The sequence below is a fragment of the Cryptomeria japonica genome, chromosome 2 (assembly GCF_030272615.1).
Source record: "Cryptomeria japonica chromosome 2, Sugi_1.0, whole genome shotgun sequence".
NCBI lineage: Eukaryota > Viridiplantae > Streptophyta > Pinopsida > Cupressales > Cupressaceae > Cryptomeria > Cryptomeria japonica.
The window spans coordinates 191612561-191684649 of record NC_081406.1 but is presented as its reverse complement, the minus strand read 5'-3'; the positions used below and the strand labels follow the sequence as shown (position 1 = coordinate 191684649).

General features: G+C 36.1%; 1 protein-coding gene across 1 annotated transcript; it reads left to right on the top strand.

Moving 5' to 3' along the window:
• Positions 1 to 28541: 28541 nt before the first annotated feature.
• Positions 28542 to 36607, top strand: LOC131049157 (obtusifoliol 14-alpha demethylase). The gene is made up of 3 exons (XM_057983193.2): positions 28542 to 29327; positions 35142 to 35584; positions 35831 to 36607. The coding sequence occupies exons 1-3, from the start codon at positions 28836 to 28838 to the stop codon at positions 36384 to 36386; spliced, it is 1491 nt and encodes a 496-aa protein (XP_057839176.2). The 5' UTR covers positions 28542 to 28835; the 3' UTR covers positions 36387 to 36607.
• Positions 36608 to 72089: the final 35482 nt, after the last annotated feature.

Genomic DNA, 72089 nt, shown 5'->3' with positions numbered 1-72089 from the left:
CATATCATCTCAGATTTGGGGATATCATAAGTAGGAATCCAAAGCTATTCTACTAGGAACTCGTAGCGTGTTGAATTATGTGGAAGATCTAAGAGAGATGCAATTGTAGCCATGGTGTCAACAACTCTATTATGATCTCTGGGTATCTGCTCAAAGGTGATAGTTGTAAATGATGTTTTTAAACTATCCACCATTTGTTTGTATGGCATGAGCTTATCATCCTTGGTATGATATTTGTCTATGAATTGTCGGATAACTAGTTGGGAGTCCCCATATACCTGTAGCTCTTTCAATTTCCATTGTATGGTTAGTCTGAGTCCTGTGATCAAGGCCTCATATTCTGCTATGTTGTTTGTACATGGAAAAGTTAGCATGTAATACTAGGGGATGTTGTCACCTTGAGGTGTGATAAACAAAATGCCTGCCCCTGAGCCATGCCTAGTATATGAACCATCAAAGTAGAGCTTCCATGGTTGTGTTGTTGTGATCATGAAGATCTCTTCATCTAGAAAATTTGAAACAAGAGGATGATCACCTATGAGGGGTGCATTGGCCAACTGATTTGCAATAACTTGGCCCTTGATAGCCTTGCAGTCCACATACTCAATGTCAAATTCACTCAAAATCATCACCCATTTGGCCAAGCAGTCTGTCAATGTTGCTTTGCTGAGTAAGTACTTTAGTGGATCAATCTTTGCAATGAGTTGTACTCTATGCATCAACATGTAGTGCCTCAGTTTAGTGGCTGCCAAGATTACTGCTAAGCAAGCTCACTCAATAGGTGTGTAATTGAGTTCATAGCCTACTAGTGTGTGAGAGATGTAGTAAAATACACACTCTTTCCCTTCTGCATTGTGTTGTGCCAACAATACTCCTAATGGCGTATTGGTAGCTGAAATATAGAGCAATAGAGGTCTACTAGGATGTGGTGGGATTAGCAACGGTGTATTCATGAGATAGTCCTTGAGCATTTGGAATGCTTGTTGGCATCTAACATCCCATTGAAAGTGGATGTTTTTGTGTAAAAAAAGTGTAAAGGGATGACACTTATCTGCCAGTTGTGCAATGAATCTTCAGATGGATTGTAGCCGCCCTTGTAATGTCCTTAACTGACTGATGTTCCTTGGAGGTGGCATGTCCATGATTGCTTTGACTTTTGTTGGATCTACTTCAATCCCTTTACTTGAGACAATGTATCCTAGAAGCTTCCCTGAGGTTACTCCAAAGACACATTTCTTTGGATTGAGTCGAACATGATTGTAGCGTCGTAAATTGTACGCACTTGCTAGGGTGGTACAATTTCACACCTAGTTTAGCACCCGCCTTGGCGCATTTTGCATTTTGCATTGCATTTCCCCTTTAGCACTTAATTAATTAAATTAATTAGGTCTAAGGTCCTATTTTATCATCTCCCATATCATAAAGTTGGGCCCTTTCATTAAAGTGTGCCCCTTTCATTTTATTCTTCCAATACATCATTTAATCAAAAACCCTAATTAGGTCCTATTTTGAACTTGGGGGCTTGATTTCGGGGGTCAAAACATCTCGAAATCACCTGTAACTTCGGGATTCTCTCTAAAATCATCATATCTGACGGCCCTGAAAATTTGGTGAAAAGTTGTCGGGACCATGGCGCCCGTGCAACATGGTCCCGGACATTTTTCCCGAAATTTTGGGAGCACGATCCAATCATAAAATAAAGCTTAACCCCAAGAAATTGGCGGGACATTCAATCTCTAGGTCGGCCAAAATACGAATTTACAACCTAGGGTTTCATACATAAGAGCTCTCTTTCCTCATTGGAAAGGATGGGATTTTTGGCTTTCAAGGACCTTCTATGCAGCGAAAGAGCAGATCTTTGAAGACTTCAACAAAATTCAACATTCCTCTATCAAGCACTTATCAAATTCATTCATCCACTTTGGGCTTGGAAGACATTGAAGAACAATAGGAAATTACCGACTGAAGATTGGCTTGTACTCCTCCCTTGAGGGTTGGGTATGATTTCATGTTGTTTTCATGTCTTTGCATAAGCTTCAATATATCCTTTATTCATGCTTTAGATCACTTTGTATCTTGATTTAGAGCATTTACATTATCATTTACAAGCAATTAGGGTTTACTTTCTAGGTTGCTCTAGTTTGCTTTCTTGCATTTTGGACCTTGCACACACACTAGGTCTGCACACACAATACATTTTACAATACAACTTGGCTATTTGTGGAGGTGGAAATCACTGAAGCGGGGGTTTGACTAAGGCAAAACCCTATATAGCCGCCCAAACACCTTTTCAGATATAAGTGCAGGTTTCGGGACTCGGACGACGCCGCAGGTTGCAGATCCGGGAGAAGCAGACTGAGACCGACCTTCCCACCAAATTTCAGAGAAAAAGACCAGGACAGGGGCGTGGGGCGCCCTGGTCCTGCCAGGACAGGGGCGCTGGGCGCCCTGGTCCTGCCAGGACAGGGGCGCTGGGCGCCCTGGTCCCTTCTGGGCGCCCTGATCCCTACTGGGCGCCCTGGTCCCTGGGACAGGGGCGCTGGGCGCCCTGGTCCGACAACATTTTCAGCATTTTTGACAACTTTTTCCAAAGTGCAAAAACAGCAGTTTCTGGAGCAGTTTCAAGGGCAGAATAGGGACAGTGGCGCTCGCGCCCCCATCCCGAACATTTTCAGTCAGATTTTAACTCCGGGTACGCATTTTCATTCTTGTCTTATCCTTGTGTTTACAGCTTTCCATCATTTAAGTTCAATTCTGCAATCTTGTCATTAGTTCCTACTTGCATTTTGAGGTTAGGGATTGAACTTGCATCATTTGATCTTCCAATTTCAACAAAGGAATAGAAATCCTAATAGATATCCTGTGGCTCTCTCTTTCACAAAAAGAAGTAGCCAATTGTGCGATATCTCTAGGCTCTTTCATATTCCGTAATGTGTGTCAAAAGGTAGGATTAGGGCATGTTAACCTAGTCTCGCTTTTTCCCCTACACATTTTGGTGAACCCGACGTGAATCTATCATTGCTTCCTCTTGCATTGCATTTGTTAGATCTAGATCTAGATTTAGTGTGTTTTCATTTCATTTTCATTAAAAAAAAAAAAAAAAAAAGTGTGTTTCTTTGCATTGTGTGTTTAAATTTTATGCAATTTCAAAATGTTAGATTTTTATTTGCAAGATGATCATATTTGTGATGATTATGAGTTAGATGAAGCTTTAGATGAATTTTTGAAACCTAAATATACCAAACCTTCATTTTACCAAAAACTCATAAACCTTGTTACTATGCCATTTAGATGTGATGAGAAAGATAAGTCAAATGGTTCCTCTCAAGGGTACATTCCTATCAACTCTTCCACTGAATCTAGTAACATGGTTGTGTTCAATAATCCCCTCTATGAGGAAATATCTCCTTTTGAATCAAAATATAAACCTTTTAATAGATATGATCATGCTTTGTGGGATGATGCCCTTGATGCCTTTGTGTCTCCTAAAAAATGCTCCCTTCATGAGGATCCTTGTGTGCAAGAAGATGACATTATCCCTACATTTCCTAGTGATGGCCTTTCCTTTTCCAACAAAATTCCCACTAGAGATGATGAATTAATGATAAATGCTTACCCTTCTCCTAAAGTTTGTCTTACCCATAAGCATCCCTTAGAGAAAGAAGATGAAATAATAAGCAATTTCCTTAATTCTCTCTCCCCTAAAGATCATATTGAACATATTTTGAGGAAAGAGGATGAGTTTAACACATTTATTGATGCTTTCCCTCCTAAGGATGAAGAATTAATAAACAATGTTATCTCCTCTCCCGAAATTGACAATACTTTAAACATTCCTTTCAACAACCTCACTATTTGGGATGAACCATTAGAAGAAGGTATAGATTATTCTCTACCCCTAGCCAAAGGGGATGAAATCAAGATTGGTAACTCCCTTGATAGTTTCTCCCCTTCCTTGAATCTCAATTATTCTCCCTCTAAAAATAAAGCATCTCCCTCTCCTCAACTTGGTTCTACTCATAAGGAAACCCTAGTTCAAAGCAAGATGGTTAACATTTCTTTCAAAGATCTCCCTCTCAAAAGTGAGACTTTAGAGAGTAGTGTTGATCCTTCTCCTAGAGAGTTTATTCCCCATGTAGATCCTTTGATGATAGAGGATGATATGACCTTTCCTCTTCCTACTAGAACATCAATGCTTACCCCTTGTCTCTCTCCTAAAATTGATTTAATCCGTGATAAGATTTTAGTGCAAGAGAAGACTATCAATAATTCTTCCAACACTTTTGTTCATTCCTCTAAACCATCCTCAATCAATTTGATACATGTGAATGAGACACCTAACAAACCTCTCTTCACTGTCCAAGGTGCTTGTCCTTCTCAAAATTCTCAACCTTTAAATAAGCCTATCTTAGTGGTTCAAGGTGGTTATGCTAATGATTCTTTTTGCACTCCTAAGAAACCCATTATTACTGTGCAAGGAGGTTATTCTTCTAAGAGCCCTTATGAGTATGCTAAGCAACTAACTAGAGAGAGTTATCATGCGGTTGCTCATACCTATAACACAAGAAACAATAGGCAACCTAGTCCTCCTCCAGTTATCCCCACTTCACTTCCTCCTTCCCAACCTATTCTTCCTCAAGCGCCTCGTATTTCACAAATGCTTAGTAAGGACTATGATCTCATAGAACAACTTAAAACTACTCCGGCAAAGATATCTCTTTGGGATTTGATACAAACTTCTTCTGCTCATCATGGAATGTTACAAGATGCCTTGAAAGATTTGAATGTTCCTCCACCTAATACATCTAGTAATATAGTGTCTTTGGTTAACTCTGTGATGAATCCTAAAGCTCAAATTGTGTTTACCCAAGATGAGTTGCCTACTAGTGAAATTCAACAACAATATGATCCCTTGATGATTGTGGTTATCATAAATGACACTGCTATAAGACGAACACTGGTAGATAATGGCTCTGGCCTTAATGTGTGTAGCATTAATCTATTACATAAGATGAATGTGGATACATCCCTTATTGAGCCTGACTCTCATCCCATTCGAGGCTTTGATAATGTGGCTAAGTCTTCATTAGGTATTATCACCTTACCCGTCACAGTGGGACCTGTTACTTTGCCTACTCCTATCCATGTTATGTCGGGAAATTTAACATACAACTTGTTATTAGGGAGACCTTGGATTCACAGTATGCAAGTTGTCCCCTCTACATTGCATAGACAAGTTAAATTCATTTATAACAATAAGACATATACCTTGATAGGCGATACTAATCTTCAGGCTTGTTTGCAAACATCTACTTCCAAAGGGAGTTCTTCTAAGCCTTCCTCTTCTAGTAATGACTCTTTGAACAAGATACCTATGGATAAATCATCACCCTCTAATAATCAAAATTCTTTGGATGAGCCTAAAGCTCCTGAAGAAGATCCTTCTGGACTTGAGTCTACACATGAAAAGGCTTTTGATCCTGAGAAGGTTCTCGCGGAAGACGATTGGGGATCTCTTGATTTTAATTCCACCTTTGTAGGTGAATATAGGGTTCCTCCTAGAGATCTTAAAGGTAAAAAGAAGGAAGAAACTAGAGATCAATCAGTCTTACCTGAATCTATGAGCAATAATTTTGTGGCCGCTTCTCAAACTTCTTCTCCTCACACCTCTAATTATGAAGAGTTTGATTCTTTGTCTTATGAAAAACCGCCTTCTCTTCCTGAAATGGCTGATCGTTATGGTCGTGGTTTTCGCATTTTTGCTAAGCATGGGTATCATGGAAATGGTTGTGGCGCTCATGAACAAGGGATAAAAGTTCCTCTAGAGACTAATTTTCACAATTATGCCTTTGGACTTGGCTATAATCCCTGCAAACGCACTAAAGCATCTAAAAGACCATCTCTCAATGTGAATGCTATATTTAGTAGTGATGATGATCTCACTTCAACTAAATCATCTTCTACTTCTATCAACTCTCATTCCCCTCATAAGGAAATCTTGGCGATGAACAAATCTCTTTATGACTCCCTTCAAATTTCTAAATCCACTTATGAATCTTTATCTCCTATTCATCATAAAGTCCTTTCCTCTAGGGGTAAGGCTCTAATAAATTACACTTATCCCTCTTCTAAGAGTTCTTGTGACTTTTCTTCTTCAATTTTATACATGTTTTTTATCTCACTTATAGTTGAGCATTTAGCATGTCATATTCAAATACCTCATTCAATCTATCATGTCTTTAAATAACATTAATGGCTATTATGTTGCTCATCATTATGTGACATTGGTAGCTCATTTACTGGGGGCTCATTGTCATTCATGATGGTACAATGTCAAGTGCAATCATTTTTTTTTTTTGAAGCAACATAATAGCCTAATTTTCTTGTTCCTATGGGGACAAGAGTGATTTCATATATCTCTTCTTTTGCTTATGTCCAAATCTCTCCCTAGAAGATTGTGTAAGTCCTTCTCATTGAGGCAATGATCTTTCCTTATTTTTATCTAAGGATCCACTTTTTTTCCTATTTCGTGGATGGTGTGAACTTTATTACTTGATGTTATTCCTTGTAGGCATTTGTTGTTTGTTCAAGGATTCTCTCTTACAAGAGGTGTAAGTCCTTGACTACAACCTCTTTTGCACTTGGTAAAATACATCTATAATGAATTCACTCTCCTGATTGCGTTAAAAGGAGCGTCATCCTTCATTAAGAATCACTTTCACCTCGCAAAAGAAGGAAGTATTGCATTCTTATTCTCTTCTTTGTCTTATTCTAGAAGATGTTATATTTGTCTAACTCATGGATCACCAATGTGTGTATTCATGCCTTTTTTTCCTTTCTTTTTCTTCTCTTTGCATTTTGTTTCCATGTACATCCTTCATCTTGTGTTAGAGAACTCTCAAATCCTCACACTCTTTGTTGTGTTGAAATTGAGATTTAGTCCTCTTTCTTACCAAATGATTCTCCATTAGTTTTTGATCTCATATCAAATCTTCTTGTGAGCATTTGTCATCAATATTCTTTAACAATTCGAAGTGGTAAACATGATACCCTGTTTCAACTCACTAAAATTAGCAAGCCGAAACAGGGGGGGGCATATAGCTACCCTCGAATTTTCATCACCTTCCTTAGTAAGCATTAGGTGATTTTGTGATCTAACGTGTGTTTTGTAGGGTGTGGTTCCTAACTGTGTACTGCAGATACCGCTGGGGGCTTCGTTCGACAGACTTATGGATATATCCTTTTTCAAATAATGTTTACTTTTCTGTACTTTAGCTTGCATATGCACGTAGTGTTCATATGACCGCTAAAGTGGGGGCTAAATGTAGCGTCGTAAATTGTACGCACTTGCTAGGGTGGTACAATTTCACACCTAGTTTAGCACCCGCCTTGGCATATTTTGCATTTTGCATTGCATTTCCCCTTTAGCACTTAATTAATTAAATTAATTAGGTCTAAGGTCCTATTTTATCATCTCCCATATCATAAAGTTGGGCCCTTTCATTAAAGTGTGCCCCTTTCATTTTATTCTTCCAATACATCATTTAATCAAAAACCCTAATTAGGTCCTATTTTGAACTTGGGGGCTTGATTTCGGGGGTCAAAACATCTCGAAATCACCTGTAACTTCGGGATTCTCTCTAAAATCATCATATCTGACGGCCCTGAAAATTTGGTGAAAAGTTGTCGGGACCATGGCGCCCGTGCAACATGGTCCCGGACATTTTTCCTGAAATTTTGGGAGCATGATCCAATCATAAAATAAAGCTTAACCCCAAGAAATTGGCAGGACATTCAATCTCTAGGTCGGCCAAAATACGAATTTACAACCTAGGGTTTCATACATAAGAGCTCTCTTTCCTCATTGGAAAGGATGGGATTTTTGGCTTTCAAGGACCTTCTATGCAGCGAAAGAGCAGATCTTTGAAGACTTCAACAACATTCAACATTCCTCTATCAAGCACTTATCAAATTCATTCATCCACTTTGGGCTTGGAAGACATTGAAGAACAATAGGAAATTACCGACTGAAGATTGGCTTGTACTCCTCCCTTGAGGGTTGGGTATGATTTCATGTTGTTTTCATGTCTTTGCATAAGCTTCAATATATCCTTTATTCATGCTTTAGATCACTTTGTATCTTGATTTAGAGCATTTACATTATCATTTACAAGCAATTAGGGTTTACTTTCTAGGTTGCTCTAGTTTGCTTTCTTGCATTTTGGACCTTGCACACACACTAGGTCTGCACACACAATACATTTTACAATACAACTTGGCTATTCGTGGAGGTGGAAATCACCGAAGCAGGGGTTTGACTAAGGCAAAACCCTATATAGCCACCCAAACACCTTTTCAGATATAAGTGCAGGTTTCGGGACTCGGACGACGCCGCAGGTTGCAGATCCGAGAGAAGCAGACTGAGACCGACCTTCCCACCAAATTTCAGAGAAAAAGACCAGGACAGGGGCGTGGGGCGCCCTGGTCCTGCCAGGACAGGGGCGTTGGGCGCCCTGGTCCCTTCTGGGCACCCTGGTCCCTACTGGGCGCCCTGGTCCCTGGGACAGGGGTGCTAGGCACCCTGGTCCAACAGCATTTTCAGCATTTTTGATAGTTTTTTCCAAAGTGCAAAAACAACAGTTTCCGGAGTAGTTTCAGGGGCAGAATCAGGACAGTGGCGCCCGCGCCCCCGTCCCGAACATTTTCAGTCAGATTTTAACTCCGGGTACGCATTTTCATTCTTGTCTTATCCTTGTGTTTACAACTTTCCATCATTTAAGTTCAATTCTGCAATCTTGTCATTAGTTCCTAATTGCATTTTGAGGTTAGGGATTGAACTTGCATCATTTGATCTTCCAATTTCAACAAAGGAATAGAAATCCTAATAGATATCCCGTGGCTCTCTCTTTCACAAAAAGAAGTAGCCAATTGTGCGATATCTCTAGGCTCTTTCGTATTCCGTAATGTGTGTCAAAAGGTAGGATTAGGGCATGTTAACCTAGTCTCGCTTTTTCCCCTACATAATGATATTGTTCTAGTCTGTCAAAGATTTTATCTAATATTTCCAGATGACCTTCTCTTGTTAATGATTTTGCCAGTAAGTCATCGACATAATCCTCCATTATGGTATGCATAATATCATGAAAGATGGTGGTCATAGCTCTTTGATAGGTCACCCCTGCATTCTTCAGACCAAAAGGCATCACGTTCCAACAATATGTTCCCCATGGATATGTGAAGGCAGTTTTATGTTGATCTTCTGGAGCGATCTTTATTTGGTTGTACCCTGAAAAGTCATCCATGAGAGAAAGCATGGCATGTCCTATTGTTAGGTCCACGATCATGTCAATGTTTGGTAGGGGAAATTCATCCTTAGGACATGCCTTGTTCAAATCTTTGAACTCAGTACAGATATGGATGCCCCCATTTGGTTTGTCGACAGGTACTATATTGGAGATCCACTTTGTGTAATCAATTGGGTCTAATAAAACCAAACATCTAGGAGTTTCTTAAATATGCTTTGACGAGTACATCAATTTGGGGGTGCATCTTGCGAAGCTTCTGTTTTACTGTTTTAGCTCCTTTTGCCATGGTGAGGTGATGCATGACCAAATCAGGATCAAGACCAAGCATGTCGGCATATGACCATGCGAAGTTGATCTGACACTTCTGGAAGAATTCTACAAACCTAGGTTATTCCTCTGCGGTTAAAATAGATGCCAGATGTATTTGGTGAGGAGTCTCAGGGGTCCCCACATTGAATTATTTTGTTTCCTTGATGAAGATCATTGATCGTTCCTGATCTGTACTAGAGGGGAGGATGTCAAACCTTTCATCTGTAGGCGCCTTAGAGAGGTTTTCACCGTTGGATACACTCTTTCTTTTTACTTTTTGGGGATCAAACAGTACCACAGTGTGGTTTTCACTAGAAGATCCATGTTTTATTGTGATATTTTTGCAGCTAAAAGGTTTGGCATCCGTCCCAAAGTATGTTGCGCTATTAAGTTTGATGGTGAATCTAGCTTTGTGATCCCCACTTGGTATGTTATCCTGTATTTCCAAAAAGTTGATGATCGCCTCATCATTTTGGAATTGGTCAAGGCATGGAGAATTAGGTTGGTTCCATTCAATGAGTTCAGGATGGATAATGGGCATTACCTCATCGATCAGGTTAAGTTCATGGGATGTGTCAGTGAGGGTTAAGACATTATGGTGAAGATTGTCGATGGTACTCTCCCTATCAAAATCAGGCATAGGATGTGATGTAGGGTCTGTGGAAGGTGTTTCTAGTTCAGGAACCCAAGAGGTTTTAATCTGTGCTTCTCTGTAAACATGGATTTCTTTGTGAGGTGGAGGTGGTGATGTGTCTTCCTCATCTGAAGTATTGAGATGTACAAAATCAAATTCCCACTCGTGTGAGTCAGTCTTTGAGTTGCTTTCTAGTAACCGATTACTATACCAAATCGGGATATCTTTTGAGTTGAACACTGTAGTTGTAATCGGCTGATGTACTATTGGTGATGGAATTGTTGGTACTGTAGGTGCCACTAATGCTGCTGATGGGTCTACCAGTTCGATCGATGTTGCTAGGGGTACAGATACTGCTAATGGTGTTGTTGATGTGGTTGTTGCTGCTGATGGGGTTGTTGGTTTGATTGGTGGGATGATTGGTGTTACAGGTAGGATTATCAGTGTTGTGGGTAATATTATCAGTGTTGCTAGTGGTATTATGGGTTTTGCAGGTATTTTTAGCAGTGGGAGTAGTGTTGTGGATGCTACTTATGGGATTCTCAGCCTTGTTGGGGCAGTTGGTGTTGTTCTTGGTATTGCTGATATAATCAAGGGTGGCCTCTTTAGAGTATTAGGCTGAGATAGAGGTTTGTTGGGTTCCCTTTGAATCTGAGCTTAGGAAGAGCCTCCTTTTGAAAACCTAATCCAGTGTTATCTTTGGGCTTTAATTCAGGCTGCAACAACTTGTGTCGTACTTGCTTGCAAGGTCCCAAAGCACTTTGGCCATCATAGCCCATTCTCTGTGTGATAATAAGATCGTTGCCATATTTATCAGTGGGTAATTTAGCTTGTGGGATGTCTTTGATAGGGTCTTTGTAGATCCATTCTATTAGGTCCTCATCTTGGGTCTCCTCTTCCTGACTTTTACCAAGGACAAAAGGCACAAATGTACATGTTGGCTTGACCAGTGGTGGTTGAAGTAACCTTTGAGGCTTGCCATAAGTTCTAGGAGAAGTGGGTAATTGCCCAACACAAAAGAGTTGGCTTAGATTATATTCCCCAAGACCTTCCTTAGCCATTTTCATTTTCAACTTCTCTTTCTTTGGTATAGGGGTGATTGGGCTAGAAAGAGAGGTTGGACTTACATATGATGTGGACGAGAGGACTTCTTTGTTGTTAGGAACGGTGATCTCTAGTTGATGATTAATATTGTTACAATATGCAAATGGATTTGCATCGCCCATGATTGTGATTTCTACACCATTATGGGGAAACTTGATACATTGATGACAGGTGGATGGAACGGCTTGCATGGCGTGTATCCAAGGTCTTCCTAACAATAAATTATATGACAGAGGAAGGTCCAGAACTTGACAGATGATGTGCTTCATCACTTGGCCCACTCGGATTGGTAACACAATTGCTCCTTTTGAAGAAAGCTCTGCATCATCATAGGCTTTTATGGTTATCTTTTTGCGGGGGTCCACTGATTCTATTGCATATCCCAATGTTGTGACCAACTGTAATGTACATATATTCATACCAACGCCATTATCAATTAAGACTCGCTTGATCCTGTGTTGGTTGATAAATCCTTCAATATGGAGTGAGGTGTTATGAGGTTGTTGGAAGGATGTATTGTCACTTTCAGAGAAAGTGAGACATGGTGATGACCTTAGATTACCAACCATAGCTTGAAATTGATCTGTATTAAGATTGGTAGGGACTGACACTTCTTGGAGAGCTTGATCCAAGATTGTTTTATGAGATGGGGATAGGCACAAAATCTCTAAGATGGATATAAGTGTGGGCGTCTTATCTAACTGCTCTACAAGATTATACTGCTTTAGGATGGAGGTTGTGCCTTTTGGAGCTTCTTTAATGGTGATTTTGCTACAACACATGACAACATTGCAGGTAGGGTTTGGATATTTGATGGTGATGGTTGCAATTTGTTCATTGGCATCATATAGGTGATTCATAGTATAATTATAGGTTGCTCGCGTATAATCAGTTGTATCTGTGTTTTGCCCTGAGGTGGAAGGAACCCTTTGATCTTGTGATGGAAGTGGATTCTTGAACATGAGATGATCATTATTTGAGGTTTTTGGGTCGTGTCCTTCGATTTCAATCTCTCCTCGGTTAATAAGATCTTGAACAAGATCCTTCAGTCTATGGCAGTTACTTGTTTTATGCCCTTTCCCTTGGTGGAATTCGCAATGCTCATTATCTCTCCACCATGGAGGTTTGACCCGAGGTTCGTAGTTAGATGTCTTTGGTAAGGTCAATAGATTTGAAGAGACCAATTGACGCAACACTATTTTGATAGGTTCTCCTAAGGGTGTATATGTACGTTTTGGTTTGTAATTTTGTTATTGTTGTCTTGGTTCGTCTTGCGGTGCATTGCGACCTTGATTTTGTGGAGGAGCAACTGTGTTGTTTTTAGGAGGGAGATTTTGCCCCGCAAATTGAACCACAGGTTGTGCACTTTTTATGGTCCTTACCTCTACGACCCCGTCATTGACGATTTTTTTGTTCTTATTCCAGAAGTTAGGTTTATCACTGTTAAAATGCAGGCGAGGGCCATCTTTTGGTTCATTGTATATCTTGATAAGTCCCTTTTTGATGAGGGCTCGTTCACATTTTAATCCTTGGGTGATCATGTCATCAAAGGACTCTGTGCCCTTCATGTCTAGGTTTAATTCCATTTCATCATTCAATTTGGAAATAAATATTTCCACTAGCTCTCGTTCAGGTAGATACAGAGAACGTCTACTAGATAGTTGCCTCCACCGTTGCAGGAAAGCTGAAAATAGCTCCCCTGGCTTTTGTTTGGTATTGCATAGATCTGCCATGGTAACATCGCATTCTATGTTGTGTGAATAATGTGCGATGAAATTTTGGACTAGTTCTTTGAATGTCATAATGTCGCCTGGAAATCGAGAAAACCATTGTGTGGTTGTCCCTCCCAAACTCTGAGGAAAGAGGTGCATTAGATATGTGTCTTCGTATGCCACTTCTAGGCAAGCTGAGTGAAATTCCCTGACATGATCTCTAGGGTCTCCTTTTCCCCGATACTTTTCAAACTTAGGTGTTTCAAACCCTCATGGAAAAGGTGGCATATGTAGATTCCTATCAAAGGGATAGGGACACATATCATTAAGTGAAAACCGGGTAGTTTTCACACCACTGTGGAGTTGTTGGGCTAGATTCTCGACTTGTTGCCTCAACATGTCTATGTCGTTAGGAGGAGGAGGTGGGGGATTTCCTTGATTAAGGTCATATCTGAAGTTATCTCAACCTCTTCCACCCTCATTATGGCTATGGTTATCTAATGCTTGTCATGTTTGCATGGTATCAAAATCAGAGGGTAGTTTAGCTCCCTCTTGAGCAAGTTTTAGAAAATGAGCATCTGCATTGTTTTTGAAGATTTCATCGAAAAGTCGATTGAATCTGGGGTTATGTTGTGCTCTTTCTATTTCTTCAGGAGTTGGGGTACTAGGATCTTCATCATTTGTACCTCCTCCAATGGCCTCATGGTAATCATTGAGGTTTTCTTCCTCCTCTTTGATCTCTAGTTGTCTAGTTCTTGATCTGGTGTGAGCCATTTTGTTTGAAAGTTGTTTTTAAAGTTTTTTGAAAGTGATTATGAGTTGGTGATGGAATGAGAGATAAATGTTTTGTGAAGTGTTTAGAAGATGAATCTCTAACACTGAAGGTTTGATGTTACCACAATTATTTTATGAATTGCTTTTTATGTTGTCAACAATGGTGATATGATAAGGTATAGCAAGGTTTGAGATGTGTTACAAACCAAGCTACCTAGTAATGAGAGGATGCACTCATGGACTAGTTTTAACCTACGTAGAAATGCCTCTTAGGATGAGTTTATCCTAGATGTAGAGATACTCTAAAAAGTGATGTGTTGTTTTGGTTTAAGCAATATCTAAAAAGAACTTAGGACAAGACCTTTTTATGTTTCGAGAGTTGAAATGGATTGATGATGTATGAATGTGAGAGTGGATAGAATGGGAACTTCAATAAAAACTTTGTGTTACATATGGGACAAATTCTTCCTCTTCTCTCTCGGGGGTTGGTGGTTCTTCCTGAGCTATGTTATATGTAATGCAAATGTTTGGAAAGAAAGCAGGGTTGATTTTGCCTCCTTTGTTCTTATGATAACTCAAATCTCTATACTAAGTAAAGGCTTTGTTGTTCAAAGGCTCTTTATCGAACTTGTTGGATTTTCCTTGAAGATATAGACACATATGACGTAAGAAGGCTCTGTGTGAGATACAAATTTGTCTATTGAGATAGAAAAATTTCCTTCTTTGGATGAAAGTCTTTGACCTCAATGGTCTTCTCTTCAAATTGATATGTTGATGAAGATTCCTTTTTCTCAAAATTTGGAGGATGGTCATATAATTTGATATCTTGCTTGCACTCTGTTTTGATGTTTTTTGTTTGTTGGTCAAATGTTGGATGGAATTTTGTGTTGGATGAATACTTGTTTTGAATTGGTTTTGAATTTCTTTGATAAGAAAATAGAGCAAGCACACAAACACAATAATGTTGCCTCAAAAGATACAATATAAGTGTGGGTATAAATCAACCCAATCTCTAAACTTTTTGACCCCTTTTCAAATGTTTTTGTATGTTTTTCCAAAAGCCTAAAGTTGGCTCAATTTATCATTGGTCTGACACAAAATGAAGACACTTCAAACACACTTTATCCCTAAGGTCAAATGGCCAGTTGCGATAATTTCAGCCCACATCTTGATATTTCTTCAACTTTGGTACTGCATACCTTATGAATCCCGTCGTAGCAGTTAAGGATGTGATATACTAAGTCTTGCATGAGCATAACAAATAGATGATCCATATGATGGGGGAGTCACCACTTTTATCAAGCTACAAGTAGCCTTTCAAAAAGCCCTGTTTCTACTCAAGGAAATATGCATGGTGAGTATCTTGGGAGCAAAACCATCTATGCTCTTGCACTGAACTTCTCACAAATATCCTCAATCAATAGAACGGGTGGGTTTCTATATAAAAAGGTGTCTAGTAATGTTTGATGTTTTTGGACATAAGTTCATTATGTTGTGACTCACTTAAGAGCCTTGTAACTTGTGGTGGGGCCCATGTGTCCTTTCGGCAAGTTACACTGTAGGAACAACTATACCCAAGGCTATAGCTTTCGCTCACACTTGATTTCTATAGTGGCTTGAAGGATTTACCACGCGAGGTCATTCCCAAGAGTGATGTGTCTCTTGGCAAGCCTTTCTTAAAGAGATAAAATTTTGAGTGTTACTAACACTTTTCTCTTGCACCTAGGATCACGAAAGCCAAGGGAGAGGATAGTGTGTGTTAGAAGTAGGACCACTTGACAAACTTTGCACAAGTGTGCCAATCACCAAAAACACTTGTTCTTTTTAACCAAGTTTATAACAATGTGATCTAACTATTTGGAGTTGTTGCTCCAACAAAAATGGTGTTCTTTTTAACTTCAATGTAAAATGTTTATGTAATCTAGGAACTTGAAATCTTGGTCAATTGAATTTGAAACACGTTTTGCTTGAAGTAAATCGATTCGAACTTTGAAGGGACAAATGGTTTGGTCTTTTTAAACTTTGCCCAAAACGAATTGTTGATTGTGATTTTTAATTTGATGCAAGAAATAAAAATTGTTTGTTGATTTTAAGAACCAAATGAGAATTGTTCCTAACTTTGCAAAAGACAAATTTGTTTGTTTAAGCTTTTGTGTTTTTTTTTTTAGTTTGCAAAATGATGTTCTTTTTAGAGCTCCAAACTAATAAGTGTGATTAATTTAAAAAACCCAAATTGAAGTGACGTTGATTTTTAACCAAAAAAAGAAAGTGAATTCATTTTATCCTAACTTTAACAAAGTTAGTAAAAAGAAGAATAAAAGCTTTCTAATTTAAGTCTTCCAATCCTGCAATGAGATTTAGTCAAAACTTGCAAAAAAAGAAACTAGTTAGTAAAATCCGAATTTTTAGTGGGCTTCTACAAGCCTAATATTTTTTTATTTTTCGGTTACAAAGGAGTTTTTACAACTCTTTGTTGCAATAGCACTACTCTGTGTGAAAACAGAAGCGCTATTTAACACAAAAGCACTAAATGAATTACAGAGACGCTAAAAGAAGTACAACAACGCTATAAGAATGATGATCGTGCTAAAAGGTTGTTTAAACAAAAAAAATTATGTCAAATAGAGAGAGCAAAAGCGCTAAAACTAGACACAATAGCGCTATTTAATGGTTAATAGCGCTATTATTGCAACTTTTGAAGGCGCTAGAGCGTGAACAATGGCGCTAAAGTGTGACCTCTGTGTCAATTAAAACATGAAAAGTTAGTAGTTTTTCAAAAAAAATTATCAGAAGGTTGCGTGTTCGATTCACGTCGGGTTCACCAAATGATGCTCTGCAAAAGGAATGTTAGGATATTGTTAAGAAGACAAACACAAACACACAAGAAACAAACCAAGTGTTAGTGTTAGAAATCACAAATCAAATACTATCATAAGCAAGCATATCAAGAGAGACACAAAACATAAAATGGAAAGCTTAATAAAACTAAGAAATGCAATAAGACATCTCCAAATGCCCTCCACCATGTTTGTAGTTACTCCTCCCTTGTTCCTCTCCTCTCCAAGTTCCCAAATGAGTGTAGCTCTCAATAGTTTTTTGCACTATTATGGATGTCTTGTGGAGATTCAAGATTGTAGAATGAAGAATTATGAGAATGCAAATGTGAACAAGCTAAAATGAGATATTATCTAATTATCTAATGTCAATTTTAGCCAAAAAGACAAATGTAGATTATTATACTAAATGCTCTCTAAATTTCACTATAAACTAGATGCATACAAGATTTCAGGATCTGGATTATGAAAAAATGAGTTCTATTTATAGGTAAAATGGAACAATGGATGGTTGAGATTGAATAATCTCAACAAGGGTTAGGATTGATGGGTTTATGATCCATGTGAGGGCTTTCAACCCAATCCCATGATGACAAATTTCAATATGAGATGGGTTGAGGGGAGAGTGAAGAAGCATTAAATGCTTGACATGACTTGAAGGTTAACTTGGGAGGTAAGGTTAATGTTGAGTTGAATGGACACAACCATTATCCAATAAATAATGTTTTTATCCAATGGACAAACTCTTGTGCAAGAGTTAGTGAGGATAACCATGGTCAAAACAATAAATGCTTGAAGAGACCCATGTGTCAAATGAGGGTTGAGTTAGGGGTAAAGTCTCTAACCATGGGGGCAAGTGGATTTAACCACAAATGGTTATGTAAGAGCCATTAATGGTCATGTAAGAGCCATTAGTGATTTGGAAGACTTTAGGGGTTAGCTTGTTGAACACATAAAACATTAAATGATTTTCAAAGACTTTGGAGGCTCTAAGAAGTGACTTTAAGTTGCTTAGGAATGTGACAATATTTAGGAAATGGGATTAGGCTAATTAGGAATGGTTTAGAAGAGTCTAGAAGGGGATTTAGGATTGTAAGTGGGTTTGGTGGCTGAGGGAAAATATGATTTTAATTAAAATAAAATTAATTTATTTCAATTATGGTTGTAACTTGCATTTGTAGGAGAATGCAAGTGGGGGGGAGTTTAGTGATTTAAATAAATGTTTTAAAATTTATTTAAAAGAGAGAAGTGGTGAAAATAAATAAATAAAATTTATTCATTTAATTGATTGTGAATTTGGTTTAATGAATTAATTTAAAAAAATTGAATAATTTATTTAATTAACAGGAGAATGGTTTAATTGGTTATTGAAGGTTTATTAATCAAATAAATAGTAAATAATCATTTAATTAAATGGACATATTTATGTGACTACACACATACACACACATATTTATATTTTATGTTATATGGATGAAATGGAAAAAGAAAAAGAAATTAAAATTGAATTAGATGGACAATGAAATGAAATTGAATGTAAAATGAAATTTTAACTGCAAATTAATGATTTAAATTGTTTTATCGTGAAAATTGGGGATTGTCATTGCTAATGAACAATCAAGTGCAAGTGAATGCAGGAACAAGTGAACATGGATAAAGGCGAGAACTTGGTTTAGGTAGAGTTTTTTTAGCTTTTCGAATTCAGTATGGAGATGGGGGTGAATTCACAAAGCTGGTTCCCACTTTTGCCAACGAAGGAATTTGGCGAAAGTGGGAATTTCGGATTTGCCAGTGTTCGAGCGAAATACAAATGTTCGCTCGGACTACCCCTAGGAGTCTGAGCGAACCAAAATGTTCAGTTGGGTTCGCTCGAACATCGAGCGTGCCAAAATCAAGCTCACTTGTTCGAGCGAATGGGGGTTCGCTCGAACCCCTTTTGGTTCGAGCGAACCCAATCCGATCGAACCCCAAAAATTAGAAGTTTCTCCCAAAAAATTTCAGAGTTCTGAAGAATTAATGACTTCGGAGCTCTGGTTCAATGCACGAATGAAATAATCTTGATAACCCAAAAATATTAGATGGTAGTACTCGAAGCAAGCTTTCCAACGAATATAATTTTGTAATATTTTGAATTTATTATGTTCTTGATTTTTTAATTTTATTAAAAATTGGTTTTTCACCGAACATGAACTTCTCTATTCAACGCATTGGGAAAAATAAGAAACTAATTCAAAAAAATTCTGAAAAATATCTATGCCCTTGGTATTGATGTCTTCTTTCTAACAAAAAAAAAAATTGAATTTCGATTTATATAGAACAAGTTATGTGTTCAAACGTAAACCTATGTTTGATTTATGACTAGTCGGACTTCAAAACTTTATAAAATGAAAAATATTGAACATATCGCTATAAAACCAAATGCAAGCCCTGGATATTGATGTTACAAACCAAAATTCGAAAGAATTGAGTTTTTATCATTTATAGAAAAAAAGTTATGCATTTCGGGAGGCACATCACTCTTAAAAAATGTAGTTTGTTGTAAAAAACTACTTTTCGAGGGAGATGGAAAATTTTTAAAAAAATCTTTCAAAAAAATTTGAAAAAAATGTATATAGAATCTACAAACAAAATGCTAGAAATCACTAATTTACATCATCTTCAAATTTTTAATAGTTTAAAAGTTATAGTTCTCGGAAGTTGAAAATTATTTTAAAAATGTACATCTCAGTGTCAAAAGTGGCAAAAAAGTGGGAACCATTATTGTGAGTTCACCCATGGAATCTCACACACCACATTAGATTTTATGGAATGCATCTTGCATAGATGGGTGTTTAAAATGACTTTAAATTGAAATCTTGTTTATTTTGAACGATGAATTCATACTGAGTATTCGTAATTGATGTTGTTTGATTTAGAAAGAGATTGATTTTGAACATTTATTTATGATTAAGCACACATTTTGATTCATTGTTATTATATTGTTCATGTAGATGGAGTTTTATATATTCCACATAAATAGATGAATGCCATGTTTATTTTCTCATCATGAAATTATGGATTTTTATATATATATCGAATTGCATAGCACATGTTGCATGCATTAAAAACTTCAAATTATTGAAATGTTGGAAGAAGTCAATATTGGTAAAAATCGACTTTGCATGTTTTATTTTATGAATTTTTATCACCGAATGGTGAATGCAAAACATGTCAATAGGTTGTTATAACCAAACTAACTGATGAATTGAACCCGCGGCAAGTTTGGGGAGTTCTAAACTATGCGTGGAGGGGGCGTAAGCCTTGACCATGTTGGCCATTGTTGTTAACAACAATGGAATCCATAGTAAACTGATTCAAAACAATAACAAACAAGGAGTCTTTAACCATGATGTTAGGAAAAATTCCATACCTTTAGCATAAGAGGTAATACATAGTTATTTTTATATACACATAATAGAGAAATAATAGAGGATACTCGGTAAACAATTAGTTGATTTGGGAAAGAAAGGACCAGAAAAGAGAAGAAAGGGGAGGATCGATATCATTCAGCAGTTTGTTGGACCATTCAGTCTCAGGGATCAAATTCAACGGTAGGTCAAATCATTTCTTTTTACAATATACCTGAAAGAAAGACCAATTTATTGTTCAAATATGTATCTCTGTTATAAAAGAAGAAATGTCTTTCTCTGTTACATTTGTATCTCTGTCAAAATAGAAGAAACATCTTTCTTTGTAAATTTGAATCTCTGTTGATTTTAAAGACAAGGATTGTCAAAATTATATTCTCTGTTATTTTTCTTTTACTGAGATTTGAACAAGCACATGATAAACCTCTCATATATATATATATATACACACACACACACATATAGACATATACATATACATATATATATACATATATATGTACACACACACACACACACACACACATATATATGTACATATATATATGTGTGTGTGTGTGTGTGTGTGTGTGTGTGTGTGTGTGTGTGTGTGTGTGTGTGTACATACATACACACACACACATATATATGTACACATACATACATACATACATATATATATATATATATATATATATATATATATATATATATATATATATATATATATATATATATATATATGTATGTACATATATATGTACATACATATATATATATATACATATATATACATATATATACATATATGTATATAAATATACAAACACATACGTGCAAATTCATGAAATCGACTTATCTAATAAGTTGAATGAAATACACTTCCAGATTTTGCAAAAATTAGAAGCATATGAAAATAATTCCGGATTACACCTCCTTTCAACTGATCTTTTAATTTTTCTCTGTTACGTAAATGATCTTTGTTTGATTTATTTTCAAATATGCTGGAAATAGCTGTGAATAGTCACAACTCAACATATATATACATATACATATACATACACACACACACACATGTGTGTGTGTGTGTGTGTGTGTGTGTGTGTGTGTGTGCTGAAACATGTAAACTCAGATATCATTATGAAAAAAGAGATAGCATGTTGATTATACCAAACTTGTACGAACTTGTAGAAAAAACAAGCAAACTTAGTCATATTTCATGAAAGTATATACATGTAAACTTGAATTTTGAAAATTTACTACTGTTATTGAAACATAACTAATCTGATTTTTGTGAATATTACCAATGAAAACACAGAAACATAGATGAATTATATCAAAATAAAGAATTAATATATGCTGAAATGATTATTAGACAAAATAAAAAACATAAATTTAAAAGAACGTGTGTTCATATCTTTTATTTGTGTATTCTTTTATATGCAAATATGTGCATACATGAGTTACACCTTGGTTTAAATTTATTTAAACTTATTAGTTTAATGCTGAAAATGAAAGATTATTCTCCTTACAAATTGAATTACGTTTGAATTGTTTTCAATCTATGCATGCATTTGAATGGAAATACTGGACATACATACTCATAGGAGTAAACTTAGAATGTTATTAGGCATGCTAGATGAATGAATATGCTAGTCATGTGATTTGGGGAAAGTATATATATTCTAGGACGAGTGTTGAATATGGGGTTTAGAGAGAGTAGTTTGTTTTTCCAAACTATTTTATTGCTATGCATGGCATTATACTCGACCGAGTAACTTATTGACCATTGTAATATATGGATGTATTTATGACTCTCTACCATATCCTTGCATTGATCTTGCTTGTTTCTCAAATGAGTTAGAATAATAGAAAATGCATGTATCAATCTAGGCACGCACCAAGATTCCATCTTGCTTGTCGAATTCTTCTTGCCAAGCAATTCGTGCAGGGTCAGGTATTCTTGTTTGAATAAGAATTCCGGGGAAGCGTATGCTTCGAGGTTGGGTGGAAAAGGCACCTAAATATTTTTCTCGTCTTTATTCGAAGGATTGAATTAAAGATAGTTATTGGATTCAAGATCAAAGGACTCGTCTCATTTCACTATTGTATTTATCTTGTATATGTATATTTCAACTTAAGGCAATTGAATGCCTAAGTCATGTAATGTAATTATGAATAATGTTTGGTACGATTGAAATACTATGAAAGAGTACTCTACATTGTAAGAATATTATTTTATATCTCTTTATTCAATATAGACTTATTGTGTTGATTATTGTACTACATAGGTAATGACCTTAATAGAATGACATTATGTGATTATAGAACGATTTGAGAAGAACAAATGAATTTATTAAGTGAATTACAGATTTGTTTGAAGATTAAAGAGTATTCGTTCTTTTATTGAAGTTAGAGCGTCTACGTCTTTACATACATATATTCATATATATATATATATATATATATATATATATATATACATATATATGTATACATATATACATATACATATATGTATATATACATATATACATGTATATATACATATATACATGTATATATACATATATACATGTACATACATATATATGTGTGTTTTTGTGTGTACACATATGTATGTACACACATATATACATATATATGTGTGTATATATATACATATATACATATAGACACATGTATATATATACATACATCTATATATATAGAGAGAGACACACACACAAAAACATGTATATATGTATATATGTACATACATGTATGTATGTGTATATATATTTATATACACATACATATATATATATATATACATATATATATATATATATATATATATATGCATGCATATATATACATACATATATATGTACATATATATATGCATGTATATATACATGCATATATATATGTATGTATATATACATGCATATATATATATATACACATATATATATGTGTGTATATATACATGCATGTATACATACATACATACATACATACATACATATATATGTACACATATATATATGTGTATACATACATACATACATACATACATACATACATACATACATACATACATATATATATATATATATATATATATATATATATATATATATATATATATATATATATATATATATATATATATATATTGTGTTTCTAGTAGGATTTGAAATTTGCTTTTTGATAAATCAATCAACTATACAGTGCCTAGATTAACACAACAATCATTGATTTTTTTATCCTTAGATGGACATAGAAAGACAAACATATATATATATATATATGTATATGTTTGTAGAAAGACACATACATATATATATAAATATATATATGTATATATGTTTGTAGAAAGACACATACATATATATATAAATATATATATGTATGTACACATACATATATATATATATATATGTTTGTCTTTCTATGTCCATCTAAGGATAAAAAAATCAATGATTGTTGTGTTAATCTAGGCACTGTATAGTTGATTGATTTATCAAAAAGCAAATTTCAAATCCTACTAGAAACAACATTAACAAATTCTTAATACAAGCTAACGAAAAATATATATGAATGAATAAAATCCCATAGTAGATATTTTGTAGCGTGCACACTGCAATGTATTACACAAAAATCACAAGCAATGCATTAATTTATATCTAAATCAAAATATTATGCATTATTTTAATCAATTGGACAAAAGAAAGAGGGTATTAATACCAGCATAAAAAAATCCAATCATTATATATTAAAAGGAGCAACATCTAATTAGGGAATGTTTGCTTAGTTTTGAGTTTCTTTCTCTCCTTCATGGCAGATGTTTCGTGATGTCTATGGAGACCTTTAAAATAAAGAAGAGAGAAGATAGACGCTCACAACTCAAGATCTTTTCAGAATTTATTCAGAAGCTTTTAGAAAATGGAAAGATGAATAACCAATCTAATAAAGATGAATATTTTAGTCATTCAGACCTGTGCAATACTCCTAGGACAATTGCAAAAGGATTGTCAACAAATGGTAAAAGGTAGAGCGTAGGCCTGGAAGCCCAGGTTGGAGACCATTGTAGAAAATCAAAATGGGTTCCATTGCAAGCACAAGCTTGGAAGCCTAGGCTGGAGACCACTACGTTTTCTTATCAATGGAATAGTCATAGATTAGGCTTCTCATTCTATGACATTAATTGAGGACTTATGCATAAATTGTTTATGAATTCAAGATTATCTATTTTGGAAGATTATGCGATTCATTATGGTCTAAAAGCATAGATTTCATAGCATTAGAATAAGGCTCTTGGATAATGGATCTCAAGATTTTGAATAGACTAACTCATTGATTATTGGTCAATTATATGTTAAGAATTGTGGATTAAAGTTCAAACCCTAACAAGCCTCTAAACCTACAATCCCTTTAAATTGGCTTAAAAAATAAAAATTGTGCAAATTTCTATTTCAAAACAAAGAAAATATGAAAATTTGAGTACGTGGAGTTGGCTCGATTTTGTAGGTGGGAAGTTTGGAGTTATTGGGAAAGGATTTTGAGCAAATAAATTTCTTGGTGAGTCTTGAGCAAAATGCTTGGGCCCAGATCTTTTTAATATTTATATTTTGCACAATCAATCAGTCAATTACCGAACAAATAGGTTTTGGTCAAAACCTACTCGGCTGAAAAAGGTATTGCCACGGGGATGCCACAAATATGCTATGTGGTTTGTGGTTGAAAAGGTATTTCCATGAGGGTGCCACAAATACGCCACGTGGTTTTTGGCTGGAATGTGCTCAGCAAGAAATAATCTGATCGAAAATATTTAGTTAGCCTAAAGTGTGACATAGGTTTGTACTTTTGCCCTATGATTGTATTTTACACCTATCCATATATTGAAAATACCAAACAAGGCAATTGAATCTTATAATTGAAGTTTTTACCTTCTCTTAACTCATGGTGGTTTTGTGATAAATTAAATAGGTTTGGGTTAATGGATTACGAAGGTTGGAATATCTCTAAATTATACTTATTGTATTCCTTAGATAGTAATGTTGTCTTGAAAACTTAGAAGACTTGTAAATATTTTAGTAGTGGATTGTTTAGGTTTATAATTTAATTTAGATGATTTATACCTTATCCTTGCTTAAGTAGAGATGTGTGTATTCTAGTTCCCTCATGTATATATCATTAAAATTCACCTCAACCTATGAATTATTCATGAAGGTTGGAGGCTAGTGAACTAAACCATAGTAGGAGCTACACACATGTGTATAAGAACTTTATTGTGATCGACAGATCAAAGATGTTATTTTTTGAACTACAAAGCCTTTGAGCACATTACATAGGCAAGGTCATCATAGATGAGTCCTTGAGGCATAAGTCTACCCCTTAAGTCGCATATCTTTAAGTTTTATTTGAATTTAATTAAATTCTTTCCTAACGATGCAAATTCTATGCTCCATGTATATTTATCTTTATAAACCTAGTAGATCTTACAATGTGCATGTAGTGGTATATAGACATTTTGTAGGTGCAACTTGTTGGAGTCAAGGAAAGAAACATTGTGAGGTAATGCAAGAGCAACTTGGCAAGATATGGTACATTATGTTTTGTTAACTAAAGCAATATAATTAATTATCGATTTTATGTTGATCCACCATCAACTAGGTTCTAGTTAAAAGGTATAGTAAGATGCCATTTGTTTTAAACAAAAAAAATGTTGGTTAGTCAAGTTTGTACATGTTAGACATGTTTGTGTGGTGTCCTTATGGGTATTTAATTTTAGAAATTACATTTTATTACCATATCCTCACATTGAAGGCATCATGTTTTCCCCCTTATTGTACCCCTTTTGCTACATATTAACATTTATACCCACTTTGAGGGTATTATGCCTTCACGTTTACACATTATATTGTTACGAATATATATTGATATTGGAGGGATAATGCCTTTCACTTTATATATCATATTGACATTAAAATACCTCTATATTAGGGGCATCACACTTTCACTCATTCACATAATTCCTACCTAGATTCATGTTACCACTAGGATCTATTTCCTTGACATTACATGCTCATATTGTCGTGTTAGGGGCATATGCCTTTTCTAGTGCCTTATATACTTACATGGGTGTTTCTAGCCATTGAGATCCACACTATCATTTCATTTTACATATGTTCAAGGACATCTTCTCCTTAGAGATTCATCTCCAACCCCATATGTGCTTACTATGTTCTACTAGTTTCCATTTTACATTTATTATATGATTAACTTATACAATTAGTACTTTAAATGATTCATATGCTCACATACTTATCTATAAATCACATTTCCTTTCATGTATATTATAATCTCTCCTTTAATTCTTTGCCTTGTATGGGTTCAACCAATTCAAGGGAGAATATATTGTCAAGTTAATATTCCTATGTTGAGCTTTCAAGTAATGACAAGTGCTAAACAAATAATTGTCATTGTGACTAGAAGGAACATCATTACATTACATGTCAACACCCCATGGTCTTTTTGTCATCCTATGGCCACTTGGCCAAACACAACATTATTACTTTAAGAACAAGTAGAATTTCCTAAGTATATTTATTTCCTATTTTCCCACTTCTTAGATAGTAAAAGAAACTCCTTTTATGTACCTAATTTTTATTTTCAGAACATAAGCAACTCATTGCATATTTCTCCTTTATTTTTGTAGGATTTCATAGAGAGAACATACCAAAGGATTAACCTACATGATCACATTCACTAGGGCCCATTGCTACATAAACTATTGTGATGTCCTTTTTTGTTTGAATGTTTACTTTACATGGATGTTTGTGAGCACTACATGCTTTGAGTTACATCTAATATTATTATTCACACGAACCTTAAAGTAGAAGCAAAATGTAAATAGTGAAGTTAGCATACCCATTCCATTTACCATTTAGTTTTGTGCTCCCTTTTGAGAGAGAATGTCTTAATATATGTACATCTCAATAATTGACACAATTTTGTGTGAAGTTGGGCTCATTTTCTTGGATTTTACTCATCTTTATACATACAAAATTCCCTTACATTTATTCCCCACCTTATCCATACTTGTACATACCCTAATACATTCACCTAATCTATGAATTTATTACACTCATAAGTACACCCATTCCAATTTATTTGTTATTTGATTAGATTTGATCATTTGCTTACCTAGGGTCATTTTTGTTGTCATGGGGTTGACCCTACAATTGTGGATTTGACTTCTACCGCTTCAAAATTTACATTCATTTTTTTTTTACTCCTAACTACTCTACTAACCACTGTGAGTTGACTAACCAAACATTTATGTGATTATAAGCTACGTGTTTATATTTAAAAGCATCCATTTGCACTCATCTCTTATACATCCTCTAATCCTAAAATCATTTAAAGATAAATTAATAGCCAAACACTTGGATTTGATGCAATCAAAAGTAATGAATTTGTATATACCATGCTAGGGTGCTTGCTTGTTACCTTTGATCCCTTTCACACTTTTTTGGGAATTGACCTAGGCAAACATGTTCCTTTGTGACAAAACGACAACCCTTCAAATGCACTTTTAAATACCATTAAACCCTAGTTATCATAAAAAGTAGAATAGACATAGGCCCACTCAACAAATCAAAGAGTAGAAACAAACACAAAATATGATCAAATTTACACATAGATAACGACTTAGCAACTACAAATTAAACTTAGACCCATAGACTTACCTAAGATAGAGTACATATTCAAGATATGATTCAAAATACTTCATTAACAAAGAAAACACATTTCTTAACCAATGACACTTAAAACCCAAAATATTTAATAAACGATACTCACTCACTACTCTAATTCATACACTTACTTTCATATTTTTACATTTAATATCAAAATACATCAACCTACAAGTATCCCAATCAGATTTAAATTAATACACACTTACTTATATATACTCTATTAATTTAACCTAAACTATCTTTAGATTTTCCTTTTAACATTCAAATATTGGACCTTTCTATTTGAATACTATAATCATTCACATGCAAAACCCAATAAAAGTAATTTTTAATGCCATTATCATTATCATGCAAACCAATGGCCATTACCACATCCATTAGAAACTAATGGCTATTACCATTATGTTAATTTGGCAAACCGACGGCCATGAATATCCCATGATATTGTTATATATTTTATTAAATTAAGGGTGCAACACTTTTAAACATTTCAATACATATTTCAACTGTTTAATAGACCAAGTTGTCACAACGGCTTGTAAATGTTGTAATATAATGCGCGCATAGCTGTTTTGGTTGTTTTTTTCTTAAAGTGGGTTTTTATCCTTCTCTTGGTTAGCGCAGGATTTATTGGACATTTAATTTCATTTTTAAAACTTAAAACCGTTTTATTATTAAACCGTGGATTATAAAATTATAAAAAATCTTTCTTATCTCTAACAAATTTAAAAAGAGTCGGATGATAGGAAAAAAACAATGTGAGAAAGCACTAGTAGCTCCAATCTTTAATCCCAGAAAATGACAGACAGTCATGTGGGCGAATCCCTCGAGCTTATGCTGGTCACAATGTCCTCCCAAGGCAGAATGATATAAATTTAGGAACCCACCGATTCATCTGTCTAAAATGGGTGGATCGTCTAGTAATTCCTCATGAATCTGCCCAGTAGATTTAATTGTCAGATTCCATTTTGAGGTCTTGGGTATCGATATTTGAAGGCTTTAAAGGGGGGTTCTCCAGATTTGTCCAAAATGTCTGTGGTATCTATTGTGGGTAAGCTCGATTTAATGGAAAACATGTATGTGCAAGCGGGTTTCCTGGTGATACTAACTATTGTGCTTGCAAAAATCGTTTCACTGTTATTGGGGTCTGGATCAAGAAAAAATCTCCCGCCAGTGGTATCTGCATGGCCCATCGTTGGAGGCCTCCCGAGGTTTTTGAAAGGTCCAGTTGTTTTGCTCAAGGAAGAGTATCCCAAACTGGGTAGTGTTTTTACCATCAAGCTTTTGACCAAAAATGTGACATTTTTCATCGGCCCTGACGTGTCTCAACACTTTTTCAAGGCATCAGAGTCGGATTTGAGCCAGCAGGAGGTTTATCAGTTCAATGTGCCTACTTTTGGCCCTGGGGTGGTGTTCGATGTGGACTATTCTATCAGGCAGGAGCAGTTCCGGTTCTTCACAGAGGCTCTTAGGGTCAACAAGCTCAGGAGCTATGTAGATCAGATGGTCTATGAGGCAGAGGTATCTACATTAGAACTTGTCTTTTTCAGCCTCTTTTGAAAACAAGATATGCAGGTTAGACTATAAAATAAATAGTGCAAAATCTCACCACATACATTATTGCCAAATGTTGAATTGGTTTTGTTGTAGTTCTAGGACAAATGATGGAAAACGTAGACAACATATAATCTCCTTTGTGAATATTCTTTGACTTGTGCTTCTCGCTCACAGCTTTCCAATGGGTATCATGGCTTTAGAAGTCTTTTTCAATTTTAGTTAAAGAATCAATTGAACTAGTTTAATTGAAATGATCATAAATGCACTGATACCAAGGAAATTATCCCCTGAAATCTGAGAACAAAACTGAACTGGAATCTGGAAAACATTAGAAATCTGCAAAAGAAATTTCTAACAGAAATCAGAAAATTTAACTGGCAATTCCAGGAACAAAAATGCATTTGATTTGCTTTGATTTGCGTTGAATCCATTCTTTGCACCTGGAAAATGCATTGAAGATCATCGATGATCACTACTAGATATGTATGTCAAACGTCCCTATCATGACTGCAACTATTATTCATTGCACTGTCTTTCTCTGTTTTAGGACTGTATTGATACCTTAAAACCTGATTGTTCTCTCATATGACTTCATTAGTTGTCAATGGAGACTGTCATCACTGCTCTTGACTGAAAACTTACTGTTTGGCACTGCCATTATTTAACAGAGAACTGTATTTAGATGACTTTTTTCAATGCTAGGTGCTCTGCCCAATCCATGCTTATGATTGTCCTTTCACTGCTCATGAAGCCTTTTGCAAACATTTCCTTTGCTTCCTTGAAACAAAGGTCTTCTCATTGTATAATGCATGTATTGAGAAACCCTATTTCTGCACTTTAGACAGTAGTATCTCTATTGTCATTTAGATCCATTTGACAATGATCCCTCCTCCCCGTTGCAATGTTGGCTGTCTTTTTGATGGGACTGCTCCCTGACAGTGTCCTCTGCTCACTATACATTGCATCATTTGTAGTAACAGACCCTTTGACTGCAATAAGTCCTTTGCTGATGAAAAAGTCTTTCTCCATGGGCTTTTACAGGGTTTATGTAGAGTTGTGATAAGATGATTTTCAAAATAATTCCTCTGGTAAAAACTATAGCTGCCCTCCACTGAGTTGACTGCATAAACAATCCATGCTCCTTGTATCCTTGGTAAACCCTAGCCAAGGATCTTTTGGCGTTATTTCTTGATAAAAGATACACACCGGCGTTGAATGCTTATACCTTTGTATCAAACTTGCTGCTATATAGACTGTATTCTCTGAGTTTGATTTCCCCTTTGATCTTTCTAAGGTCATTGTGCTTACAGCCTAATGTATACAAAGCTTTCATCTCTGTAACAAAGCTTTCATCACTGATTTTGATGGATTGTAATCTCTTTGACTGTCCATCTTCTTACCATGCCTTTGAGTGCTGCTTACTGTGACCTTTTGATTCTTGGACTGCACTTTTGGTGTTCACTGTTTTGTCAAACCTTTGTGACACAAATGGTGATGCATAATTACTGTGGCTTTGATTCAAAGAATCAACAATGGGACTGTATTCTTTCATCTATCTTCTGGGACTGCTCATTAAGATAAATGCAAGACCTTTGTCACTGTCTTTGAAGCTCCTTTGTTATTGCTGCACTAAATCTTTTCATATGGTCACTGTCCTGTATTGAATACATTACTCTGTATTAAATCTCAAATCTTAGGGTATTAGCAAACTCTTATGGCTTGTGTCTCTCTGTATTTCCTTGAGGTCTGCCCTCATGCCTTTGTCTCTTATTGATACCACTGTGAACTGCATGATACATTCATTTGGAATGTCTTTATCTTTCTGCCCCTGTGATGCTGCTATCTAGTGTTTTCGATTGTCTTTGTATCACTGTGTTTACTCTGTTATTACTTTGACAAAATACCTTGACTGTCGCTTGCCCTTTTTGTCCAGCTTGGAAAGGCCTTTATCACATGGGTCACTGTTCTGATTTTAAAGAATTGACTGTCATTCATATGGCTTGTGTGTCTTTAGACTTACAATGGCATCCTTATAAATCTGTAACAGTCACTGGGATAGCACCCTTATAAATGTTTCTTACACCCCTATGATTGTAAGAACAATAAGCTCCTTGCCATAGGACTGTATTCATGCTTTTTTATGCCTTGATCACTGTTATTACTGCCTTTTAGCTGTCCATTGGTGGTCTTGAAAACTATCAGGCTATCTCCCTTATCTTCTTATGGTGGCTCCTTGGGACTTATATTTGTTGTGCCAAAGTCACTGTCAAAACCCTTTTCATTATTGTATCCGCTTCATGATCTGAATCACTGTCATAGTCCTCATTCAGTGGTATTAGCTCCATCAACAAGACATTATTATAGTCCTCTTTGACTCATCATGGCTGTGTTCTAATCTTTGTTTAGCTCTTTTACTGATATCTTGACTGTGATAAATCTCTTGAAGGCATTCTCAACCTGGGACTAATAATTATATTCAACTTGCACTGCACCCTTTTTTTTCACTTTGTGACTGTAGATTAGGCTGCCTTTTGCCGTACTGTCCTTTCTATTCATAGGGCTGCTCTACGGTAAAGATACTTATTTAAAGTGTCATGGCTGTTATCCCTGCCCTAGTTCATCTACCAATCCTTTTGATCTTTGACGGAGAAAGGTTCTTTGTTACTGTCTTTGATGACTCCATGGAAAGCTTTTGTTCACTGTTATGCTTTTACACAGTGATCTCTGTGGCTGTGACAAACAGTGTCCTCCAATGGGCTTTATATTTTGGCTGTCTTTGAAGTGTATTGACCGCCATTGAATCTTATGATGACTGCTACATGTGCTTATATTTTTGGTTTGTCACTGATTGTAATACTTCTTTGTACTGCTACAAGTCTTTGCATTGATTCTTTGGTATGGACTGTCCTAAGACAGTGACACACCACTGTCCTTGAACCCTTGGATTGCTTTCTAATGGCTGCAACAAAATCATCTACAATAACTGTCATACGCTCTGTATGTTGCTACTGTCTATGCTAATATGACCTCTGATTGCTTTTTTTTGTTGTTGAGGCTATGCATAAGCTTTTGCTTTGAACATTGTCATTGTCTTTTTGAAAATGATTGATACAGAGGATCTATTGTTTTATGAAGCATATCTTTCAAACTCAGAACTTAAAGAAACAAAAGACCTTTGATGCACATGCAAAATGACCTTGTTACTTTATGAGAAGAAAGAGAAAAGCAGTAAAGATAAAGCAAACTTATTTGATAAGTTGTGCATGCATTATCTTTGAATGGGCTTACTGTAGTAATCTTTGCATTTCTCACCATCCTTCTCATCCTTATCTTTTACATTTGTAGCGTATCTTAAATCTAAATCCTTGAAATGCTACCCTTGACTGCTTTTCTTCTTCATCAATGCTTCTTTTAGGCATAACTCATTGTTTTGTGAAAAAACATGCTTGAGCTGTGCTTTCCATTAAAGTATCTGATCTCTTCTCTCATCAAACTTGCTGTTATCTGCAAAATAACTACTGCTATGTGCGTCTTGCTCAAGCACTTGACAATGTAAACAACAGCTTCCCTATTCTCGGTCACCATTTTTTCCTGAAAACTTGCAATTCTTCCCTCTTACAGGCATGCTAGGGCCTTTTAGGTCAAACTCAAGTTCAGACCTGAGTTTTAAGTTAACTCATTTGGAGTTTGAGTTAACAACTCCCTCCAAAAGCATATAAAAAGATCTTGACCTTGACCTTGTTGGAATCACCGCTGCCGTTACACCAAAAGCTCGAGCTGTCAGTGAACGGGAGAGCGGCCAGAGACAAGGATCCACGGAAGGCGGGAGTAAGCCATGTCGCGAACCCTAAGGAGGTGCTGACCACCAAGTCAACAATCCTCCCCTCAGCACCGACTGAGGGTTCCGCACTGACGGAATGAAGGGGACCTCCTGGGATTCGAATCCGTAACCCAGCGCTCTGATACCATTTGTTGGAATCACTGCTGCCGTTACACCAAAAGCTCGAGCTGTCAGTGAATGGGAGAGCGGCCAAGGACAAGGATCCACGGGAGGCAGGAGGAAGCCATGTCGCGAACCCCAAGGAGGTGCTGACCACCAAGTCAACAGACCTTTCACGTGGAATCATGATCTTTTAAGTAGCCTTGATTTAAAAAGAAAGAATTTATGGGTTACAACTTCTTCTAAATAAATCAGAGGCTATATTTTTTAACTTGATTCAAACCTTGTTAACCATGAGACTTTCACCATTTTTACACACTAAAGCCCCTTGACTCATTGTAAGGATATTTTTGACCTGAAAGTGGAAAAAAGGTAACACTAACATGAACTAACAAGGGGTGATCTATCTATATGGAACTAGGGGCCACTATTTATATTTTGGGCACTACCCTTTGACCCCATTGGGGGCATTGCTCCTCAACCTATTCGGGTTCTCCTCTCCCAAATCCCCATTAGTTATTGGGATCTCTTGTCAATTAAAAATACTTGATTACAATGAGGGGGTGATGAGGAATTGGGATATAACTCTTGAGTGTGTTAACTTAGACTTTATTATTGCACAACTTGCCAAAAATTTCTTCAGATGAGGCAACTTCTACATATGACATGGCTAGTGGAAGTGGCATTGTAACTCATTTAGAGGTTGAATTTGTTTTTTGATCTGTAATATGCTTTACATTTTTAGAAATCTGTGCTTTTGATGAATGTTTTTGAAAACATATGTAATTTAAACTGTTTGATAAATTGCCGAGTTTATCCTTGAGTTTTTGTCAATTTGCAAGTTTTTAAATTTTTTGGGCCTGCCGAGTTAGTGCTGAATTGGAGTTTTTCAACTATGATCCTGTGTATCCAATTGTCATAAAAAAACATAATAAAAAAACAGACAGGACCAAGTAGAACATTTATAATAAAATTTAAAATGCTTAAAAAATTAAAAAAACAACATAACTAAACTGCTTATAGTTCTAGTGCTTTTGTTTCTAACAATTGTTACCGGGTATGCCTATTTGTCTGGCTGCATTTGAATCTCGATCAGTAAGTAATTAGTTCTGCTTTTTAATTTTTTGACAGATCAGGTTTACTGTTTTTATTATATATAATATATGTATCGTATGGCCAAACCCTGCCATAGCAATCCTGGGGAAAAAATTGGAGAACTGTCCAACCTGAACCCCAAAACCCAAATGCAAACCAGCAACATTCTTAAAGACCTTAATCATTAACCAACAACTTAAGACTCTATATGATCACAATCATAAGCTATGAACTTACCTGACATGCTTAAAGCTCATGCATTTTCATTTCAACAATCTTTGTTGTGAAGATTGCATCTCATTCGTTTAAGGGATATACAAGAATTGTCAAAATTTAACAGGCCTTATATTAGAAACAAGTAAAACATTGAAAAATGAATTTTAGATTATATTTTCAAATAGTACTGAGATAATCTTGACAGTCATGCTTTATACTCCTCACATGTGGATCTGCTTCCTAAACTCATGGATAAGTTGTTCGAACTTCAGGTATGTTCTTATATTTGATGACTCATTGTCACTGTTAATAGCTCTGTAAGTTGCATAATTATTTGGCAGGAGAAAAATAATGTTGAAGATTTATTTACTGTTACTTCTAGGATCTGATAAAGAAGCAAAGCTGTAAAATCTACATTTGGTCTTGATTGGCACTAAAGTGAACCTCTTTTGTTCATTGCATCTGGGTTTGCAAGGGATGGTGCATTTAATTTGGTTTACTGAAGATAATCTATTTGTCATCTGCAGACTTACTTCTCAAAGTGGGGAGAGGAGGGTATTGTTGATCTCAAATATGAGCTGGAACATTTAATTATTTTAACTGCTAGTAGATGTCTCCTGGGGAGAGAGGTTAGGGACCAATTGTTTGAAGATGTTTCTAGCCTTTTCCATGACCTTGACAGTGGAATGCTCCCAATAAGTGTTATATTCCCATATCTGCCCATTCCTGCTCATCGTAAACGAGACAGAGCACGGAAGAAACTTGCTGATATATTTACCAAAATCATCCGCAGTCGAAAGCAATCTGGTAACAAGGAAGCAGACATGCTACAATCATTTATAGAGTCTAAGTACAAAGATGGTCGTCTCACAACAGAAGGTGAGGTAACAGGTCTTTTAATTGCAGCTCTTTTTGCTGGTCAACATACAAGTTCAATTACATCAACTTGGACTGGGGCATACCTCTTAAGGTGAGTCTATATTTATTGTCTTGTCTGTTTCAAGGCTAAATGTTCTATAGCTGTGTGTGTTATTGTCAATTATGTCATACCATATTATGCATGCAGCATAACTTTATCTTTTAGGTCTATATGTCTGTTTTGTGTTGAAGCCCATTATTTGTTATTTCAGTATAGTTTAATTGTGTTATTTCTCTTTCATACATATGGATGAAGAAATTTTGTAATATTACTAAATTGTTTTCTGCCTTTGAACAGCCACCAAAAATATTTGTCTTCTGTCTTGCAAGAGCAGAAAGATGTGATGAAGCAACATGGAGATAAAATAGACCACGATATTCTGGCTGAGATGGATGTACTCTATAGGTCTATCAAAGAGGCACTGAGGTTACATCCACCATTGATTGTTCTTCTACGTAGTAATCACAAAGATTTTAGTGTTACTGATCGCAATGGGAAGGAATATGTCATACCTAAGGGGCATATTGTTGCAACATCTCCAGCTTTCTCAAATAGGTTGCCACATGTGTTTAAAAATCCGGATACATATGATCCAGACCGTTATACTCCAGGTCGTGAAGAAGATAAAGTGGCAGGTGCTTTTTCTTACATATCATTTGGTGGTGGAAGGCATGGTTGTTTGGGTGAACCTTTTGCCTACCTGCAGATCAAAGCTATTTGGAGCCATCTACTTCGAAATTTTGAACTGGAACTTGTTTCCCCGTTCCCAGAGATTGATTGGAATGCAATGGTGGTTGGTGTCAAGGATAAGGTGATGGTCCGCTACAAAAGGCGAGTGCTGTCTGCTCAGTGATTTTCAGATTTGATTTCCTCTTGTAGAAATGAGAACTCTTTTAATATTGACTTCCTCAGCTTGATTTGATCATCCTATAGCTTCTTAGTGTAGAGATTTTATGTATAAGGTTTTTGAGATTCTGGTTCGTTTCCCATCATTATCTAAACTTAAAAGGAAAATATTTTGTTAGTAGTTGTATTAGTATATTGTTTAATTGAGCTTTCCTAAATATTCTTCCATGATGAGAGTAAAGGAAAATAGTTGCAGCAATTTTGGAGACTTATAGTTGATGTATATCTTACTTTTATTTACATGATGGAAGAAGACTTTTCTTAAAAAGAAAAATATTTAGATGAAATCTGTAGAATGAATATTAAGATAAGCTATGGATGGCCGTTACTATTGAATTGTTTCACAGCTTATGGCACTTACAGTAGTATTTGAACTTTTATATTAAGAAAATTAAGGTATCAAAATACGCAATCAGGAAAATGCAGAAATTAAGATAACTCACAATTGTTAGCATATATTGAGTTGTATTTCCTAATTTTGAAACACAAAAAGCAGAGAATTTTTTTTCCAACGAACACTACACTATTTTTTAAATGGGATACCAACAAAAAATTATTGAGATAAGCTTTCCCAATGAAAACATTTAACAAACTATGAACTTAAGAATTGCAAACCTGTTAACTATATAATGTGAGTGAATAATAGAATAGGAAAAGAATCATAAATTAGTTCCATATGCCTTAAAAAATTAGGATGATATCATATGGAATTGTTCTTTAATCTTTATTTTTTGATCTCTTGCATTCCTTATCTGTCATTAAAAAACATTTATAATCAAAATTTGTGTGAAAAAAATAAATGTGTTAAGAGTTACATCTTCCTTTTGGATTTCATAGAGCTTGGGAAATACTTAACTGCTCAACCTTAGAAACAAATACAAACGCTTACATGATCTTTTGGAATTACGATTAAAATGTCCGAGAGCAGATTGGAATGGAAGATTAGGTTGGTGGCAGAAAAAGAGAAAATGGATATAATATATACTGGCCTTCGACATGATGCCTACCTTGACTCAATCAATGGACATGCATGTGTTACATAGATACTCAGAGTTAGGCAATCAATTATTATTAGACCAAGCAAGATAATGGTAATAAGTTAAATAGCATGATATTTCTCTCTCAAAGATGTGGTCTATTTGGGTTAAAACTTGAAATTGAGAACATCAAACACAGAGTATACGTGCATTGGTTAAAAATTTGTGTGCAATATACAGAAATATCCAAAGTAAAATATACAGAAATATTCTTGCATGCAAAAGATAGAATTCCAAAGAAGATTGTCTACCTGGATCAATGCCATCTGTGTTTGGAGCATCCAGAAGAGCCAAAATAGTCAAGCCACTAAGGAAAACATTTTCAGTCATATGGGTGGAGTGCCCAAATTACGTAGTGTGATATTTGTCATCTCAATGTCACTACTCCACATGAACTGCCCAAGTCTTCCTCTTGTATGGTTCATCTGCTTTTGTCAAAACTTAGTCCACCAACTTTGCCCTTGGCCATCAATGGTCCCATTGTAAGCTGCATTGATTTAAGGCATCTGTAATTCTCTTTGCTCAATTTGGGGAGGATATAAGGCCACAATTCATGGATCAAATATAAAAGAAAAATACAGCATACATTATTACATTGTACAATAACCAGGATGTTAAAATATAATGCCTTCCTGCTGAAATAAATATCCATTGCAAACCTGCTATGGTGAAAAAATGAATCAACTCTGGGGGGCAAATAATCCTGATTTAAAATGCCTGATGATAAATCACACACAAATTCTCTGAAGTTCATAATGACACTATCAGATATATCCTATAACCTATTTAGACATTTAACATATAACATATCATTGTTCAATTTCATTTAGTTAATGAATTAATGAAGATGCAAAAATGAAATGTAGTTCTTTATTTTCCTATCATCCAAGTTGCTATGTAGACACCATGAGCAACTCACAATTTATCATGTTATATATTAATGATGGTCATCACGTGCTCTTCTTATCCAACTTTTATCTAGTATGCTCATCTGCATCAAACATGTGTCCAGGGCCCAGGTATCTGTTGTTGATGATAATCAAACAGGTTGGAGGTAGAGAAACTTGAAGTTTGTATCAAGTGTTCTTACTATAACACACCAATTTAATCTAACCAATGTATTATATATATTTATACAAATAATATCATGATGCATATGCTGTATATTAGTGGTTATGGAGTAGCTGACAAGTTGCACGTTTCCCCAGGTTAGTTTGGGACACACTGATATATATATATATATATATATATATATATATATATCTGTGTGTGTGTGAGAGAGAGAGAGAGAGAGAGTACGGCTTTAACCTGTCCTAATCTTATTACCCTAATGCTATTTAATATTTATATAGGTCTCAAGTCATATCATTATCAAGAGATGTTCCGTCATCTCTCATTTTTTATTCACTCTAGCTCTGGTAATTTGCCACCCTTGGGTCTCAAGACAGGTTCTAAGATAAGTACCCTGCACCCTCAGATTGTCAAGGCGAGTGCCCTTAATCAATTATATCATGACCCATTTTCCTAAGTATATCATCAGAATGTGTATTGGCCCTACTGTGGTGACACGTGATGATCATGATATTGTTGATTATTTTGTTTTTAGATTTGACATAGAAGTGTGACACCACTACCCTCTAGCCTCACTCTGAGGTTATGGCTATTTGAATCTTTACTTAAATGGCATGGTTAACATTTGCCAAATTGGGTTAGCTCTACTCATGATTTTGTTGTTTTAGTAGTTAGTTTTCTTTTCAGCTTAAGGTTTTTTGCCCTAATACTTTTTTATCGTTATTAGATGTATGTTTTGAGTCCAACTGACTAGTTTGGCCAATCATTCGCCTGATAAGCTGTTGTTTTGGTTCATGGCAGAAAGAGATATATAAGAACAATGACTGAGCTAATAATGCATTTAAAGCACACCTATTTATCATACCAAGTTCTTTACACCAAAGAAAGACCAATACATCTAGAAATGATACCATTACAAATTACAGCATACTTTGCCATCAATACTTGCTGTTACCATTATTATTACCATAACAAAAGCTTCAAAACTCCTGTTTGCTAGATAGTTGCTTATGCTGCAGGGTATTCGGGGTAACTTCTCTAGACGTGCAAGTGATCCTTTTTTGCCAAAAATTTTGTAGCACTTTTATTCATCAATGTTTTAAATTGCACAGTTGCACCTGGAGGTGGTTCCATTAATTTGGGCTAGAAATCTTGCCGAGTCTTGTGTATTTCCCCTCAATTGCTAGGTTGACAGTTCCTTCTGCTTAGGGTTTCGATGATATCTCATCTCCATATGAGTGAATAGTGATTCCCAACTGTCTGCTGAAGTGGCTATAGGCCCAGGATCTGTTTCTGAACATAGGAGCCTGAGAAATAGATTTACTGAACATAATATTAGAAGGGCACTTAGGAATATGCACCTTTTAAACAAAAATCTCTCAATGGCACCAACCCATCAAGAGAGGGAAAACCTAGATCTATAGGTCAAGTGCCCAATGGCCCTCTGTCCAACAGAGAAGGAAGGACAGCTTTTAGTGCTTCTGCCATCATAAATGAACAACTTCACAAAGTAACAAATTTTCTCAGGGTACAATGGAGGGTGGTGGCTGTTGTGAATAAGTTTCCTACAAAGTGACTTATCACTAGTGTCTACTGACTTAAGGGTGGTGACTGTTGTAATATCACCCACTTTCTGGTTCAAAATTTTGTTGTAAGAAGTTGGCAGAGTTATTTTGCAAACAATGAATGTGTACAACAGGAAGAGTTGATGCAGGGGAGACAAGGTTAAGAGATAAGAAAATGTTTTCAAAGCCAAAACCTCTGCAACAACCTGTGAGACAGATGTGCTACTTGAAATATGGTTTGAATTTGTGGAGACAAATCCATATTGAATAATGAAGGCAGGCTTTGAATAGTGGAGTTTGATTGTGGAAATTTCCCAGTTTTGTCGATGTAAGAGAAAGGCCTGGGGTTTACCATTGCAAAATATATAGCATTCAAAATTGTAACATGGACAAGAGCATCTCTCACCTGAGGTAAACTCCACTGAAATGTACACTGGGTGATGGGCGTGTGCAGGGTTACCTTCCTCATCTTCAACCGTGAGAGAATTATTTGCATTTATTACCTGTGGTAGAGCCATACTGCAGAATTGAGGATCATGAGATATGACTAAACTTTAGCTTTCTTTCTTCTACACTGAAAAACTTCGAGGTTCTTGATTGTTAAAAATAATCAATTACAAATACAAGAATCCCTATCATGATTCATGTGAGAGCACTCGTCCCCAGATTTCATCTGAAAGGAGGCATGTGATGATTGAAAGAAATATCACACCTGAGCCAATTGTTGCAAAGAAGGGACGTTGTGGAGGTAACCCAGGATATCATAGTTTGAGCTGCATTTGAGCATGGGGGATCGTAAATTCCTTTCAACCATACAAGCACCATTAAATTATTCTTTTAACATAAGATCATGGAAATTGTGTATTCTAGCAATTAAATTAGCTTGGGTTGGTTGATTTTAGTGTAGACTTGAATGAACGGTACTGTAAGTCCCTCTATAAAAAGGATGAAACCCTATACACAGTTCCTCAAAATGGCAAGGTTTGTGATGTTGCAGAGTGGATCAAAAGGATGGGCCAATTTCACCATCTTTGCCATTATTGCATCCCGAATGCTGGATCAGAATGGTTAAGCTTTCATGCAAAGTTGGTGAGGCATCAATTGTCATAGTTATGACAATGACAAAGGGAGAAAGGACAACTAAATAGGAAAGGAGAAAAGAATGTGATGTCGAGAAGTAGTTATGAGAGGAATGGAAAGTAAGGTTGGGATAGGGAACTTTGGGATGTTCTGAAATTTGGAAATTGAGTAAAATAAAGTTATTGGAGATCTAATAATGGTGTTCCAGCCCTTCAACATAATCAAAGACAACTGTGATAATAACATTTCCACCTGATATAATCTCGCTTGGTTATGTAATATTGGGGCTTGTTTGTTTAATGACATTCCAACCATCTTCCATTTTGCTTTCGGAGCATCTCTTTCCCATTATTTATACATAGATCCTTCCCAAACCATTCCTACTGGTAGGTGTATATCTTTAGTATCTTCCACCTTTACCTTCTGGAAATCTTCCTGCATACTTTTTAATCCCAGCAGATGACAATGCAGAACCAGCAATAGCTGTATACTTCTGAGCTAGATCTTGCTCTGCCTTTGCATGTACAGGCTCCTCAGTAGCTGACAGCTTATATACCATACAAAAGTTGTTTGATGTCTTCTGCAGCTTTTGAGGCTTTATGCAACTATATGGTAAAGTTAAATAGATTTTTCTATATCCCATTTTTGCTTGTTTCCAATGCCTTCTATTTTGTTCTCAGAGCTTATCCCGTTTTGCAGGGTTGGAAGTAATGCTACAATAATTCGTTTTGCATTTCATTTCTATGTTATCTGTCACATCTTATGTGGAAAGGGAACTTTGGTGGAATATAAGCTTTCCGTTAAATCTGCCTTCTTTATCTTAATTCATTCCTTAAAACTTCTGCCATTTTCCTGTTTGCATTATAGTTGTTTCATTGCCAACCACATTGGTAATATGTGTCTCACCAGAGATAACAGAGGGAATTTATGAAATGTTGCATTTTTCAGATTATGTTTTGTTTAGTAAAATAGAATTTGAATATCACACCCAGTTATTGGAGGAATGATTGAGGAGATCAAATGCAATTGTGACGAGGTGGAGAATCCATAAGTTCTGATATGGGATAGAGTCAGGGAGAGGGATTGGCAAGTTACATAGCAAATTAGCCATTTACTTGTATGGCCCAAGTTAACATGCTGCTATTCGCAAATTTGCCACTGTAAATTCAGGTTGATTTTTATACTTTTCAAGTTGTGATGGATTGCATGGCCATCTAAAGAAAACTAATCATCATAGAAACACCTAGTTTGTATATACTTGGTTGCATTACATAACTGAGCCTATCAAGCTAGAATTTATATGTGATTTGTAATGCCCCGCCAGGAAACCCCGAAGGGATTAAGCCATAACACAAGAATAGCGTGCAATTTTTTTTTTTTAAAGTTACAACACATAAGATGCAACAAGATATCAAAGATTCAGATTACATAGCGGAAGACATCAACTAACACCTAAAGAGTTTCCCAACGAGATTACTTAAATTTCACAATTCACTTAACTCACACAATTAACCCAATAAGCTAACTATCTTAATAACGAGATAATCCTTAATCAAGATAACTTCTTACAAAAGATGGAAATATAAACCACAAGCAAAGATTCATCATTAAGATCCATTCATAATCTTTATTCAAGCTTTTCATTTAAAATTACAAACCATACATCTAACATTCTAATACACTAGGATTTCATCATAACATAAGAGATCTTTCCAAGCATATTTAAATTCCTTAACAACAATTGAGTATAATTCATTACTCTAAGTTACAATCTTTCCATATTCCAACTTATTGCATTTCAAAAGACGATTACATACAAGCATCTACGACACATCTCATCTAAACCACTTACGCATTCAATCAACATGGCATTCAAGAAAGAACTGAATATAAGCATTTAAAGTTGATTCCATTTATCCACTTAACCATTCTAACATAAGTTAATCATACATGATAAGGCTGAATAAAGGAAACATAAGAGAATGCATCACATAACACCATAATGATCTCGGAGTTCACCCCTAAAGGGCTACATCTCCAGGTCTGCTCAACTGCAAGACCCCCTCTGATAATTAATAAAGTTAAGAATACAAGAGGTTACACCATACGATCCAGCCATCAAGGCAATATATAAACAATATACAATGACTACATCGGTCCATTAATACATAAACGATCCCTGAAAAGAACAGGATCCAGCTGAACATAATCAAGCTAAAACAAGAGGTCCATGAGAGCATCCATAATACTGAGCCATCACCACCCAAGGTCTAACATGAAACCGAGACTCACAAGGGCAGAGACAAAAGGACGACCCACAAAGGTACTCTTAATAGGACAAAACGACAACACACTAGCGAACGTAGGGACAAGTGTCATCACACAACCTGGTATGGTTACCATGGCAAGTCTTCATAGGTCCTGAACCCATACACTGGGTTACCCTGGCAACCTAATCCGAACTTCCGGCCCATCCAAGCCTCATGTGGACCCACACATCCTCTCGTGAAGACAAGGAAGATGGTTTGCCATTTCAGGCCTTCTCACAGCATGCCGAATCTATGATAGCACTCGTCCCATGTGTGAGGCACATTATCTTATTTAAAGATTACATTCTAATCTACTTAGGTTATCACTTATTAGACTCACTTTCGACGGGTTACCCAGCAGCCACTTTGGGCGCGGCCCCCAATCGAAAGCCACTTTCCCATACGACACTAGACTAAACTCAGACGAACTCAAAACCAAAGAATACACATGGTCAAACGAACGGAGTTCAAGAAGAGAGAAACAATCATCTGGTCAAACATGACTCAAGGGTAATCACTTACTGTCGGTACTCTAACTAGAGACCTGACAACTAAGGTTAACCATGAATCATCATTCGACTCACTCAAAGAGGATATGACCTACTATGACAACACCACAATACAACAATCACTCAAAACAGATGTCTGAAACAGGTACCCCAAGTCAATCCATACGACAGGGTCCTACTAAACAAAGCAAAACATGCCATTTCATAATTAAAGGCGAATACAGAAATTAAACTCGCAAGGCAATAATCAGAAAAGACAATATTCCTCAAATTGATTTAAACATTAAAATCGATCAAGTTTTCTACATGATCTAAAAACAGGTTACAGTTATCTACCTCATCAAGGGATAAGTTGTTCTTGGTTTTCTAACTCCTAAGGTTCAAAGCATCGAACAGGCAATTTAAGCCATAATGAGTTTTTAACCAAATCATATTAATAAATCTCAGACAACCATTAATCAACTAAAATAAGATATTTACTCTCCAATCAAAACGTCATTAACATACTGGTCTAAAATCGATCTCTACAGATTCATAATTTCAATTCTCGATACATTATACGGATTACGGAAATAAAAATGTAGAAAGAGAATCTAAAGAAGCTAATCATTTCCAAAAGCACATCGTTTCAATTCAAACACCCAACGATAAATATTTCACTACTTCTCAATTAGCCAAATGCTCTAATCAGCTAGAAGGTGAGATCTAGATTCATTAATCCAAGATCAATCAGAATATAATCAATGATATTTAGATGCGAAGTTAACAGTTTTAGGACTTAATCAGGAAAGGGGCATAAGTCACGAAATGGAGTTGAATAATGCTTAATCTATAAACTCCATTATAAAATTAAACAATACCAATTTAACATTTACCATTTTTTTGCCACCATAATCCTAATTAAGAAACTAGATAAAACTTAGCATTAAAAATACTCTCATTAAAATGATATATTATCATATGCATTTTTTTTTAATACTAAAAAAATACATTAAAAAAAACGGTTTTAAAAACTTCGTTTAAAACAAGGAACGCATTTAATTAAAACTATGTTTTAAACAAAAATAGCATTTAACAAAGGGGCGAGGGCGGTACCCTAGCCGCAGCGTCGCTCAACATAACCCCGGGCGGGCGACGCCACTGCGGTGCCCGCAGCCACCGCGGCGCCCTGCGGCCACCGCCGTGAGCCACGGCTGCGGTTGCACAGCGAGCCAGAGCCACGAGAACGCGCAGGAAACGGGGAGCAAGGGGGACGGGTGGGGGAAGGGGAGGGGAGCGGGTGGAGCTCCGCTCCCCGTTCTCCCAAACCCCGACCCACAGTTCGAACAATAAATAAAATACGCCCAACTTGCAACAAAGTATTAAAATCTTCTTCGAACACACAGTTCGATAATAAAAAAATAAATGTTTTCATTTTCCATTTAAACACAGTCCGAACCAAAAACGAACGCACAGTTCATAAAAAAAAACATATATATTTCTTATTAACACAGTTCGGTTTAAAGACCAACAATACAACCCAACTCAAAATCTGGATTAACAATTTCGGTTTGAAACAAACTGGGTTTGATATAACATTTTCTTGAAGGGTTTTCATTCTTTACAAACACCCAAGGGAGATTTACACCAGAAATTCATCAAGAACAGTCATTTCCAATTCATATCCAAAATTAAATCTGAAAACAATCAAAAGATTGGATTTTGGCAACAAGCAACCATTTTCATAAGAACGAGGAAGAACAAATGCGGTAAATCCTACCTTCATACGCATTCCTGGAGTAGCTGAAGGAGAGCCCACCTGCCAGATTCAGCAACCTGCCTCTTCTCCCAAAACCCCCAAAAAATTTTCCAACCAAAATCTCCTCAAAAAATGTCCATCCTTCCAAATTTCCCCAAATTTGGGTTATATGGAAGAGTTGACCCAAAAATTCCATTTTTGGAATAAAAATTCTTATTTAAAAATAATTCACAAAATTTAATTCTTTTCAGCTATAACAACAATTTAACTTGTTTTTCAATTCCAAAAATCGATTTCTCAATCAACTGAAATTTAATCTTTCTAATTTCAGAATCCAACAGAATGCAATTACGTCTATTGCGATAAAATACAAATCTTTATTTTCATCAGCATATATAAAATGCATTTAATATTCCAATTCAGTCATTTATTCGAATTCACTCCCAATATAAAATAAGCAATTCATATCAGCGAAAATCGCATAACGGAAACCAGATTAATTTAACCCATTAATCTTCCATGTACAAACGCATAAATAATCAAAATAATTACTAAGGACTAATTAATCAATTTAACCATGCACGCCAAGCACGCAAACCGAGAAGGTCAACCAAACATACGACTCGCAAACCCAAACAAAAAGGGATTACCGACGACGACTGGCGATGCTCACTTGAGCACGACTAAGGTCAACTAGGGTCTTACAACCGCCTAATCCAACTCTAAGGATTAAAAGAGGTACACTCAAACCTGCACATCCAGGTGAAGACGAACCTCGCACTCATGCGGCGTTGTACCTGAAATTTCCTGCAACCAAGGATCATACATGGATACATATATAAAATTTGATGAAAGCGTTAGCTCAATATTATTACCACGAAATAGGAACACTAACAACTTGCATATAACTAGTGAGAAAACCACATCAATAGCTATGCGTAAAATCAACATCTGACTATCACATAATATTACGATAAACTGATCAAGATTAAGCCAAGGTTAGAGATTGATTAAGGCAGGGGTACTACATGATTCATTCTTTTGGCATACTGTACAAGCTAGGAAAGATTTCAATGGAGAACTTAACGATCAGTTTATATGAATTATTGAACCAACTTAAAATAAAATCCAATTTAACCTCCTAAAATTTGGAGCGGTTGTCAAAGAGTGCTTGGTAGTCACTATATGATGTAACTTGAAATTATGAACATTCAAACTTTACCATTAATGAGAAGCAAGATGACATAAATTTAATTTTAAAAAATGTGTACGATAAGCATGGGGAAAAAATCGATCAAGCAAAGAAGAAATCCAAGCTGATTGACTAATAAATATCATGATAAAATGACCAATTTCTTGAAAGATATTTTTCCTTGTGCTCTTTTTGTTTTTGATAATAAAGCAGCCAAAACAAGGGGGCTGACCCGGCAAACACAGCAAGCCTCAGAGAGAGCATAACCAGCACACACATAGCTGCCAAACTGCAGTCAGCCTATCCCTATCTTAATCATCAAAAACATAAACCGCCTGCAGCTATAGAATAACCCAAGATTGATAACAATTCCGTCAATATAGCAACTTAAACAGAAGGTAACCAAAAAGAAACTAACCTTAACCCATCTATCCTTAGAGGTAAGTATATTGTTCAGACTATAATAACTTAAGAAAGTAAAGAGAGTCTTAACAAGCCTCATAGGGCTGATAATGAAATTAAACATAACAAGGATCCAGCCGGTCCTGAAACGAAAACTAGAACAAAAAAGGAAAGTAGCACCTGTAGACGTCTAAAAATGGTCAACGCTTGCGGAGTCATACTTTAACATTGACGCATTGCCTTATTTTAGGGTTTTTGCGTTGCATTAACATTTCTCCTATGATTCGCACTTGGTCTTTATCATTTGCGAGCATCGAGTCCTTCTTCTGCATTCTTCAGTTGTCTCGTTTTCGAATTTGGTCTTGTCGATAACAATCTTCAGTCATGATTTTGGTCAATCTTATCCTGTCGTATCAATGTGCGTGTTTATTTGTCATCATTCTGGACATCGTCAATCCTAATCGATGATGGAATTAGGGTTTTGTCCCCTTATCAATCTTGTCATCTTGCGATCAATTTGTCATCGATCGTTGTCGTTTTCAATCTTATCATCATGCGATCGATTTGTCATTGATCGTTGTCGTTTTCAATCTTATCATCATGCGATCGATTTGTCATCGATCGTTGTCGTTTTCAATCTTGTCATCTTGCGATGGATTTGTCATCGATCATGGTCATTTCCAATCTTGTCGTTTTGCAATCTATTTTGTCATCGATCGTTGTCGTTTTTGTTATTTTGCGATCGATTTGACATCGATCGTTGTCCTTCTCAATCATGTCAATTTGGATCAATTAGTCATTGTTCCTCGTCAATCGGCGCATTTGTCAATCAAATCACTTATCAGCATTGGTCTTTTATCAAGTCAGAATCATGATCAAGTCGATCCTACATCAAGACCTAATTGTCGTTTTTGCATTTCTAATTCATCTTCTAGGGTTTCATGATTTATTCATTTAACCTTGTTTGTCATTTCTCCCTCTAGGTTTTATTCATTTAATCTTGTTTGTCATTTCTCCCTCTAGGTTAAATGATTTATCCATCCTAAGTCTTCTTGTCACAATTAAATGTTTATTTAATTGGCTAATTAATTCCTCCTCTTTTTGTAAATTAATTAATGAATAAAAAATTATTAATTAATTTACCTAATTTGCATCACTTTCCTAATTTCCAAGTCATTATTTCTAACTTAATTTTCTAATTTCTCTTAAATTCCTAAATGTCTATTTCTATTTCAAATTCTTGTCATAATCCTTGCATAGCAATTTGTCATAAATTGTCATAAATCCTTGCATAGTAATTTGTCATACACTTGTCATAATTTTGCTATTCTTGATTTGAATTTCCATTCGAATCACTTTCATGCTAATCTTGTCTTTTCTCCAATTTATCTATAAATTGGATGAATTTCTTCAATCAAAAGGTCGAATCAATCACGCTTCTAGTACCCTTATGCTGTCGTCTCGTCTTGTCAATCTTGCTTTCATATTATACTTATGCACTTGAAGGTGAGATCCACAAAACAAAGTAATATGAAGGAGAAAGAAGGACAATGGAGATTTATGGAGGAGACATTCACGTTTGCGTTGGTTTGCATTTGAATTGAATGTTTTATTTCCCTTTCTCTATTGAATGTTTTTAGGATTGTCACTGCATTTTAGTTTTCGTGATTGAGCTAGGCTAATTTGCTATTTGCTTTGATGATTTCCAAATTCCTATCTACAGCACCCATTAATCATTTTTTCCAGCTCCCATGTGCTGGGAGAGCAGCAGCCCGGTCCAATCTTCAGCAAGGAATTCAAACAGTTCCTTCGTGTTGTCACCTTCCAACCCACCTTGGTTCACTTTTTCCTAGTGCAATAGGCACATTGTTGTGGCCGAGGAGTGCATGACTTTAATGACAAATTTCACAATTTTGCTGACATGGGAATCCAGATAGTCCAGCTTCTTTTTCACATCGTTTAGGTCCTTAGAGATAACTTTACACCTCGCACAATGCACCACATTCTCCTTCTCTCCACCTTCAACAACAGTCCGATTGCCCTCAGACTTACTCCCATCCTCCTTAGAGATCTGATTATGAGGGGGGGAGGGGAAGTGGCAGATGAGGGGGAGGTGTTCTTATTATCTTCCTTTACGATCTCAGAGTCAGGGGCATTGGTATCCGACTTAGAAGACTCCGAGCCCTCCATGGCCTCCATATCATCCTCAGCCTTATCACTTTCTTCCTTCTCAGAATCTTCCTCACCGTATTTGGCATAGTTCTTCCTCACAACAATTTGTTTCATACGGGGTTTACCAACAAATCTGTTGGACCTCCGAGGGGTCACACTGTCTTTCGTGTCAGACTCAACTAACAGGATCTTGGGTTCTTTCCTAGGTTTTTTGGAGGTAGCTTTGGTAGTGGAAGGATTACATTTGTGTTTCTCTCCAATTTTAGGGGAAATGAGAGGGGCATGGTCAGGGGATTGACATGGCGTATTAGGCTTTTTCGAGGTCTTTTTATTTCCTTTTTTAGTACCAACAAGGGGGCCCTAGTAGGAGGGAGCAGGCTGGACAGAGATGGGTTTAGGCAGACACAAGGCCCAATGGAAATTGTAGAGGCGAAACATTAAACCTTGGTGAAGGATGGTGAAATTGTTGTCCTAACTCATGCAATGACGAACCTCTTTAACAGTGGATTCCAAAGCATGAAGTAAAAAGAACGGAAAGGAAATAGTATCATGGTTGCAAAAATGATTGAGCAATGGGAAGTGGTAGTAATAGAAAACCCCATATCTTCCCTCAAGGGTAAAATATTTCATGATAATTTTACACATCTGGTCCCACGGATAAGGTAGGCATTCTCTATTGAAACCCCCACACAACTTAACTGGCAATTCACCCTTTTTGTAGAATCTGTTCATACTCGTCTCATCTATGACCCTGTTGGTTTTCTTCCACTTCCTTCCCTTAGTAGATAGTCCCGTAGCCTGGGCAATGACATCTTTGTTAATTTCAAATGAAATATTCCCCATAACAACTCTCCTGTCATTCCAGCAGCTGACAAACTGCATGGAGAGGTTTTCGTCAAACCCAGTCATGGCTTCCATGAATGGGATAATGCCCCCTTCCTTGACATACATCCAAACACAGGGGTCATTGCGGAAGCAGTCATCAACAATGTCCGGCTCAACCCAGACTAAATCCCCCCCCATATCAGCTTCCTCCAGAGTGATGTTGGTAAGCAACGTGGAATTGGTAATGGTTTTGCAGAGGGAGAAACCTGAGTGAATGGTAAGAATGATAGACAAAATTTTAGCCGAAGTGTGCTGAAAACTACAATAATTATCATTTATGGTGCTTCCCAAGGCATGTGTTCGCTAGCTCCGATAAGCATGCGAAAAGACACCTCTTAACTTGTCCGCCAACTTGCAAAGATCTTTATTATGGAAAAATCTCAAGTTCCAGTTATAGCAATAAGTGTTGTGCTTGCTATGGTCTATCAAGTTAATGATTAAAAGTTGAAGCTGCAATCCTTTGGTAACACAATTATAGGTGGACGGACACGTCATCGCTAGATCAAAGCAGTGGAGAAAATGGGGACCACCGATAGCCACCTCGGCATAACCCGCCCGATTTAAATTTGAATTTCCCTCCTGCATCTTGACATCGCAAAAGGGCCAAAACGTCCACTCGTAAAATAGGACATAGCAAATCATTGGTTAGTAATGAAATTTTGATCTCTCCCTATGAGGAATTTGTGTCTGTCAGAAAGCGGTTCTAGGTGTCTCCAACACCTCATACCCTTCATCTCAAGGCCCGTCACAGCTAGGGAGTCCGCCACCGAATTTCCCTCTCTATAAATATGCTGAATTTGAAATTCCTCTAGCCAAACAATCATAGACCATATGTCCTTGAGTATGCTGCTAATCATCCAGCTAATCCTAGAAACACCTTTAGTCACCTCAATAATTAGCTTAGAATCCCCTTCAATGATCAGTCTTTTAACATTAATATCGAGAGCCAATTTAAGCCCCCAGAAGAACGCTAAGGCTTCAGCCATGTTACTCGAGGCATAGCCAAAATTCCCAGCATAGGCCAGAATCAGGTTGCCCAAGCTATCCCTTATAATTCCACCTCCAGTTGCAACTCCACTGCGAGCAACACCATCAAAGTTAAGTTTGAGCCATGAGGGGGACGAAGCTGACCATCTAGTGTTGAGCCTCTCCATCCTTTTAAAATTTTCATAACGAAGGAAGTCGTCAGGTAGATTCCATGTCCTAACCCAATTACAATCCATCTCCAGAGGGGCAGATTGCGGTTTTTTCCATTTATAGACCAAAGCACCAAAGCATTCTCTCTGAGGAGCTTTTCTGTTATGCCAACCATCGTGTCAACAAAATTATTAGTATCCCAAATGATCTGGTTGCTCCTTTCCTTCCAGATATTCCAACAGATATGGGGAGGGATGAGTTTCCAAAACTGTCTAATTGGAGGGTGAGTAGAGGGGCACTTCCAGTTGATGATAAACTGTTGCAAGTCTTCTAAGAAGGTCCATGCAATGTTGAATTTCTGTAAGACTTTGTGCTAGACCATAGAAGCGAAGGGGCAATGAATAAAGAGATGATTTATGCTTTCCTCAGCACAATTACACAGAACACATCGATTGGTTAACATGAAGCCTCTCCTTTTAAGGTTATCAATGGTTAGGATCTTCCCATGCAGAGCCGTCCACCAAAAAAAGTTTATTTTAGGGATAAGCTGAGAATTCCAAACTTCCCTCCAGTTGTAGTAGTCATTCGTAGGAGCGAACAGGAGAATGTAGGCCAACTTAACACTGAAAGACCTGGAGGGATTCTTAGCCCAAACAAACTTATCAGCATGAGGGAATCGGGGAATTCTGACCTCCTCAAGAAGAGATTGTAATTCCCCCGCCAAATGGCCCCAATGAGTATTATCTCCCAGACCATCAACAAGCCTCAACCAACAGTGAGAGGGGGATATGTAATTCATCACTAGAGGACCAAGCGAGTCCTTGAGGGTTCCCATGAGGCAATTGAAGCGGGAAGAGGCTAGGGGTCTATTGCCAATCCAGTTGTCCTCCCAGAATCTAATCTTCTCACCATTGCCCAACTACCATTTTAGACCTCCCTTAAGTAGCTTCCGGTTTTTGACAATGTTGTTCCATATTTTTGATCCAGGAGGGAGCTCATGAGAAGATAGGAGGGAAGAGAAGGGGGTGTGATTGAAATACTTAGCTCGCATAATCTTGCACCAGTCAGCTCTGTCCTTCACAAGATTCCATCCAATTTTAGTCAGCAAAGCCTTGTTCAGGTCCGAAATTTTTCTGATCCCTAGGCCTCCCAATTGACTAGGTCAAGTCTAGACTTTTCCTCCAACCCCATCCACATAAAACTTCTTTGGATTTTCTCAAGTTTCTCAGCCATAGCAATGGAGATCTTAAATAGCGATAGAAAATAGATCGAGACACCTTGAAGAGAGGTTGACAAAAGTTGGAGTTTGCCAGCGCTACTCAGGGTTTTTCCAGTCCAGCCAACAAGTTTCTTCTGCATTCTTTCTAAAATAGACTCCCAAAATTGGGGGTGACCTCCTTAATCGTGAGGGGAAGTCCCAAGTAGGAATCGGGAAGATTAGCAACACAACATCCAAGAATTTGAATAAGTTTACCCTGGAGATTCCTATCCATGTTGAAAAAATAAACTTTGCTCTTATTATAATTGATAAGTTATCCTGAGGCCAAGGCATAATCCTCCAACAAGTGCTTCCATTCTTTAGCTTCAATAACAGACGACTGGCCAAATAGGAAGGTGTCATCAACAAATTGTTGCATAACCACTGGGGGAAGGGTAGAAGCCGCTTTCACCCCCGAGATTCTTCTATTCCCGATTAAGTGGGAGAAGTTCCTGCTCAAAACTTCTGCCACCATAATAAACAAATAAGATGAGAGAGGGTCCCGCTGCCTTAGGCCCTTCCCAGCCTTGAAGAATCCCCAAGGGGTGTCGTTGACAATCATCGAGTAGTGAACACTTTCCATCGCCACCTTGATAACATTGAGGAATCTTCCTCGGAATCCCATCTTGGATAGTACAACATACAGGAAATTTCAGTTAACTTTATCACAAGCCTTAGATATGTCAAGTTTAAGAGCCATACCTAGGTTGCGACTCTTCTCCATGGAGTGGATGACCTCATTGGTAGTTATGACCGCATCGAGGATCTACTTGCCCGAAACAAAACCCCTCTGAGAGGGGCTAATACATCTATCAAGAAGGGGTTTGATTCTATTGACAATAACTTTAGAGAAGATCTTGTAAACCGAATTGCATAGGCTGATAGGGCGATAATTAGTTACAAACTTAGGATCTGGAACTTTGGGAACCAAAACAATGAAAGTGTTATTCAATTTCTTCAGAAGGTTTCCAGTGCGAATGAAGTCCATGGTAGCTTTGATTAAGTCATACTTCATAGTTTCCTAGAACACCTAAAAGAATGTCGGAGAGAAGTCGTCGGGTCCTGGGGCCTTAAAGGCAGCCATCACAAAAACCGCCTCTTTAACTTCAGCTTCAGACACTTGGCACATTAGCAGCTCATTGTCAGCATCATTCAGGACTTGAGGGATAAGATTGCAAAACTTATCACTAACCTCAATAGGTTCGCTCGCCTTGTCATTAGTGTAAGCATTAGTAAAGAAAAGAGAAGCCCATTGCCCAATCTCGTTATTCCACACCAATTCTTCATTTCTGTCATTGAAAATGGAACGGATAGTGTTTCTCCTTTTGTGCTTTGAAGCATACATGTGAAAGAAGGAGGTGTTCCTATCCCCCTCAGTTAACCATTGGATTCCGGATATTTGCTTCCAATAGATCTCTTCAAGGCTCATGATTTCTTTCCATTTTTGTCTCCAACATTCCTCCTCTTTGTGGATATCCATTGAGGTGATCCCCTCTGCAATAGTTCTCCGGAGGCGGTCCAATTTGGTTTCAACCTCCTTCTTTCTTTTAAAGATATCACCAAAGGAAGATTTATTCTAGGCTTAGACCTCCCTTTTGATTATCTCTAACTTTTTAGCGATTCTAAACATAGTAGAACCTTGAACATGGGAGTTCCACCAATTTTGTATACACTACTTGAAGTCCGGGTGAGAGTGCCACATAATCTCATACCTAAAGGGTATAGGGCATGAGACCGGCCTATCAACCCAAGAAAGGAGGATCGAGGATTGGTTAGAGATAGTGCGAGGGAGACTCAAGAGCGAGGAATTGTTGCCAAGGTCCCACTTAGCAGAGATCAGAAACCTATCCAACCTGACCTGAATTAGATTAGAGCCTTTTTTGTTGTTAGACCATGTGAAAGGATTCCCTTGAAGGTCTAGATCAAATAGCTCATTTTTTTTAATGAAGTCAGCAAAGTCAAGCATGCTATCACTGTAATCAGTTAGACAACCTAACTTCGCAGAGGGAAAAAGAGGGGTGTTAAAGTCACCTGCTAACATGAACATTGCCTCCTTATTATTAGCCATGAAGATAGAGATTTCCTCCCAGACCAGAGCCCGGCCATTTCTAGTACTAGGAGCATATATGTTGAAAAAGTACCATGAGAAGTTATTCATAGTGAACCTGCTAGCAAGAAAGTTGTGAGAGAAGCCAACAACGTGGCCATCCAACTTGCTCTTATTCCAGAGAGTTGCAATTCCACTTGAAGCTCCTTCCGCCTCACTACAAATAGAAGGCAGCACCAGGCCATATAATTTCCACAAGAGAAGCAAAATTTTGATAGGTCATTTTCACCTCCTGGATTAGAATAATATCAACCTTATTGGTTACTATGCATTGCTTAAGAGGATACTACTTTTGGGGGCTGTTTAAGCCCCTTAAGTTCCATGAAAGGAACTTTATTTTTTGCCTTTTTGAGATGTCTCCAGAATTAATTGCCGTCCACTGACAATTTCTCTGGCCATTACCTTAGTTTTGAGGGTCCTCTCAGAGGGTCTGCCTGGTTTAGAGTTATTTCCAACATCCGCCTTCTTATTTCCTCTAGTTTTTCTTTTTGGTTCTTGCCATTCCTCTTTTGCTTTATCCACATGCGAAGACAGGGCAGATCGACTACCTTGAGAGAGAAAGGTCACAGTGATCTCCCCAATAGATCTAGTAGCTGTAGAAGAGGAGGTCGGATCCAGGACGTTCACTTTGAATATTGTTGTTGATATGACCAACATTAGACATGAAATAGCATCCTTTTATTTTTCAAAATTATTAGGAACTGGTAAATAGAAAGCACTATTAAAATGAGATTTATTTAGGAAAATCCTATTAGAAAAAAAATACATACAGAGCAATAGCAGATTTGTACTATACTAAAGGTTTAATCGAAAAAATAGAATTTGCTGAAGGAAAAGAATTAGCCAATTTGGCAAGAAATTTAGTACGACAGGTCTCAACGATTAAACAGAGAGATGCAATACAATGCTTTGGTAAATCATGATACTCTTTAAAGTATCCTTTGAGAAATTTGAATGTGGTTAGGATCTCAGAAAACATAAACGTAGTCTGCTGGAAATTACGGGGTAAAATTAGTGAAGATAATTTAGCTATATTTAGAAAGTTATGTGCACAAACGTAAGATTTGAGCTTAGTCAAATAATGGATATGAAAGATTTAATAAGTAGAAATGGTATTTCCACTCCCTAATTAGGTTGGGGTGAGAGTTGGATTTGGAAAAATTGTTTAATGATAATGTTGGAGTTATGTTTTTGATTAAAAAGAGGCGTTGGAGCTATGCTAATCTGTATCACTTACGATGAAAGAATAATTGGGGCGAGAGTTGGATTTGGAAAAGTTGTTTAATGATAATGTTGGAGTTATGTTTTTGATTAAAAAGCGGCGTTGGAGCTATGTTAATCTGTATCACTTACGATGAAAGAATAATTGAGGTGAGTTGGATTTGGAAAAGTTGTTTAATGATAATGTTGGAGTTATGTTTTTGATTAAAAAGCAGCGTTGGAGCTATGTTAATCTGTATCACTTACGATGAAAGGATGCATTAGCTATATCCATGCATGACTCTGAACAGTTCTGAAAATTTATTAGAAACAAGAGAACTTCGATGTTGTTCAATTAACTAGTTAATTTGCTTGTTTGCATAGAAAAAGTTAATATGGGATACTAATATTTCTGGTTCTATTTTGCAAGAGTGCTGCTACCAAAACTCTTTGCCAAACTCAGACAACCAATGGTTGTTTGAAAAAGTATTTTCTTATAACTTATAGAATAGTTTTAGCAATAAATTTGAGATAAAGAAACATTATTTATCTTGGTTAAGATTATGAAGTTGGACACAAAATGTTGGTAATTTAGAAATAAAATATTGAAGACTTCAAATCTTCATGCTTCATGCTATAATTTGCTATTGAGTCTTTAAATGAAGATCTGTAAAAGTTTTGGCTGATAAATGTTCTGGGTCATACTGCATGAATTATTGTTAAGATGAATTTCAAGATGAATCTTAAGTTAGGATTACATATTAAAAGAATGAAAAGTGTATCTTTGGCACTTTTCTTGATTTGTTTTGGATTCATTTTGATCATTTATTTCAACTGCAATAAACTAGTGTCTAAGTGCTATATTTTTGTGCAAGATTTGACATATAATTTGTAATTTGTTAGATTTTGAGTCCTTATTGACTAGCAGTTTGAACCTATGGATCACATTTGTTGTTTCTTGTTCAAGTTAAACTTGGAAGAGTGGAGCTAAAACTTAGTTTAAAATTGCCGCTGTGGATTTGGCCTTTGAAACTACCAAATTTAATTTTAATCATGGGGCCAAGGTAACTCGCTTTCAACCAGCCATTGCTTGTCAACTCAAGTAAAAAGTATTTAAATTGTGGTATTATGACGTTGTATAAAAGGACAAACTCCAATTCATTCTAGGCCATCAATCCTTTTGCACTTATCTATTCAAAAGCATATTCAAGCATCAAGGAAAATTGTATCAACATTTAAGATTTTTAAGACAACATAGGTATTTGCATTTATGTTTGGCTTGTCTTCTAAATTGGCCAAAATTGTTAAATTAATCTAAGGGTTTGACTAAGGCAAAAGAAGGGGAATGAGTTGCCTTCCACACTTAGCACAACAAATGCTAACAATATCTCTAGACACCATCATGTTTGTATTATACAAGTGATAAAATCTCTAAAGATTAGAATTGCATGGCTTAAGACTATAAAAATCCAAAAGCATAATTGTTGGGTTAGATCCATAGGTGTGGGGATTATTTCCATAGGTGTAGGATGGAGTAAAAGAAACACAAAAGATCTCTTACTTTGCTAGAGCATTACAATTTCAACTCTAATAACAAAATTAAAATTGGATAACTAAGGATATAGTTAAAAGAAAGCTTCATCTTCTCAAGCACAAAGCTTAAGTACTTAACCTCCTTTGGTAAAATTTGAAAAACATGTTCTATTTCAGATCCCTAATCTGAGTTAGTTTAGGATTTATTTATTCATTAGCCTAGAATTGAGGAAATAAATTTATTTCTTTTCATTGTCGGCTAATTTAGAGAGGTATAGGAAATGGTCATGACGTTAGGCATATTCTCTTTATTGTGGGAATGGTTGGTTTGTTTGATCTGCCTTTGGTATGTGAGTTTTACATCTATTGCTTCCATATTTTCATCATAATTTGAATGTTAGATATTGATATTTTTAGTATGGAAATGGTGAAGGAGATCTTAATTTACATAGCTTGGTACATGTTAGTGTGGAACAAGGATATGGTTTGAGTTGCAAGTTCTTTTTTTAGTCTTGTTTTTCTTCCTGGATGTTTGTATTCACATGGCATGGTGATCACTATTTTTGTGGTTGTGTGTTGTTCATTCTTCTTTAGTGACAACATGGAGGTTCCTTGATCTCTTTCTTCTATTGAATGTGAAGAACTTAGGAGAGTTGTGGATACTAATGATGAGAGAGGTATTGCAACACATTTATTTGTGGAATTTGCATATCATGTATGTTTCCTTAACACTATGTGATAGAAGAGTTAGCCACATCCTTTATATGAAGTAATATAGTAAACTTGGTATGCCTTGATTTATTTTTAGATTTGATATAACTCATATAATGAAAAAATTTAGATATATATTTGGTTATTCTCTTTGATATCTTGATTTGTTGATCATTGATGTGATGATGAGTTTTTATGATTCATTGGGTTAGGATCTATAAGTTATGCAATTGTGTGGGTTGATCACCCATTTGATTGCAGTGGGATGATTTGGATGTAATCAATCTATACATGAGTTTGTTTAAGTGTTAATGCAAACTTTGTTAGTTGGCTTTGTTGGTGTCATTTATGCATTGGTATGTGTGTTGGAGAAATACAACATCTAAAACCACGATTAACTTCCACTAGTGAAACAATGAACACAAAAGCTTGTCTATCATATACAAAAACGAGAGTATGTAAATACAATGAGCAACCTTGCATATATAGGAAAGGGTGTGAGAGTGAGAAGGTAGGAGTGAAAATAAGACTACCCCTTCAAAGATGTGACACTTGTGAGAAAAATGGTATGTGCTAATGCAAGTGGCAAGCCAAGATGCAATTGGTATCTCCAAAAGGGATTACATGTCTATACCACATGAGGTAAGACAAAGTCATGATAAATCCTAAGTAAGCTTAAGCTAGGTGTGAATAGGTCTATGCTAGTAAAGATGATATCCTAACTAGGTTAATAAAGACACTATTTACACTACATGTTGCACTTGAGATAGGAGGATGTATCTACAAAGATTTGCTTAAAGTCTGGGGTTGGTATGTAATGGCATGAAGTTTTATAAAACATAGTTTGAATACTCTAGTTTTAGGTATGGTTAGCTTTGACGAGTTGCAATTTGTTATGGTTGCTATTCTAGTTTATATGAAGGTGATCCCACAGTAATGAGTTACACATTTTGGCGAAACTTGACATTGAAATCAACATTTTGCATCAAATTTTCACTTTTTACACTTATAGCATTTAAACCATTAAGAATTTGAAGATGAATCAAACTACTTTTTTTCGAGATTTTTTTGTGTAGATTCCAAATGGATAGAGGTGTATGTTGTCATGCATAACTATTTTTTAATGCATTTGAATTAACTCTTTTTTCTTTTCTTTTTTCTTTGTGTGTTAAAATGGGGATATCAATGCCTAGGAAAAATATATTTTTTATTATTTTTTCCCCTATTTTCCTATTTTTCCACATGTGTGAAGCAAAAAGATTAATGTTAGATGAAAAACCTACATTCACAAGAAATAAAAAATAGAAATATATTTAAAATTATTCTTTTTGGAAAGCTTATAATAATGACTATATAATTAGAAAACATAATTTCTAAATGAATTCATTTGACCCACACCTCACCCTCCCCCCTTTGAAAAAAAGAAAAGAAAAAGAAAAAGTGGTTTTCTGAGAGCATTTTGACAGGTGCAGAGGAGACTCCATTGTAGATTTGACTTAAGACTAGAGAGCTTCTATCCAAGGGAGTTTGATCTAATCCTCTTCAGTCAATTCCTTCAAATATGATCTCTCAAGGCTCAAATCATTATATTTTCTAAAAAATATGTGATTTTAGGCAAAAGTTAGGATGTCCAAAGTTTGTAACCTATTATTATGGGATTACCCATGAGTAAGACAACTATTCAAATTCTTTGTTATCATTTGAATTTGATGCTTATGTTCATGTAAAGTTTGGTGTGTTACAGTGATGGTATGCTTCACCTCGGTATGTTCCTTTTTCCTCTGTAGGTGGCATGTTGGAGAATGTGAGAAGTCTTTTTCCTTGATGGTGGTTATCATGGTTGCTTTTATAGGTATCTTGTTGGTGCATGAGAGCATGGTTAAGATTTAGGTGGTATATGGCTAAGTGGTGTTTTCCCCTTGTTTGTGATTCCTATGGGTGTCTTACAATGCATGATGTCAAGTGGGAGAATGGTAGGATTAAAATGACATCTACCTTGTAAATCTTATGTCATATTGCATGATTCTGGAAGATCCTTGGAAAGTTTCCTTAAGTATTTAAGGTGTATTGGGAAAATAATTTGTAATATTTATTTTCACCATTGTTTGGAACACATTCATAAGGGATAATGAGTTCCACTAGCGATAGTAAAGGTGACTTGTGGACATAAATTTTCAATTAATAATTTCCTTACATGTGGACACCTAGAATGGGAAGGTAAAAGACAAGTGAAGAGAAAAAAAATGAGTGACTATTAGGTTTCATCAAGTGGGCACTTGAAAAGAGGCAACACATGTTTCTTTATATTTCATCATTTGTGACATTTAATGTAATGTTTCATTTCCAAGTATGGGCACCCAAGTTGGAGGGAATTTTTTGTAGCCAAAATTGGTGTCCTTTCACATTTTGAGGAGACAAATATAATGTTGAGACATTTATAATGAAGAGTCATCTTGGTCACCAAGTTTTGGAAATAGTTGAATGTAGAGTTACTATATAGGGACAAGAATAGGTTGAAGCAAAAAGATGTTGTTCATAGTTACATAGGTGTTGACATATTGGAGGAAAAGAGGAGAATGCAATTGTTTGAAAAATTGTATATCTTGTTTCAAAGATAATGCATTGGCCTCTCTTCTTGGTGGAGCTTTTTCCCACAAGGGTTTTTCTATGTAATTCTCATGTTACATGGTGCCTTTATGCTATTGATTTGTGCCTCTTTGTTGCTATCTTATGGTGATGATTTTATTTATTTATTTTTGTTATAAGTTCATATAAGTTAGTGTTGTTAAGCATGCTATGTTGATTGCTTTTTAGCATAAAAAAAGACGAATTTAATTATGGAAATTCCACATTAATGTTACTTATTTTTAGATTTGCATACAAATTTATATTGTTATATTGTAGCAGTCCAATCTTTGTATCTCATTTATTGATGTTATAGCTTGAGAATAAGTCTTTAATTTTAATTCATTGGATAGATATTAAAAATTTTCCAACAACAAATTTATAAGCAAGTTAAAGCAAATCCTACAAGTGTAATGATGATCTTGATGATTCTTATAAGTTCCATAAAGAAATACAATGGTGATCATTTGGGGAAAATAATAAAAAATGATAAGTTAAGAAGAATATACAAGGATAAGAAAAAACAAATCTATATGTCTTAATAATATATAAAAGATGAATTTGTAGCTTCGAAGAACCACAAGAAACACATACTTCATTTTATAAGCATAAGAGATTTGGTATTTGCATGCCTACTATTGAGAAACATTTACAATATGATACATTGAATCAATATGAGGAAATCACTATTTATGATTTAGATGAGGATGAACTTCTTGGGAAAGATTCTTCCAAGGTTAGTGGTTGATAATCGGTAGTTGTGTTTCATTTTTCAGTTTCTTTACTTTATGTTATCTTTATATTCTTGGTTAGAAAGTAGATAATGTAGAGACACATTTAATGGTGCATGTTGACACAAATGACTTTGAAGATATGTTGTGGTTCATGCCACTTCTTTGTTTTGGGAATAATGCAAAGTCATGGAGTGATTGGCAACCACATTCATCACATTGAACAAAAAAATAATGCACTTGCTTTGTTATGAAACTTTTTCAATAAGTTTAAATAAATATTAAAATACTATATAAAATGACATTTATGACATAAGTGATTAGTAACGATTTGACATGTTATTAAATGGAGTATTTTAATGTAAAATTGATATAGTTAGGTATGATGGTTACTCTAAACTATTAGGAAAGGTGACATTAACTTTTCATTCCTATTTCATTCTCATGTGGCTTCAAAAGTTTTCTAGGGGGCATGAGAGTCAGAACATTTGATATTTATTTCCTATGACAAATCATAATTGTATTCCGAAGCAGTGTACATATGTTGATGACAATTACAGATTCCTCTTAAACATCCACTTTGGGAGATGAAGAGGCATGCGTTGGGTGCCCAAGTGTGGAATCATGTAGGAGAACCCGAGCTTCCAAAACTTTTGCATTACTTGTCATCACCGGGTGTTATGTGTTACATAGAGTGCCATTCGAGAGTATTGTATTTTATATTTTATCATAGTTTGTTGTTTGGCATCACAATTTGGAAGATAAATGGAGTTAGTAATGATGAATATTAGATTCAAGTTCCAGGAGATTCAAGTTATCACAAAGTAATTTGGAGGTGTCAAAGTGATGACTGTGCTACTGGTTTGTATGAAAGGGAGTTTGTACAAAAGTTTGGTAGTTTATGCAGGCAAAAGGAAACATCTGCTAGCAAGAGGAATCAAGTCTAGTAGAGTTTATTATGGGAAGAACATGGTGTTATTTAATTCTTATATTAACATAGATGATTTGGGATCAAGGCGTGGTTGACCGACTACATGTTACATGTGGCCTAGAGTTTAGGGTTAACCTATGGCTAATGCGAATTATCTTGGAGAGTAAATGGTATATAATAACGATTTAGGATTGTTTCAGAAATCAATCAATCAATTTAGATTAGATCAAATTAGAAAGAAGAGAAGCAAGGAAGTGTAGAAAAAAATAATAGAAGGGAAGAACAGAAAGGAAGTGAAAAGGAAGAGTCGGTTGATAGCGATGAGGGAAGTAGAGAGATGAACAATTCAGTGTGAAGGATATTGACATATTAGGTGGAGGTTATGTTATGTTTTGTACATCTTGTATGAGTTTATTATAATCTTAGGCTATAACCTAGCATGTGAGAAGTCCTAGCAGTACATAAAATGAGTTTTGAGATCTAATATAATAACGTGAGAAATATTTGAGGTTGGTTCTTTCCAGGATAAATCTTGTGTCTTGTGCACGAGTTGTGTGTTATTCTATTATTTATGTATTTCTATCATATTATGCTGTAGATATGATTTTGGGTGGGTTTTGGATGATGAAGGTTGCACCGTTGGACAATCCCTTATTTGGGCCCTCCATATGTGACTACACCAAATGGTTTTGGTTCGTGTTGGGAGGAGTGTTGAAGAGAGTGTAGCTAGTTTTTTACTAAGAGGTGTTGAGATCAAAGTTGGTTGTTTGTGGGAAGAGTTGAGATTGAAGTTGTATTAGAACATGCCCTCAAATCCTTTAGGATAGTAGGCATTTAGAAGGATTAGAGCTAGACGATTAGAGCTAGAAGCTTAGGTACAAGATGAAAAATTGAGTTGATTTTACTTACATGAGCTTGAAGAAGATAGAAGGATATTCCAAAGGGAATGAAGAAGTTGACATTGGATCCTATTAAAAATCCTAGTAAGTTATCTGAAACTGTGGAAGCTTGATAATTTGTTTCAATGGGGAAGATAAGATAAAGAGTAAAGAATGAAAATGAACATTTAGTATGTGAAAATGATATTCTAGAAGAAGAACTGAGGAATGTTGAAAGGAAAAATAAGCAATTAGAAGAAGAGTTAGAGCCATTTGAGAATGTCAAAAGGAGTGTTAAAGAACTAGATGAAAGGTTGATTTGTTTTTTGAGGTAAAAAATAAGAACGAAAAAATTGGAAAAAATGCTAAAGAGGATAGAAGAGGAAAACAAATTATAGAAGAATGAAATATCAAAATTGAGGGAACAAAACTGGTAGTTGTGGAAGGAAAATGAGTTGAAGATTAAATGCTTTAGTATGTAATGCTTCATATAATACAAAATATTTGTGTTAATTGTTTGAACAATTGTCTAGTAAGAATGATGTAGCTAAAGCTTCTTTAAATAAAAAATTAAGGATAAAGATGGAAATAAGTTTGAATTTACAAATCTAGTTGGATGTGATGAGAATAGTGAAAGATGGTTTGAAAAGAATGTTGGATTCAAAATGATGAAAATAATGGGTTATGAAGGTAAAGGATTGGGAAAACATGGTCATGGAATCAAAGAACCTATTGAGTCGATTGTGAAACCAAAATATGAAGGCCTTGGATATGTCACATATAAAGTAAATGATGTTTTAGGTAATTTAGTTTCAAATAAATCAGTTCAAGAAAAGCAATGTATGTAGGATTCTTATTGCAATAGAAAAGGGAATGGCAAAGAAATGTGTTGTTATCCATGCCCTTAAAAGAATATGTTGGGAGCTCTTAGCTTTGGCCCCCACTTCATCTAGTGTGTGAAGATGCTATTTGGGAATGCATTTGCTTGCATCACCATCAATAGTCACCAATCTTCGACCTTTGGGTTGTTCAAATCTATTTGTCGGGTTGCCCTTTGGCTCCTTCCTTGTATTTTATGGCTGCTAAGGGGTTTGGGTATTTGCTTGCTAACTTTATCTTCGCTGAGTGGGTCAGTGGAATCTCCCTGCCCGAGTCACCTTCACAACTTGTTAATGGCCATTTTGCGGATGTATCTTTTCTTACCCTCATTGAAGATGAGCACAGTGTCCGCGAGGCTCTTTAGTGTCTTAACACTTTCTGTTTGGCTTCTGGGTTGGCAATTCAATGGCACAAAACCCAGTGTTATCAGCAATCCTTTCTCTCGGCTCCTCACTAGATACTTTAGTATGGGTGGAAGTGGATAGGTCATGGGGAAATCTTTCGATTTCTAGGTATCCCTTTTGCTTTTTAGGGCTCTCCTGTGGACCTCTAGAATGCGGTTCTTGCTAGAATTGAGAAAAAGTTGGCTTACTGGATTATCGAGCCACTCTCTTTACCTAAAAAATTGCAGAGTTGTTCTAAGATTCTTGGGGCCACCCATGTTTATTACTCATCTTGCTAGGCTCTTTCCAAAGCTTTCTTACAATAAACTTGAGAAGTTTCTCAGAGACTTTTTATGGGCCTCTTTGGCTGGTCATCATGACTTTCACAGAGTGGCTTGGGAGTTCTGTTGTATCTTGCATGAGTCTAGTGGACTTGGGCTTCTTTCCACTCGAAAGAAAGGACTCACTTTATGTGCTAAATGAATTATTTGTGCCATCTCAATCAATAAGGCTCGAAAAATCCTTCTCTAACTTTATATTTTTTGGGGGTTTCCTATTAACAAGCCTTCCTGGAAGGCCATTGGCTTTCAACCCTTCTCATTATGAAGGATGTTGTACATATTGAAGGCACTTTTGTTACCAAAAGCGTTTGGCATGCCTAGGAAGCTATTAAACCTTGGCTTTGGTGGGTTGAGTCCGACTTCAGAGATGGTCTTTCTTTTAACCATCACAATATTTGGTGGTCTCCACTCATTCAGCTTCAAGGGCTTCCCTTAGCCTATGTGCTTGCAGTTTGTGCTTTCTGCTTTCACAAGCGTGACATCCACACACCCCAAGACTTTTTCTCTAGAGTTACTATGAATCTTCACTCTTGGGAAGATATGTGAACCTAGTTCTAGCTTAGCCAGCCAAATCAATAGACATTTGATATTGTCATGTCTGCTTTGCCTTTGAAAATGCTACACAAGTTGGGTATTCATTATGTGAAGCCCCGATGAAAAGATTGGCGTTGGTTCCCCAATACCTCTTTTTGCAGTTACAAACATCAGATGGGGTAGTGTTGGCTCTCTTCACACCTGCATATGGTGCTTGCCTCGAATCTTCCATGGCATTTGTAGTCCTCTTAGGCGGTTTGGAGTCATAGATTCCATAATATTTGGTATGCTATCCTCTAGTCCAAGCTTGCTCATTTTTCTTGACGTATTCTTTTCCAAGGCTTGCCTTTGGGCTCTCGCCTGAGGCATATGATTATTCCTGATCTGTGTTTCCCTTTCTGTAGACAACCTGAAACTTACATACACCTTTTCTGGTTATGCTGTCGTGCTCAAAATTGGTGGAGTTGGATTCATGGTTTCTTTTGGCCTTTCCAATCAAAGCCCTTTTTCTGGCATATGGCCCTCCTAGGGGATTCACCTCGCATCCCCTTCAAATTCACCCAAATTTCTCATGCTTTCAAGGTGGAAATCCACTTTACAATATGGAAAGATAGAAATGTTTTTTTGTTTTCTCATAGCTCACTTGATATTCATGTTTAATTTTTCAGTAAAGCATGTATATGTAATAATGTGATGCTTCAAATTCAAGTGCAAGCCAATAAGGTTGTGTTGGAAGTGGCCCATCTTCAAACCCGTTTGGAGCATTAGGGAAACACTCCTTGTCCAATTGTTAGAGTGCCTCTAGATCCTTCAACTGGAAGTTTTATCGGTCCTTTTGCCTCCCATGATCGATCTTTGCCCTGTTGCTACCAACATGGTCGTAACTCTTTTGTTCGCCATTCTCAAACCCTACAATCTCAACCTTCCCACAACCAGTCTAATGGTGGCAGTGCTTCAAACAAGCGGCGCTCCGCTTGTCCACCACACAAGGCTTTTCCTTCAGGTGGGGCTTAGAGGGTGTGGACTTGACCACTGTGGTGCTAGTAGGTGGCCAAATTTTGGTGGTGACAACGGTTGGCCGACTTTTGGTGGTGATAGTGGATGACCTAGTTCCTCCAAAGGCTTCCCATGTCTGGCTCTGGCAATCTCACCCTCTCGCATTGATCAGGACAAAAAAGAGGAGGATGCTACTAAAGAAGGGTGGTCCCTCCCGAATGAGAACCTTGATGCCGCTAATGTATGGGGTCCAAAGGATGATAGAGATCTACCTCCTTCAACCACTTATATGTTTCTCTTTTGTGTTTTCTGCTCCTCGAGCTTGGCTTACGTTTAAGGTATTTATTAGCCATTTGGGCTCTACTTGTTTGACTCTTGAGGGGTGATCATGTATCCCCCTACTTTTTTGGTGAATAATGTACTTTATCTTAGTTAATGGAAATGGCTACTATTCATTAAAAAAAGTTGTAAAAGTGAGGATTGCATAACAAAATCTCTAAGCTACAATTTTTGAAAAATAAGGGCATTTATTGCAAAAAAGGAAGTAACCTTAATGTAGCAGGTAAAACAAGTGGCAAGGTCAAAAGAATGTGACCCCAATCAAACATCAGACAAGCAAGTTACAACATCTTGAAATTAATCATCAAAATTGAAAACTTGTTTGGAGAGGGGTAGGTTTTCCCGCTAATAAGCATGTTGACTTCAACATTCCATCATGTCTACCATGCACAAAAGGTGTAGCACGAATAAGGTGTTTGTCCAAGAAATTGGCATGCATGTGATTTGGCTCCATGAAATAGTCATACTAGTAATATGACACAAAGTGATATACAATCAATATGATTTTATTGTGTTATTGATTAGATGCTTATTATGGTGGGTTATAGTCTATCAAGGTAATATTGACTACATACACAATTGCAATGGAGGCAAGCACATTGACCAATCAATTATGGTACAATAGTTGGGGGTTGACAAGTTTGACATTTGTGGCTAGCAAGAGTTGTGGCCCGTAAGTACTCAAAAATATCTATCAACTATTTTTAAACGAAGATCATGTAGAATAAAGTGTTGTTGATGGTGGTGTGCAAGAACTTCACAAAAAAATGATTTTTTTTTATGGTTTCACCTTATTATTGATGTTGTATGACCCAAGAAGACTTTGAAGAGCGTTTTGAGACAAAGACCAGCTTGGGCGAGTTAACATTTGATCCTTATAGATTACTTCACTTGAAATACAAACGATAGAAGCTTCTATTTATTTGCTAGAATACTTCCTACAAAAGATTGCTAGAAGAAACAAAAGTAAAATACTATATTCACAATTAACATGCTCCCCATTATCCAAATCAAGAAAAATGATGGTAGATTCTAGTTAATTGACTATTTTTGACACAACTATGAGCTCATAATAGCTCCACCATTCACCAAATATGCCAAAACCTCAAATCCAAATGCTCTAAAAAATAGAATTCAATCGACTTTAGGTCATGATGGATTTGATACCACGATAGATTTTATGATGAATAAACTACACCTAGGACATAATGTTAGGATAACCGGTGGACAACTGAGAGGGGGGGCGGGGGGTGAATCAGTTGTCAACAGATTATCAAACTTTAAGCACACAAAACCTTTTACCAGAATGCATAAACCAAATACTGGAATAGAAGATATGACAATTAAGCACAAACATAAATCACAGAACAATTACCAACCATCCACAACACATAACACCAAGATTTGTACGTGGAAAACCTGGTGAAGGGAAAAACCATGGTGGGAAGCCTACCCATAGTCAGATAATACTTCTATAGTAAATATGTGATTACAATAAGAGGGGCTTGCACATGCGGGAAGGCCAACAACCTAGAGTGCACTACTCATCACAAAGGAGCCTCACTGACTACAAAATAAATCCAGACTACAATCTAGAAAGATGAGTGAACTGCAAGAATAACATCTCCTATGCCTGAGTACAATTCTGGTTAAGCTCAATACCGGAGGTATTAAACCTCTTACTCAAACCCAATTCGATCACCTATGATCGACCAAAACCTCTGCATATGATTACAACTTTATTCACACATAGATAATCCCATAACCCACATACCACGATCTACAAAGAGATCTTACATCATATTTATACCAACTTGAGACCTAAACAATTAGGTCGGTCACCTAAAAGATAACACGATAAATCTGTTACATAATCTCACAAACCAATGATAAACCAAGTTGTCTTAAGATCGAAACAACATAAACCAATCAATAAATCCAACCAGTAACGCATCGGGAGCATAAACCAACACGTTACATAAACTGGTCCATAACCTAGCAGAATAACTATTTGGTGTGGAGCCTGATCAGTCTCCAAGTGAGATTTTGTTGATATGTGGTGATTGATCAACAAAGTACTGTTTGGGGTAAACTCACAAAGCTGGTTCCCACTTTTTGGTACGTCCTGATTTTTGCTGAAATCATACATTTTTTTAAAAATATAATGATTTAAGCTTTAAGAGGTCCCATTTTAAGTAATTAATTGAAGAGAGTTAAATCAAAGGCTCTTAGATCAAAATTTCTTGGATAGAACCTCTCTACATCTAAATCATACTTGCAATGGAGTCTCCTTTGCATCTATCAAATGTTGATAAAAAACCAATTTTACATTAGCTTTGGGGGGTCAAATTAATTCATTTAAAAGTTTTTATTTAAAAGTATTTAGTCCTTATTATAATCTTTCCAAATAGTATAAATTTTAATATATTTAATTTCATTAATATATTTTTATTTTACTTTTTATGAATGTAGGTTTTTCACCGAACATTAACTTCTTTGTTCAATGCATTGGGAAAAATAGTAAACTAATTCAAAAAAATTCTGAAAAATATCTATGCACTAGGTATTGATGTTTTCTTTCTAACAAAAAAAAGGAAATTGAAATTTGATATATATAGAACAAGTTATGTGTTCAAACGTACACCTATATCTAAATTATAATTAGTCGAACTTCAAAACTTAATAAAATAACAAATATTCAACATATCACTATCAAACCAACTGCATGCCCTGGGTATTGATGTTACAAACCAAAATTCAAAAGAATTAAGTTTTTATCATTTATAGAAAAAAAATTATGCGTTTCGGGATACACATCACTCTTAAAAAATGTTGTTTGCTGTAAAAATTTACTTTTTGAGGGAGATGGAAAAATCAATAAAATTTTATTCAAATAAATTTGAAAAAAATATATTTAGAATCTACAAACATGTTAAAAATTACTAGTTTATATCATCTTCAAATTCTTAACGGTTTAAAAGTTATAGGTGTCAGAAAGTGAAGATTTTTTTCAAAATATTCATATAAGTGTCAAAGTGGGTCAAAAAGTGGGAACCAGTATTGTGAGTTCACCCTTTGGTGCCCCAAAAACACATGTTATAAGCGGTTGGGATGCTTAAGGAATTGTGAGGTTGATGTACTTTTTTTGCTGGTTAATAAGAAAGATTGGACGATTGTATATGGTGGACGTAAACCATTCTGGGTGAACCACGTTAAATCTCTGTGTTATCTGTGTCCTGTTTTATTCCTTTATCTTTTGTATTTAAATCTGCATATAATTGTTAGTTCATATTTGCTTTGGATCTACTTGAAACCCTAACAATTGGTATCAGAGCGAGGTTTTTTGTAAATTGGCAGGACTCTCACATTTGAGTGGGAGCAATGGAGGATTCCAAATTCAAGGTAGAAAAGTTTAACGGCCAGAATTATCAGTTATGAAAAATGCAGATGGAGGATTACCTGTATCAAAAGGATTTGTGGCGGTCGTTGGAAGGAAAGGCAAAGAAAGCGACCACAATGTCAAATGAAGAGTGGGACATTTTAGATAGAAAGGCACTGGGATCCATTCGATTGTGCTTTGCATCATCTGTAACATTCAATATAATAGAAGCAAAAATGACTATAGATTTGATGGCGACATTGGCTAAGTTGTATGAGAAACCCTCGGCTTTGAATAAGGTATTTCTTATGAAGCATTTGTTTAATTTGAAAATGAGTGAGGGAGGATCTGTAGCGGAGCACTTAAATTAATTTAATACAATTACTAGTCAATTGTCTTCGGCAAAAATTACCTTTGTAGAAGAGGTTAGGATTCTCTCGATTTTATGTTCTTTGCCAGAAAGTTGGAATAGCTTGGTTATAGCTGTAAGTAACTCTGTCTCTGGTAAAAATACTTTGATATTTGATGATATTATTGGTGTTATCCTAAGCGAGGAAATGTGAAGGAAAAACACAGGTGAGACTTCAACATCATCAAGTAGTGTTTTGAATGTGGAGAACCGAGGAAGATCAAAGGAAAGAGGAAAAGGCCCTGGGAATGAGAATTCACGAGGGAAGTCAAAGAAAGGACACTCTCAATCTAGAGGAAAAAAAGATTGCTGGTATTGCGGAAAACCTGGTCATCTAAAGAAAGACTGTTGGTCTTGGAAAAACAAAGAAGGAGACAAAAATGAAAATGATAGTAAGGAAGCTAATATTACAAGTAATACTTTACAAGATGCTTTAATTTTATGTTTGGATAATGTTAATGATTCCTGGGTAATAGATTCTGGGGCTTCATTTCATGCTACACCCCATACAAAATATTTTCTAGATTATGTTCAAGGTGATTTTGGACAGGTATATTTGGGTGATGATGAGCCCTGTCAAATTGTTGGAAAATGAAAGATAAAGATCAAGTTGCAGAATGGAAATGACTGGTTTCTGCAGGAGGTAAGACATGTTCCTAATTTAAGAAGAAATTTAATTTCTACAGGGCAACTAGGTAGTGAAGGTTGCATAGTTACCTTCTCAGACAGTATTTGGAAGGTCACTAAAGGATCATTAGTAGTAGCTATGCTGGCAAATGCACACTCCAATGAGACATTGTAGGTGATTGAAGGTTTTGTCATTGATGGCAACCTTACAATCCTATGACACCGGCAAGGCAATCCACCGGCACTAGCAAGGTCAGACTCTACACCGACACAGTAGATGCTATTTTGAAGCAGTACAAGACATTGGATTTATATAATCCATTTTGTAAGTCAGTGAGACTTCCCATTTTGTAATTGAGCAGTGAGCTCTAGGCACTTGGCCTTCCTGCATGTCCAGACCCCTATTGTAGCAGTAATATTCTCTTATTGGCCAGTAAGTGAATATTGTGGGTCACAAATCCCATCGAGGTTTTTCCCACACCGGGTTTCCTTGTTAAACTACTGTGTTATGGTGTGTTTTTCATGTGGTTGTTGTTATCTCTGTTTATTGCATTATTTCTTGTTTACCGGTACACAGTATTCATATGCTTTACATGTTTTAAGTCAAGAAAATATACACGTCGGTTAGATACTGATTCACCCCCCCTCTCAGTATTTGTGGGAATCCTAACAATTGGTATCAGAGCTTGGTC

What these genes read in the sequence shown, in the direction of transcription:
- LOC131049157 (XM_057983193.2), top strand. Translation starts at nt 28,836, where the DNA reads ATGTCTGTGGTATCTATTGTGGGTAAGCTCGATTTAATGGAAAACATG. An exon ending in AGATGGTCTATGAGGCAGAG is followed by an intron (nt 29,328 to 35,141) that starts GTATCTACATTA and finishes TGTCATCTGCAG; the next exon opens with ACTTACTTCTCAAAGTGGGG. An exon ending in ACTGGGGCATACCTCTTAAG is followed by an intron (nt 35,585 to 35,830) that starts GTGAGTCTATAT and finishes GCCTTTGAACAG; the next exon opens with CCACCAAAAATATTTGTCTT.